The 72,089-nt window shown below is 38.6% G+C and overlaps 2 pseudogenes; both read right to left on the bottom strand.

The window, feature by feature from the left end:
- Positions 1-14,089: 14,089 nt before the first annotated feature.
- Positions 14,090-17,793, bottom strand: LOC114210130 (large ribosomal subunit protein uL29 pseudogene; annotated as a pseudogene).
- A 25,632-nt stretch (positions 17,794-43,425) lies between these two features.
- LOC114210079 (6-pyruvoyl tetrahydrobiopterin synthase pseudogene) lies at positions 43,426-43,867 on the bottom strand (annotated as a pseudogene).
- Between the last annotated feature and the right edge of the window lie 28,222 nt (positions 43,868-72,089).

Below are 72,089 nucleotides of genomic sequence, written 5' to 3'. Positions count from 1 at the left end.
TCGAGCCCCGCATTGGGCTCCCTGCTCAGCAGGAAGCCTGCTTCTCCCTCTCCCACTCCCCCTGCTTGTGTTCCCTCTCTCACTATGTCTCTCTGTCAAATAAATAAATAAAATCTTAAAAAAAAAGAGCGTTGTATCAATTGTGAGAATGCTCTTGCTCATAACTCATAGGATCACTTCTGGATAGAGAGCAGTGACTTCACTGCGCTTATAGTGAAAGCTGTAGGTTTGCTTTTGTGACTGGGAGCTCATGAATGCTTGTACCACTCATTAGCAGGGTGACTTTGAGCAAATTGCCCAAACTTTCTGACTCTATTTCTTTACCCAAAGAAACCGTAACAGTTTCCATCTCAAGGCTTTTGATGAAGACTAAATAAGATGATGTGTATAAGGTTTTTAGTTTGAGTAGATGCTCAATAAGGTTTCCCATCCTTCTCTCTGTTAGAGTTTTGTGCAGAAATTCCAAAGAAAGCCAAAGGCTAGGATGCACTTTTATCAGTTCTTTCAGATATCAGTCCTATTTAGCTTTCTTCTCATGTATCCTGACCATGTCATGGCATTAAGGAGCAGCGAAATTACATCTCATGTGACGATTATATTCTAATATTCGAACATAAAGGAAAAATAACATATGGTCAAAATAATCTTAAAAACCTATTAATTCACAAATAAAGGGCAATATGCTTCATGCTTTTATAGGATAAAGCTGTACCATGAAATGGATCTAGAAATGTAAAAAGCATAATATGATATATAACATACATTTCCATAAAATTCCAAATCCATATGTATGATATATGGCATACAATTCTATAAAAGTTTCTAAGTATGATGGAATCTGAGTATGATTTTATGACTCAAAAATTCAGTCAAGAGTTTTACTTTGTGTAGTTTCTAACTTGTTTCTCTTCATTGCCTATGATTGTATTACTTCCCATAGTTTTGTATTAATTCCTCGTCTCTTCCTTGAAAGAAATCACACCTACTTACTCACCCAAAACTTGAACGAGGTCCTCCACTTCTTTGTCAGTGGTCAGAAAACTCCTAAAATCATTCATACATTCTTTCTGCCATTTTCTGGAAATGTAGTTACTGTTTCAGGCTTGATGGCATCACATACTCATAGAAACTAGTTTATTTTGTGGAATAGCAGGCAGAATTACCAGGCTACTTGAGGTGTTCTCTCTGATTTCTTCTGCTCCATGTGCATAATTGAATTTGCTTAGATTAAAAGTACAGGAACTCCATCGCTTATGAAAGTATGTTGAAAGTTACCATGTCCTGTATGCAGGTGAGTACTGTTATTGCTGATGCTATTATTAAAAGTCTTACTCTGGACAAAGAAAAGGAGTATAAAGACCCCAAAGAGGCATCTTTGGGGCCCAGATTTCTAGGATGAGAAAATGCTCCTAGTTGATGAATAGCTGAAGTGTACACAGAAAATACTTTAGCAGGGTTGCTATTCCCTATCCTGGACCAATAAGCAGGAGCCCCTGCCCAGAAAGAGGCAGTCACTTGGGCCACCGGCTAGAGGAGACAAAGGAAAGTAGGTGGGTATGTCAGGTGGGTTTCTGGAAAGAAGGTATTGAGATGCAGCCAACCAAGGCCAAACAATGACCAAGGAGCTATCACCAATACCTGAGCGTTTTGTGGGGCTACTGGGCATGGCTTCTGCTCGGCATGAGTCTCTTCTCATGAACAGTCTTTGCTCCAAAGTTCCCTGATGAATTACCTGGACTTCCTCAGATCCACACTTCAGTCTGAGGCTCTAAAGCTGGGGGTGAATCCAGCAGGGAATACAGCAGAAGACTGTTGGATGACACTGTGCACTTTGCAGGTGAGCAGGGAGGTAAGACCAGATTCCAGTTATTTCCACAGCATTGTATTTTCCTTCAATATGTGCCATGAGGCTCATTTGGGAGGCACCCAACTGAAGAACAAACACACACTACCTTTTTTGGAAGAAGATGATATAGAGCACTTACTCCCTTTAAAATTACAGTTTTCAAGTTAAGTCTTGTTCACTGAGTGACTTTCCTGTTACTGCTTTTTGCCCCTGACAGTGCACTTGAGCACCTGCCCCATGTTCCTGTGGCCCCCAGCATGGTAAATACATATGAAGGTGCTTCAAGGGCTTTTGATAGCAGATTTTAAAAATTGTATCTTAGGTTGAGTTTTGAAATGATGGGAAAAAATATTGTGAGACTGAAAACAATAAATTTATTTTTTTATTTTACTTTTTTTAAGATTTTATTTATTTATTTGACAGAGAGATAGAGAGCACAAATAGGCAGAGAGGCAGGGAGAGGGAGAAGCAGACTCTCTGCTGAGCAGGGAGCCCGATGTGGGGCTCGATCCCAGGACCCTGGGATCATGACCTGAGCCGAAGGCAGCCACTTAACTGACTGAGCCACCCAGGCTCCCCAACAATAAATTATTTTTAGAGTTGAAAAAACATGGAGGAAATTTTTAAAACATTTATTCCGGTATCTACTACTTGATAAATATTATTTTAAAGAGGTTTGTCTAAAAACAGGAAAATTCACCCACTATAATTTCTAAATTATAACTAATCTTAAAAGCCAGTGGCTTTTCAACATCCACTTTCTCTTATTTTTCAATATTCTTTAAAAAGAGGGCCCCATTAGCCCTGTGGCCATACTGCCTGCCAGAGGACATAGTTCTTAATGGCATGGGAACAAAGCACTTCACCATCATGGAACAAAGGATGTAAACCAGAGTTGGTTCAAGATACTTCTTCAGTGTTCCAGTTTTGCTCCAAACTCAGGGTGGGACATCACAGTCTGTGAACTGAGGTTGGTGGAGGACACATTTTCCCCATGGACCAAATATTTGATTTCTTGCTTAGGAAAGGTAACAGACACACAAGGAAAGATGGAGAGTTTTGTTGTAAAATGGCTTACATTTTCTTTCGTTTGGGTAATTCCTTTTTTACTTGTCTCTTCTTAGTAAATGGCTTTCAGAATTCATTGATTTAGCATTGTACAAACAATGTGTTTTCTCTGTTTCTGTTTTTATTTTTACGGAATTTCAAATATCTTCTTTTCTGTCAATTATTAGGTTGTCACATTTCTGTCAATTCTCATAGATCTATTTTTTAAAAATCATCCACAGAGTGTAGTGGGCAGTGCTCAGGTCCCCTTTCCAGGAAAGGGGGTACCCTGAGTGAGGGCCAGCCTGTTCACTCTGGCTGGCTGGCCTTCTGTCTGGGATCTTGTCTGATGGATTACTTCTGGTTATTTAATATTTGTAATATTTTCCCTTCCCTGAATCAACCCTCAACCTGTCTCATCCCTGAGACAGATTGATCCTTGTTGTGGAGATGATGCATCCATTTCTCACAGACAGATGTGCTTAAACAGTTATTAACGATATACTTTACCTTTCCAAGTCTATTACCTTCCTTCATTTGGTTCTGACAAGTAAGCCTGCATTTCTCTCCGGAGGACTGTCAGAGTTGACAGTGGGAAACGATATCATGTTCTTAGCTTAGGTGTTAAAAGTTGCAGCCTAGGTATAGGACAAATATATTTGGGAAAAATATTTACTGACTGAACACGATCCTCCCTCCAGCCAAGACTAAAAGAAACCAAGACTTTTCTCTAATGGGGGAGGGAGAACTGGAGGGAACATGAATCAGGGGCAGTAACTCTCTTGGTTAATTCTAGGAAATCCAGGAGTAAAATAATTTGAGCTCTACTTTCTGCGTGGGGATCTGAGAAATGGTCAGCTCCACCCAGAGTTTCTGTGCTACTAGGACTCTGGAGAGCCAGTAGAGACGGCCATATGGAGAACCTAGAGTAAGGGGTAGGCTGGGATGTCCCCAGAGAGAAACCTGACCACACAACAAGTGCCTTCCTGCATGACCGCGCAGGGTCCACAGGCCTGCAAAGGTAAGGATAGTGTGAGTTTCTGACGAGACCAGCAGGCCTAAGAGGGGCCTTACTGTGTGGGAGAGAGGGTTGAATTCTTCCAGGGATTTCCAGTTCAGAACAAGGAAGACACAAGGGATCTGTGACAGAAACCCATGGAGACATCAGCAGCCCAGAATGTCCTAAGGAAGAGAGGTGACACTTACACAGGGACTGAATGAGACCATGTCTCTCAGCGAAGTCAGGTACTATGCATTTGCGCAGGGGTTGAGTCACCCTGTGTAATGGAGGACAAAGAAGACACTGAATTTCTTAAGAGCGGCAATTCAAAGCAACTTAGTTACTTTAGGACTCCATGCTGGGAAAAATGGAGTACCAAATAGAAGTACCTTGAGTGATAGGAAAGCAGAGTTATGTTTTTGCACATCATGTTTGTGACATAAGCAAACTGTACCTTTATTAGCCATTGGATTATAATTTGATTTCTGGTGCTATTTCCCTAAATGTGCCCTTCTTGGCAGTCAGATTGCTTAGTCTGGCTAAATCCATGGCTGTTTTAGCTTATCTGTTGGACTTTTAATGAGCTTGATTTGTGTAAGTGCAAGCTGGAGAGATGGCTCTGCTACTGACAACATGAAGGACTGCAGAGAGCTGGGGACAAAACGTGGCCTCAGAGGACATCACTCAAGCAGTGCAGCCAAATGAGGCCCTTCTGGAGTCACATTAGGGTGAGCCCTCCTATGGATTCCCCATGAAACTGAGAGCTCCTTGAAGACAGGGACTAAATCTTCCCTACTTTTTCATCCCGTGTCTAGACGAGTTCATGCCAAATATGTTTTCAATAGATGTTGAATACATTAGCCTAACTAAATACCTATTCTCCTCGTTTTGATTCCTGGTGTCTTTCTAAGTCCTCCTGACTTAACCCTTTTCCCCCAGATAGCACTTTCCTTTCTGGAGATGATGGTGTGCCACAGGAGCCCCCTTTTTCATGCTACCATTTTGAGAAGCACAGGGCTAGGCGCTCAAGTTCTCACATCCGCTCCCGCTGGGAAGGAGCCCTGAAGACAACGAGGGGAGGGGGAGATGACATGGAACCCAATAGCCAAACTGTGGAACAAATAATTAGGGAAGGGCTTATTTTAAATCTCATGCCTCAGTGACTCTCTATGGAGGGAACGAATTCACCCATCTTGAACACAGTTCTCTGGAAAGAGGAGTCTGGGTTTTGGTTGCGGATAATCTCAAACCCATCTAGAGGACCTAAAGCACGATAGGCTACCTCAGTGGTTCTTAACCACGGGCAACTTTGCCCCCAGAGATAATGTCTGGAGGTATTTTGGTTGTCACAACTGTGAGGGCAAGTGCTACTGGCATCTCGTGGGTAGAGACCAAAGATTCTGCTAAACATCCTACAGTGTACAGGAGAGCCCCTGGCCACAAAGAAGTATTGGTCCAAACTGTCAACAATGCTGCTGTTAAGAAACCCTGGGTTAAGAGTTTAATTTAAACTGTTTTAAAAATACAAATATTATAAAAATAATTTAGTAGTATCTCTTAGTTATGTCTTGGGTACAACAACTGTAGCAAGATTACCACACTGAAAGGACAATATTTCTAACATCACTTGGATGAGTAGTTAAAAAAAATATTAACCCTTACATTTGTCAGAAGTTTGGAGAAGTGGTAAAAGAGAGGAAAAGCAATAATCTTGGCACTCACTAAGTGTAAACACCCCGCATATCACAGCTGGCTGTTTTGTGGGGAGCCATGGAGGTGACGCAGGCAATTTCTATTGCACCCACGGCAGATGCTATGGTACGCAGCCCACGTCTCTCGCCTTGGGGACCAAAATACTCTGAGAGGCTGTTGGCTGGATGCTCTCAACTGAGCTCCTCTCCAAAAATTGCCCTTGGATGAGGAGAACAACCCAGTACAAAGTCACCACCCCCCAGGCACTTCCCCAGTAAACCTGAGTCTGATGACTTGTCTGAGGGAAAATATAAGGGCTTGACTCCTCACCTCATTCTGAGGCTACCCTGAAGGGCCATCAGAGCCTCAGAGTTCCCAGTGGGATCATCTGAGGACTTTGTCAGAATTCATGGCAGTCCACTACTCCTTCCTGTCCTGATGTCCTGACTCCTTCATCCTCCACAGTGGTTGATCCCAAGGGCCCTTTCTGATAAACTTGATCAGAGTGTGTTTCCCAGAGGGAACCCACACTACAATATGCACACAGTAGGATAATTTGGGACAATGTAACAGGGCCTTGTAAAGATCTTTGTTTCAGAACTGCACAAAAAAAATTAATTGATAATTCATAGAAGGACATTTTGTGCCCTTGTATTACAAGGGGGTTGGAGGGAAAGCAAAGGAAAGTCATTTGGTGGATATAAATATACTTTTTGAAATGATGCACAATGATCTACTGGAAGTAGAATGTGAGTAAATCATGTGATCTGACTGGACCAGGCCCTTTTGTATTTAAAAGTCTCTATTTCTGTATTTTGTTCCTACATATATCCAACTGCCATTTATTGGAACTGACAGGTGGACCATGACATGGGAAGGACGCTATGGTAGAGACTGGTCACTCACCTTATCATTATGTGTTGCAACGAGCCCATCACTTCCTGTTCCAATGAGAAGGAAAATATTTGATTTATCATCTTTAGTATCAACATGCACTTAAATCATAAAGAAAGAGGGAAAAACACAGAACATTTTTTCTATTTCAATTTATGTTTCTAATGGGGGAAAAGCAATTTAGCAAAGGCCTTTCAGCTCTTTCCACAAATATAAATCTCCATTTTACGTAAATTATATGTATATACTGGGATTTGTTCTCCAAATTCTTGCAGGGGCTGTACTTGGATGTCTTATTTGCAGACAGCACAGAAAATATAAAAGGAAAATACTGCTATATGCAAGTTAAGGGCACTGTTTTTTTCCCCCCTGTTGCTGGTTGTAAAAATAATGTAGATGCATATCAATACCATATGCAAAGCAGACAGTAAGTATGCAGTTTAATGGAGAAGTGGAAGTAAATGTGGGGATTGAATTATATCCTAGTAAAGCTGCTTATCCTTGTAGTATTTATTCTTTAAACATCCTAAGCCCCCAGAGATTCATTCCATGTTGGCATTCAGTTAGGAAGCATTGCATTGCACTCCTGTCTCTAAGTCTTCTTGATGATTCTATCATTCCTGAAGAGTGCCCACATTGTTACAATGTATGAAGTGAAGTGTATATTAGAATAACACAGGACTAAATTTTTTTGCAACCAGTAATCACACTCCTATACGTATGCCACACTCCTTTGTCCTTTGGTAAGGCAATGTGTTTTCATAAATATCTCCTTTCTCATACATTTCCTGAGGAACAGATTGGGCAGGTTTAAGCTTTTTTTTTTCACTATGGATTAGTAAGTGGGGGACACAGTGAGTTGCCATCATGCAAAAGCTAAAAGCTTATCTTTGTGAAGGTCAGAATGTACAGCAGAACCCCACGAAAGCCAATTATATTTAATCTTACTTCTGGGGAACTTGTTCAATTTGCCCAAGAAGAAACGTTCTAAATGAGTCTGGATAATTACAAATGAATCTGATCTGTTGGTTAAAAGAGGCCCAGAACAAACGCTGCCTGAAACTAGAATGTGGGCAGTGAGGCCCTGTAGCTGGAGGTTTCAAGTCCGTTATGAACAGGGCTTTTGTTATTTTAATACAAAACATGATTTTAGCTACAGTTAAATAAAACAAAAGCCAGAACTTCTTCTGGGGTCTATGACTATTTTTAGCTCCAGTTTCCTTTTCCTCATCTAACTGGGAGGGAAAGAGAAGGTGTCCAGGGTAGGAAAGAAGTTCTGGAAAAATATCAAGAGTTCTCTGGGACCTGAAAAGACAGTTGTAGGAATAAGAACTGCAGATTTGAATTCTAAATGAAGGCTTCATTACTACTAATCACATGCAGCAGGAAATAAATAAGGCGACTCCCTCATCTTTGCAGTGACTCACCAGCTCTTCAGGATCTTTAGTCTCTGGAATTCATTAAGTGTTCTTTTATGCTTTCAACCAGCAGCTAGCTCAGTAAGTTAAACAAGCAGGGCCATCTTAAAGCAAACTGCTTTACTCTGTAGTCTCTCCTCCATTTCCTTTCTCCCTCCCTCCTCTTTTCTTTCTTTCTTTTTCTTTCTTTCTTTCTTTTCTTTCTTTCTTTCTTTCTTTCTTTCTTTCTTTCTTTCTTTCTTTCTTTCTTTCTTTCTTTCTTTCTTTCTTTCTTTCTTTCTTTCTTTCTTCCTTCCTTCCTTCCTTCCTTCCTTCCTTCCTTTCTTCTTTTTTTCCTTTCTTTTCTTCTTTTTTCTTTCTTTCTCTCTCTTTCTTCTTTCTTTCTTTCTTTCTTTCTTTCTTTCTTTCTTTCTTTCTTTCTTTCTTTCTTTCTTTCTTTCTTTCTTTTCTTTCTTCCTGTCTTTCTTTCTTCTTTCTTCCTTCCTTCCTTTCTTCTTTTTTTCCTTTTCTTTCTTTTCTTTTTTCTTTCTTTCTTCTTTCTTTCTTTTTCTTTCTTTCTTCTTTTCTTTCTTTCTTTCTTTCTTTCTTTCTTTCTTTCTTTCTTTCTTTCTTTCTCTCTCTTTCTTTCTTCTTCCTTCCTTCCTTCCTACCTTCCTTCCTTTCTTCTTTCTTTCTTTCTTCCTTTCTTTCCTTTTCTTTCTTTCTTTCTTTCTTCCTTTTGTGTTTCACACAAATTGTTCTTTCTCTTTCTCTGTGATTGGGACAGCTTTGGCTACTGACATCCTGTGTCAGAGGCACAGGGTGGCTTTTGGCAGAAGAAGACGTCTCCATCACTCACATGCTAGGATTCAAAGCGTGTGAATCTTCAGTTTGTAGAAGTAGAGCATGGCTATCTCAGCAAGTGCTCTTGTAATTGCAATTAGTATTACAATGACACACTTTAATTTCTTCCACTTTAATCATATTGAATGCACACTGACTAACAGTCCTAGGAAATTTTCTTATAACTTTGTTCTCTGTTGCAAGTAATAAATATTGAAAGTCATCAACAAGGCATGTCTAGTTATAATTAGCATTTGTGATGCTTATGTGAAGAGGGAATTCAAGATTTGAGTCTGGGCTTGGAAAGAAGGAGGCTCCCCAAGTCCATAACCTAGGCAAACAAACAAACAAAAAAATCCCTGTGGTCCAGCCAAATATCTTAGATTTCTATAGTGGAATTCGAGTCCAAAGCTTCAATTAAATAATGAAGTATTTTATTTTCTTCCTTTGCCTTCTTTATATGGAAGTAGAGCTTTCTCAGGGACAAGGTGAGGGTGGGCCAGGCGGAGAGAATCTGACAGCTCTGTCCTGCCACTACAGTAAATGATCCATGCACGCTGGGTCATGGTTTCCCAGTCTGTAAACTAGCTGCAAGACAGTGTTGTTGTGAGGGTTTATTGGGATCGGAATTGTGTCTACTACAGTGCCAGACACAGAACATGCACTAAACCAATGTAGTTTAGGAAACAAAGAAGGAAATGAGAATACTCTAGGCTACAATTGGATTTATTATATAGAGGTGTGCTTCCTGCATATTTGTAGGTGTCTAGCATCCCACTGACAAAGCCCAGGGGAGAGTACTCCCCAGGGTTGTAGGAGCCCGGTGGGACAAGAAGAAAAGCAGAGTTGGAAGATCATTGGGCTGTGAAGTTGTCTTAAGGCAGAAGCAGGCAACTATAGCTGGTTTGGATGAGCACGGCTGCTTTTAGAGTCACTGAGGCTGAAGTGAGGAGATGGGGCTATATGATAAGTCCAAATGGTGAGACAAAGTGGAAATCAGAGCACAAACAGCTTATGGGGGAGTTATCATTTTATGTCAGGGGTGCCACCTGCTGGGGGAGATGTAGACCACTCTTACTCTTACCTTTCTTGACTTTTTAAGACCTGCTGGAAAGTAGAAATCTCTCTGGTAGGCAGTCCCCAGAGAATTTAATGTTGGGCTGCTGGCTCCTCAGATGAAGACTCTCTCTTGCAGTGGACATTGTGGGGGGTCTCCTCAACATCCTTTCATACCCCTCCCCCGATGGCTAATACTCATGTGATTTGGATGGGATTGACCCCGTCTCCAGCCTAGCTAGATATAAACCAAGCAGGGTAATCCCATTCTCCTTCTCACAGTTCTGGTAATTTACGACTACGTCAGTCAGTATATGGCATGCCCCTAGCCACAGGGGTTAATTTAGGGTGGTCCAGTCACTGAAAATCTGAGGAATTTTGTTCGATGGTCAAAGAAATCAAGTTCTGTCTCATACTGATGAAGTGAGGAGAGGTCAGTAGCTTTCCTACAGCTACCTCGAAACAACTTCAGGATGGAGCTGGCTGTGAGAGGCACTCTATCCTTATGATATCACTGCATAAACCAGCTCTCAAGCTCACATGGCCTCTAGACCTTCCAATAACAAGGCTAATAAATTCTTTGTTGTTGAATGTAGCTTGACATTTATTCTTAATTGCCACTGTGAACACCTTAATGGATATGATAATGGCTATGTGTCTCTACCAGATGTCAGGAACTTTTATTTATACATAAGAGTGCTAGTTGGGACTCATGTATCATTGCTGAGGCTGCAAGAAAGAGAAAGAAGGATGCATAGAAATTTGTGCTCCATATGATTGAAGAGGCTATAGGGAAACAAAACTTCACTCTTGCAAAGATGGTGGACAGTTCAAAGGCTTAGAAAGGCACTTGCTTTCGGTAGTACACTAACACAGAAGAGCAACTGAATTACAACTATTTGGGGGAAAAAAGAATTGTTTTAGGATCTGGCTTTGCAGTTTTAAGTTGGAAACCTTCTTGTCTCACCAATGCTTTCAGTACACCGCTTTAAACACAAAAGCTTTGTGCGAGTGGATTTTTGGTGGTAAAAAACAGGGAACAGTTCTGAACTTTACTTCTGGCTTGACATGTTGCAGAGTAAGATCAAATGATCCATAAGCTAAAATAGGAGCTCAGAGTCAGAGGTTAATTTGAATTCATAAGATTCCATCCCCCTAAATACTTGGAGGAATGATGAGCTAACTCCCCTCAAGGGATATGATTCAAGTGGATTTATTTGGCTGGCCAAAGATAGGATTTTTTTTGGGGGGGGGAGTAGGGGGGTAAAAATATTTGAGTTCCATACAGAAGGGAAAAGTTACAGTATACATACTTTTGAATTTCTATGATGCCAAACAAAAGTAATGTAAATATAGCCTGAGGGAGATTAAGGGTAGTGCTATTTCCAATTCCAAGTTAGAGTTGCCAAGAAATAAATTATTATAATTAAAATTAACAATTTTGATCTTAAATGTTTTCATCAGTCATGCTGTTCAAAGCCATTTCACTTGTCACTTTAGGCAAGAACGCCATCAATTGCCTGGTTCAAATTATAGAGGATACATGTTTGTCTATGTTTTCATATTGACCATAAGCCCATTCCCTGTGTTTCACATTTAAGAAAGCAGGCATTCCTGCTTGAGTTTGGGTTAGCTCTGTACCAGCGCTAACTGAATTTGTTCTATAAGTATAAAAAATCTAGGTCTTAGTTAGAACAAAAATTCAGGAAGTGAAAATGTCAGAGTCACCAAGGGTAGCTTTTCAAATTTATTTTCAGATTTGATACAAGAAATAGAAGGCAACTATATTTTTTTCTGCATTCGTGCCATCATAAAATTTATTTTCATAGTAAAATACAAATTTAAATCAAAATGGAAATTGAAATGAGAGATATTTATTAACCAAATTTAAATTTCAATCTTGTAGCAGGAGGTAGGGGAAAAACAAATCTTTCACCATACTTAGCCAGGGTTGAAATGGCCAAAGGTCAGATCTCTTTGGCCATTCAAGCTTGTGCTGAAGACACTACAGGGGTGGCATGAGTCCTGACACTAGAGGGGTTCCCATCTTGTCACCAAAGCCACTCCCAGCACCTCCTGTCCTCTCCTCCTTGGTTCACGAGCTCCTGCACTAATCGAGGAAAAGGGAGGTGGGTTGGTGAGAGAGTGAGAACCTAACAGGGATTGAATAAACCCAGGATGACCCATCCATACAATGGATTCCAGTGAATCACTAAAAATCATGCTGTTGAAGGCTGTAGAGGAAAAGCACAATAAATGAAATAGGCTGCGGGTAATTATAATATTATACTATGTTTGTGTCTATAGCACATATATTAACTCATTAAAAAAAGTGTGGGAAGAAAATTGACTAAAAGATTTTCTGTGATTGTCTTTGAAGTGTTGGGATTATGAGTGATTTTTAAAATAAAGTATCTTCATTTTGGTTTTATATTTTGAAAGACTGATTCATTGAAATGGGTATTGGTTGTGTATTTAGAAAAATATTGTGTGTGCCCTTTGGCTAGTATAAAGAATACCGGAGATAACTATACACTATCCGAAAGGACAAAGGGTGCTAGGCTCATTTAGGTCAGAAGAAGGAAGTAAATTTTAAAAATGGTGGGGCATAAGGTAGATATGCAAGATGTGGACTTCAGAGGCCTTAGACTAACACCAGCGTGGGGGGACAGAGGCCTCAGAGCCACAGGCCTTTGATAGACTCAAGACAGCTCAGATGTAGCCCATTTCCTGTCACCCACCCTCCAGGGAAACCCAAACTTGGGATCCCAGTTGACTATATGGCAGCATAGGGATAAGACAAAATATGGCTTAATGTTGTGATACTTTTGATTAAAGTTGTTCCAGCAGGTCAAAGTTCAGTTGGATCCCCAAAACTTTGGGCACAATCTTGGGTCTTTCTTACTCCCGTTCAGGCTGGCATTGATTTATATGGTGACTTAGGAGCAAAGCTGGATGGGGCTGGGTACCCTGGGATGTGTGGTTAGCTTACTGATTGAGGGTCATAGCTTTCTCTGTCAAATATCTGGAATGCTGCAACCACTATGTTTTAAACCAATGGATTGTAGCCACAACGTCATTATTGCCATGTGCATTTTGTGAATATTTTTATCTTAACATTCTGGCATTTAATAAGGCAAATATGAGGTTATGTGTTTGGATTTCTTTTCCATAAATCCAGTCATAATCATGTATTATTGTTTTTTAGTAAGCTCTGAAAATGCACTAGAGAAAAAAGGTTTAATCAGGAATGAGCGACAGACTGTGCTAAGCATTGCCCTTACAGCAGAGCTGAATTTCTGAAGACTGTCTCATCATTATTCACCACATAATGACAATGCCTACTTATTTTCAGGAGCATTAACAGGAACTATGAGAATCCATGGATAACCTACTTGGTTGATGTGGCAATGGATTATTGTTCTGGGAATAGTAATTTAACCAGTTAACTATTTAACTTCCCATTTATTGCTTGCCTACTGTGTGAAGCAGAAGAAGATAACCTAAGGAAGAGATAGGGAACCCTGCCTGAAAGACATGTTTCATACATATTCCTGAATACACTTACACCTAATTGAAAACAGTAGGTACATATTTTTCTTGGTTTATTTTATTTTATTTGTGCATGGGGTTCAGTAGTTATTTTAACCAACTGAGCCACCCAGGCACCCAGTAGTTATTTTAAAAACAGGGCTTTGCCTTGGTGCCTGGGGTGCCTCGCCCACCACCAGCCGGTAGCTCCCACTCCAAGAGCCGACAGCTCTCAGCAGCGTCCTTCCCCAGACAGCTCCCCTCCACCAAGTGGGAGTCATGTCCTTTGGGTGGTTACGCCCCTAGATTTTCACCGTCCTGTAGACTGCAAACCCTGCACCACGCGGGTGCGAATTAGCCCCCTTGCGTTAGGGAGTAATCATCCCTGTGGTCTGCAGTAGAGATTTACCCTCTTGCCTAAGCCTGCCTCCCTCACTTCCTGACAGGCTCATCCTGAGAGCACTCCCTTAATAAATCTCTTTCCCCCAAATCCCCCATCCCATTTTCTAACCAGGCACTGTAGTATGTACAAATCATATATTGAAGAAATAAAAAGAACACACGAATACAGTATGTATTCCCGAGTAGATTTTTGTATGTCTATTTCAGCGCTATAAAGACGGCTTGCTATTTGGTTACTTTTGCTTTTGTCTAAGCTGAAGGGTGTTTACAGCTGAGAGTATTACTTGTGCTGAAAGGGTACCCAACTTTTCAATCGCGGTTTATCGGCTGTGATTCTATTCCCCCCCCCCCACCCCAGTTTGTTTGGGACGATGGCTGTATTCAAGCCTTGACCGCCGACCTCGGCAGCGGGTAGAGCGGCTCCTTCTGCTGCAGTTTCTCGGTCTTGAGGTTTTTCCTTGTGCTAGTTCAGCCGGTGGTGGTGCCTGGCACGTGTTTAGTGGGCCCTAGATCCCGGGCTTGTGCTTCTTAACAACTGTAGAATTTCCCGAAGTTCTCTGAGTCTGGTTGATGACAGTGAGAACACGGGCGATGGATTTGCGCACGACTTAGAGAGCTTGGAAGCCATGCCTCCTGTCACTTTGGCGACACGCAGCTGGGACAGCTCCACCTTCAGGTTTTTCAGCTCTTGAAGCAATTCCTCTTTCTTTTTGCTGCGAAGGTCTGGAAGGTCTCAGGAGTTAATCTTGACCATGTCTGCCCAAACCGCTGCTGCCGCCCAGGTAAAGAGGCAGAGGGAAAGAGTGTGGGTCTAAATATCTTAATCTATGGCACGCAGGTAGATTTCAATTAGATTGGAGAATTATTGAGAGACTTAAAAAATAACTTAAAAAATATTATTATGGAAAGGACTTATTTTGGCATTGCTGGCTAGAGGTTTCAATCTTTTCCTAGCTAATGGATATATATCTCTAACCTACTTGAATAGTTCCCTTATTGTTTTACCTTTCAAGCATCCTCCAGCTAGGGATCTAGGAGACTGATGAAGTAGCTTCCACCTAAAACAATATGTATCCACATCTTGAAGCCATAATCTTCTATCTGCCCCTGTGGATTTTTAGGGTTACATTTTGCTGATGTTCTCAATTGTCCCATATGCTTAAAACATTCCTCTCTTCATTATAGATATTTTCCTTCCTTCCCTCCTTCCCTTCCATCCATCCTTCCTTCCTTCCTTCCTTCCTTCCTTCCTTCCTTCCTTCCTTCCTTCCTTCCTTCCTTCCTTCCTTCCTTTTTCCATGTGTAAATTTATTAAGAATGCCAGCTCTGGGGTCTGACCGTTTGGGTTGAATGCTGCTCCCAACACTAGGAGCTCTGGGCTTTAGAGCAAGTCATTGAATTGCTCTATGCTTTGGTTTCCTTATCTGTAAAAGCATTTGCTTCATAATGCCATTGTGAGGATTCAATGAGTTAATACAGCTAGAATACATTTAGAATGAGCATGTGGTACTCCTATGTGGAATTTAAGAAACAAAACAGGTGAACATAAGGGAAGGGAAGGAAAAATAAAATAAGACAAAAACAGAGAGGGAGGCAAATCATAAGAGACTCTTAACCATAGGAAACAAAATGAGGGTTGCTGGAGGGGAGGTGGGTGGGGGGATGGGGTAACTGAGTGATGGGCATGAAGGAGGGCATTTGATGTAATGAGCACTGGGTGTTGTATGCAACTGATGATCACTAAAGTCTACCTCTGAAACTAATAAAAAAAGAATAGTATGTGGCACATTATAATTGCTCATAACTGTTAGTCAATGTTTGCTAATAAGTAGTAGTTTGACACTACCCATGGCATTCTGAGGGCCATAGAGATCTCCATCCTTCTTCTTTGCCCCCGTGTCTCATGCTGCCATATCCCCATCTTTGTCAGGGTCAGAGTCCTGGAAAGCTCATTGCATTGACTTCAAGGTTCAGGACCTGCCCGGGACTCTCAGTTGTCCTTGCTGATTGCCACGTTTATGAGGTGTGTTCTTGACACTCCAGCCAAGCCCTTGACCCTTTGGCTCGCCCTATATGGATGCAGAGACCCCCTTTACTCTGGACAAATCCTGTTTCCTTGAGAAGGCTGACTAAGTCAAAGAACGTTTATCCTGACGAGGCTGTTTACAACTCTTAAAGTATCTAATTATTTTCAGGTTAGACATGTCCTTCCAGCCTTCATTTCAGTTTAAGTTTAAGCATGATTTGCCTCAACTTTTCTTAAAACCAGGGAAATCGTTTTAAGAAATAAGAAATATCAACAGAATGGAAGAGAACCAGAACACTTATGCAGATAGCATTTCAAATAACATATTCTATAGCTGATACACAAGACAGGTTATAGGTTATTTTCCCCTTCTTTATAAACAAACTCATTTCTTTTTCTGACAATAGAAACTATGCATGGACATTGAAGGTAATTTAGAACAGAGGAATAAAAAAATAAGAATTAATTACAATCCCACCATACTTAGTGAGACACTCTAATATTTCGGTAACCTTCTGGACTTTTTTTTTTCAGAATAAAAGGCTTGAATTTTTAAAAAATGCTATTACTACATTTCTCTTTTGAACATGTGTTGTGTATACTTTAATTCTCATTATTTTTATCGCTATAAAATACATTTCTCCCACTTAACTCCTAAGTGTGCAAGAAACTTAAGACTTAAATCTTTTGCATAGGTGGGGGTTTGAATACAAACCGAGATGTTTTTAAGGATTTTTAAAATCACTGTTCTGGAAGGAATGAAAAAAAGAAGAGACCAAGGGCAATATCTCTTGAAACTTTCAGGTCAAAAGTAGAAACACAGTAGTTTGGAGTGGAAAGAGACTCACTCCCATCTTATTTTAACAAGGAAACAGAGGCCCAGGGAGTTTATGTGACTTGTGCAAGGTCACACCCCCGCTTGAATCTCTATTTTGCTGAATCTCCTTGTCAGTGGCCCCATATTAGCTCCTGCATTTTTCTGGGTAAGGTACACAGGTTTTGATCTTTCTGACGGTGCATGTGAGTAGAAGGTTTTCCTGGAAATGTGACGTGAGTCTTTGTCTGTCTTTGTAATACGTAGATTTTTAGATGAACTCTGTCAATATCCATTCTATCTTGATGATTTTGTTTTCTGTGAATTTGGCATTGTCTAGTATGATCCAAAGATGATAGGTGCATTTAGAACCATGATTTTTAGAGTTCTCATCTGGACATTTATAGTCAAGCAGTTTCCTTTGTGAAATGTTTTTCTGGCATTGCTGGCCCCTAGGCAGGCAGGATCAGAGGGCTTACCATGCATCCGAACTTTAAAAACTCCTAATTGAAAGCCAGCATTTAATTGAATTAACAAAGAAGTATAGATCAATGAGAAATATATTGGTTGCTCCACAAATGTCAGCGTAAACTCTGAACAGAATTCAGGGAAACCAAAATACTATAAATTTCCAAAGTCATTCAGAGAAAGCCCCATAGTTTAGGGTTGAGCACTATACTGCAAAACCCAAACATCATCATCGTTATTTTTATTATTATTATTTTTAAAGATTTTACTTATTTACTTGACACACACACACACACACACACAGAGAGAGCACAAGTAGGGGGAGAAGCAGGCAGAGGGAGAAATAGACCCCCAGCCAAGCGGGGAGCCCGACATGGCGACATGGGACTCGATCCCAGGAACCTGGGATCATGACCTGAGCCAAAAGCAGACGCTTGACTGAACCACCCAGGCACCTGAGGATTTCTATTTCTTTCAGTTTCAATAGCTTTAAGCTCCTTGGGAAAAAGGGTTATTGTTTAATTAGTATTAGTAAAGGATTGGTGTTGGCAGCACTGTGCTATGTTGCAAGAGCATTTTTATTACTATAATGGATATGGTTGAATAGGAGAGTCCGGGGGGGCGGTGGTGGTGTTTCTATAGCTCACGTGGTTTTGGTGTGGGTGTTGACTGCTCCCAAGTACTGTCCCCCATAGTCTGGCCAAGGCATGGTGACTCATCAAAGTCATATCTTCCATCATCCTCACCAGTGGTTCTCGCTCCCATCTCTGTGTGCATGATCCTGTCAAAGTGGTAAAACTCTTCCAGGGAAACCTGCTGAGGCTGCTCTCTGGCATAATCTCCATACTTTTCTCTCTAAAGATGGTGGGAACTTTTCTGGCTTCCCTTTGTGCCCCTCTCCCCCAGGCTGAAAGATATCCACATATTCTCTGTATACAATATGCCATATCATAATCCTTAAATTTCCACAGCTCTAGATACTTACGGGAATCACAAATTGTTTAGTACCTCATGGGAGAAGAAGGACATCCCCATAGTTGAAAGAACTGACTTAAAATAATTTACTCATATACCATGATTAGGTTCTTCATAATATGTAACATAGTTGCCAAATACATTTAAAGTGGTGAGGGTTGGCTACAATTTCTCTACTATATTATAATGAAAGAAAGTTTATGTTCACATACAGAGGTGAATTAAACTAAAGTTTGTTAGAATACAGTATCTTTAATATGTCCTACAACTTACTTGAGAGGCTCAATGAAGTCCCAACTCTCCTTTCTGCTTGGGTACTCCGACCATACCTTGCATTAAAGGTGCACTTGAAGCAGATACAGCAGCATTCCAGAAGGAAGATTCTTCTATTCTTGTAGTTGTAATCAGACATTCATAAATCTTTCTGTATCCATGACTAGACAAAGGACAGATTAGGAATTTGAGCCTCAGATTCTACTCTAATGGAGAAAGGTGGAGGTTTTGCTAGATTCTTAAACCTTCTTCATCAAAGACTGATGAGCATATCTCAAATATTTTACTCAACCCACATGTCATGAATACGTTTGATTGTTTCATCAGTTAAGAGACAATTTCTGAAATTTAAATGCTAGTCACCGGGGCATACTTTTTGGTTATAGAGACCCATGTCTGATACTAAGTATGATAATTACCAAAGTGTCAATAGTTGATTGACAGAGGGTAAAAGAAGTACTTATAATTGCAACTTCTAGAGTACAGATCTTTTTGATATAATGTTAGTTGACCATCTTGATCTGTGCATTCTTGATTAGGACACCTGCCTCTGGAGTTTAAACTTCAAGCCTTAATTAACTGCTGCATATATATTATCACAAAGCACATGCTGAAGTATTTAAAATTCTATTATATTTAAAAGTCCATTACAATCACTGTTAACAACTTCAAAACTTCTAAGTGATCCTCTCAGGGACTACTGAGTGAGGTTGAGGGTGTAGTTCAAGGTGGTCTTCTGTCTTTTCCCCATCAATGGAAGAGAAAGGAACCAACTCCAGTTTCTAAACTCTAGAGACTCTGTGCTCACCCAGAAGACTGCATGCAGCATTCTCCCATTTAACCATTTTTTTTTCCTGAGAATTATTGCCATGAACCTTTTGGTGGGATATCATCCCTTTGAAAATCAGAGCAGGGAGTTGAATCCCACTGGGCAAGTGGGGCTTTTGTAGCCAAGCAAGCAGCTCTTTTCCTGTTCCAGCCATCCTTCCCTGGGGCAACTTCGATCAGAAAGTTGGGATTGTTGGCAAGGAGGAACAGAATTTAATGTTATGTCTCAGGTAATTGCAAGATGTTAATACTTCATATTTATTCCGTAACACTATTTTTGGAAAAAAAATCGGTGACCATTCTTTTGCTAAACCATATGCATAATGTACAAATAAAAGTCAGACATAAGCAATAAAATATTGTTAATAAATACAGGTCAATATTAAGAGTGTGGATGTGCTCTGGATGTATAAGATGCTTCTTCATATCCTTGTCTTTGTATATCTCATAGTGAGAATTCTAACTACTCAGTGAACAGTGAAAAATAAGGTGGAAAAACATTTCTTTTCATTCGATGCTTTTCCCAGTCTTCTTTCCCCTTTCCCATAAGCCACGAGGACCTTAGCATCTTAAATTTATTTTTATTTTGAAATTTATTTTTAAAATGTATGCATGCATTAAAAGTCACTTTTTAGTGCATAGTTCTATGAGTTTTGACAAATCAAAAAATTGTGTAAACATCACCTAGATACAGGTGCCAAAAAAACCCCTCCTGCTGTCCCTTTGTAGTCAAATCCTCCCCTACTCCTAATCCCTGGCAGCTGCTCATCTGTTCTCCATCCTTACAGTTTTGTCTTTTCCAAGTGGAAAAATTTGGGTGGAATCAAATTTTGTCTAGTTTTTGAGTCTAGCATCCCTGACTCACATAAAGCATTTGAGATTCAAATATGTTGATGCTTGTATCAACACACCCTCCTTTTGGTGGCTGAGTAATAATATTCCACTGAACAAATGTACTGCAGTTTGCATCTACTCACCTGTTGAAGGACATTTGGATTGTTCCCAGCTTTCAGCAATTTTGACTAATGCTGTTATAAGCATTCATATACAGGATTTTGTGTGAACAGAGGTCCGTATTTCTCTTAGGTATATACTGGGGAATGGGATTGCTGGGTCATATGGTAAGTGTATGCTTCACTTTAGAAGAAACACCAAATTGTTTTCCCAAGTGGCTGTGCGATTTTGCACTCTAACCCACAGTATATGAGAATTCTAGTTGTTTTGCATCCTGTCTAGGATTTGTCTCCCCCACACTCCTCCACACCCATTGTAGTAGATAAGTAGTGATATCTCATTGTGGTTTTAATTTGCATTTTACTGATGAATCATGATGGTGAGTATATTTTAGTATGCTTATTTTCCATCTGTTTATCTCCTTTTGTGCAATGTCTGCTCAAATCTTTTGCCCATTTTTTAATCGGATTTTTTGTTTTCATACTGTTGAGTTTTTAGAATTTTAAAAATATATTTTATATATGAGTTTTAATCAGATTTGTGATATGAAAATATTTTTTCTCAATCTGTGCCTTACCTTTTCATTCTATTAGTAGTCTTTATTCAGAGAGCAAAACTTTAAAAAATAAGTCTAATTTATTATTTTATTTTATGGATTTTTTTTTTTACCTATTGCACCTAAGAACTCTTTGCCTATCCCAAGGTCAAAAGGATTTTCTACAATGTTTTCTTCTTGAAGTTTATAGATTTATTTTTTATATTTAGCTCTATGATCCATTTTGAGCTAATTTTTGTAGGTGTGAGTGGTAAGTCAGGGATCTATCCTTTGCGTACAGATATCCAAGTGTTCCATCACAACTTGTAAATAGAAAGGATTATTTCTTCTCCATCGCACTCTCTCTGTACTTTTGTCAAAAATCAACTGTAGGTTTACTTTGGAACTAGCTCTTCTGTTCTATTGATTTTTGTGTCTTTCACTAATGCCACACTATCTTCATTATTATAGGTTTATAGTAAGTCTTGAAATCAGAGAGTCTGAGTAATCTTTTTTTTTTCAGAATTGGTTTAGCTCTTCCAGTTCCTTTATTTTTTTCATATAAATTTTAGAATCAGCTTGTTCATATCTATAAAAAGTTTCACTGGATTTTGATTGAAATCGTGTTGAATTTATAGATCATTTTGGGGAGAAATGACGTCTTAATAGCATTGAGCCTTTCAATTCATGAACATGGCATATTTCTCCAATTGTTTAGGTCTTCTTTAACTTTTTCTTTCTTTTTCTTTTTTTTTAAAGGTTTTATTTATTTATTTGAAAGAGAGAGAGAGAGAGCACAAGCAGGGGGAGCGGCAAGTAGAGGGAGAAGCAGGCTCCCCGCTGAGCAGGGAGCCCAATGCAGGACTGATCAGGACCTGAGCCGAAGGCAGATGCTTAACCGACTGAGCCACCCAGGTGCCCTACTTTAACTTCTTTCAATGTTTTGTAGTTTTTAGCATACAAATCCTGAAGATATTTTGTTAGATTTATACCTATGTATTTCACTTCAATTTTTTGTTGCTATTTTAAATAGTACCGTTTTCTCTTAATTTTGGTTTTTAACTTTAAATGCTGGTATATAAATATAAATAATAATTGATTTTTGTATGTTATCCTCGTATCCAGTGAACTTGCTAACCTCACTATTTGTTTCAAAAACTTTTTTTGTAGATATCTTGGCATTTATTATGATGTTAATAATATTATCTACAAATATAGACAGTCTTCTTTATTTCTATTCTGAATGCTTTGATTTCTTTCTCTTATCTTGTAGAATTGACTAGTATGTACAATACAAGGTCAAAAGGAATGGTGAAAGCAGATATCATTACCTTGTTCTTGATCTTAGGAGGAAGGTATGCAATCTTTCACTGATAATTTTGATGTTGGTTGTAGGTTTTTTTCTTATAGATGCCTTTTATCACGATAAGGATGCTTTCCTTTTTTCCTAGTTTGCTGAGAAATTTTTAAAAATTATGAATAGACGTTAAAATCTTATCACATCCTTTTTTCTATCTGTTGAGATAATCATACAGTAATTTTTCTTTAGTCTGTTAATACGGTCAATTACACTGATTGATTTTCAAATGTTGAACAAGCTTTGCCTTCCTGGTATCAGCCCCAGTTTGGTTGAGATGTATTATCCCTCTTCATATTGCTGGATTCAATTTGCTAATATTTCGTTGGGAATTTTTTTTATCTATGTTAATAACAGACATTGGTCTATAGTTTTATTTTCTTGAACCATCTTTGACTTACTTTGGTACCAGAGTGATGCTGGCCTCCTCAAATAAATTGAGAAATGTTCTCTTCTCTTTTCTGGAAGAGATGGCATAGACTTCCCAAAGTTTTTGCTGTGCTTTTTGGGGTCTCTTCTGTGTGTGTATAGCTAGAAGATTAGCTTGGGATTTGTGTTGGTTAATATACAGATTTGGAAATCCCTTTTCCATTCCTCTCCTCTCTGGGATGCCTCCCATGCTCCGTGGTTCCCAGGGAGCCCTAGCTCCTATTTAATAGCTCAGAGTCTGGGTGTACTCTCACAGTTTTGGCTCCATGTGAAATTGCAGAGTTTGAGCAGTGGTGGCTGCCCTCAGAATAAAGTAATGACAGAAAATAGAAGAAAAAACAAAGAATTTCCCCCCTACATTGTGGGACACACAAGAGCTCCATTTCCCATTTTTGTCAGAGGGAAGGGTTTTCCCTTAAGACTTTAGGTGCCCACCACCTCGCTTCCAGTACTGCAGCTGCCACAGCAGTGCCATTCTGAGACTGGGACTGGCCTCAGGGAAGAGCAGAAGAGAAAAGGAAAACAGGGAGAAAGAAGGAGGAATCTCTGTAGACTCTCCTGAATGCAAAGGTCCTCTTTTCTGGCTTTCTGGTTAGAGAGAGGGCAGGGTTTTGCTTTTTGTTTTTTGTTTTTGTTTGTTTGTTTTTTCGTGGAGTTTTCACTGTCCATGCCTGTCGCACAGTTTTGGGATTTGGCCCATTTTTGGGTGAAAGCTTAGACATAAATGAGGGGAAAAAACCCCCAGTAAACTCACTACTACTTGTTATTTTCTAAGTTTTGACTTTCCTTCCTCATTCTGTCCTTCTGTTGTTTAGTTTTCAGAGTTTTCTGTTAGTTGTTTTTCAAAATTCTCCAGAGTTTATGGTTGTGATCAGTAGGAGAGATAGTCTGACAGGATTTCCTCCATCTTGGTTGGTACTCAAAATCTGCAATTTCTTTTAAAAAGTTAATTGTTACAATAAAACCATTCTATCTGTGTCATTGCACTTCTTAGTAGTTATTCCTATGTCAGTAAACATGAATCATGATTACATCTTAATCCAGAAACTTTGATGTTGCAATTCGTATATAACCAGTTACTAAATCCTGCTGATTTCTACAGAGAGTCAGGAGGGGGGTGGTTAAGAATATTGTTTATTATCACCCTAAACTGTCTTGTTTTGAGTCCTGGTCCTCCCACTCACTAGTTCTCATGCTGAGAAGTTTATTTAACCCTTTGGTTAACCCTACAAAGTGGGGGTAATATTACCAGTGATAATAAATCTTAAAGCATTTGTTTTAGGGATTGGGTTAATACATATAAAGCAGTTAGAATAACACCTGGTATGTTAGAAGTTTTAGTTATTACTCCCCTCATCTTTGATATCTCTTGAATGTATTTATTTTCCACTATTATCATCCCAGTTCAACTAGAAATTTGAAATACTTAAGACAATATCATCCTAGGCTCTGAGAACTAGAAATCAAGATTTAAAAACTGTTCAGTAGGAAACATAGGAGGATTTAAGTGATTTTTGAAGCATTTCTTTTTTTTTTTAAAGATTTTTTATTTATTTATTGAGAGAGAGAGAGAGAATGGTAGAGAGAGAGCATGAGATGGGGGAGGTTCAGAGGGAGAAGCAGACTCCCTGATGAGTAGGGAGCCCGATGTGGGACTCGATTCTGGGACTCCAGGATCATGACCTGAGCCGAAGGCCGTCACTTAACCAACTGAGCCACCCAGGCACCCGATTTTTGAAGCATTCCAAACTTTTGTTTATGGAGTCAAGAAAAAAAAATCACGACAATTAAGGCATAATTTAAAGGTAGACAGGAGGTGAGAGTTTCCTTTACTGGTTCTCGAACTTCGTAATGCTGCACAGAACCAGCCGATTGAGAGATTCTGACTCAGTAAGCTCAGGAATCTATAGTATTAACAAACATGTCCTCATCATTCTGATACAAATCATTCTAGAAGCAAACCCTGAAATCAATACTGTTTCTTTGACAGAGTGATAAAAGTTTACAATGTGCTAAATTCTGTTTGAAAGTTGAATCATTTTGTTGTTTTGTAAAAGATGGCCTGTTGCAACATCACGTCACATCTAAGGGCACAAGAAATGTCCCAAATGGCCTGTGCATTAGTGTCAGCCTTTCCCATTAACTCTGTGTTTTGTTTAGTGGTAAATAATTTCTCCATAAGCAATGATCACCTTTTAGCACTCACTCTCTTTGATTTGGGGGCAACGTACCTTTTACCCCTGATTGCACATCTACTGCTGTTATTAGCAGTCTCTCAGCCAGTGTTGCTCACCACTAGCACCAGCTACACTCTGGTGTTGCCAGAGGTGTTTCAGATTCTGATGTGACTTATCATTTCCTCCTCCAAATTCACGGTTCAGATTTTGTTCTGGTTTAAAAGACAGAGTAGACCAGGAATCAGGAGGCTTGCTTGGCTTTTCAGTCCCTGACAGGGTAACTTTTGTTCATCCAGTCAACAATATGGACTGTTGTTCAACAAAATGATGTTATTGATGATATCTAAAATTTTATTCTGTTTTCTTTTTTTTTTTTTGTATTCTCTTTTAGTCTAGTGTGCTCTACTTTCTCTTCTTTTTTATCTCTAGCACTGAAGTGGAACTAAAAAATCATAATTATGATCATAAAGAGAAAAATGTTTCCAGGATGTCACCGTTTTGAGTGCATTTGCCATTGGACATTAAATGTAGCTTGATTTCTAGATTTAGGAATTTGTCATTAGGTTAGGATTCTTTTTAGGTCCATTATCCAGATGGCAGGATTGTTAGGAATTTTGCCAAGTAAAATATTGTTCAAAGGCTATTATATTTAGTTTTTATGTTTAAGATTTGTTAACCCCCTCTGAGGCTCTTTGCCAAAACCTCAAAGTCCTCTGGTACCATAAATAAGATAGACCACCCGAGCATAGCATATTATGAACACCTTGGATGTAGAAACTGTCCCTATATTTTGTAAACCTTAGTAAACAGTGTGTTCTCTACGGTATTCATGAAGCACTTATAGGAAAGTTGAATCAATAAGCAGAATTCTTACACTCTATAAAACCAAGCAAACAGTATGTCTCTTATGGTACTCAGCAAGCACTTGGAAGATGGAGTCATTTCTTTTTTTTGAAGATTTTATGTATTTATTTGACAGAGAGAGATTGAGAGAGCGCACAAGCAGGGGGAGCGGCAGGTAGAGGGAGAAGCAGGCTCCCTGTTGAGTAAGGAGCCTGATGTGGGACTCCATCCCAGGACCCTCGGATCATGACCTGAGCCGAAGGCAGATGCTTAACCAACTGAGCTACCCAAGCATCCCGAGTCATTTCTTTTTTTTTAAATTTTATTTTATTATGTTATGTTAATCACCATACATTACATTATTAGTTTTTGATGTAGAGTTCCATGGTTCATTGTTTGCCTATGACACGCAGTGCTCCATTCAATACATGCCCTCTTTAATACCCATCACCAGGCTAACCCGTCCCCCCAACCCCCCTCCCCTCTAGAACCCTTAGTTTGTTTCTAAGAGTCCATAGTCTCTCATGGTTCGTCTCCCCCTCCGATTCCCCGCCCTTCATTTTCCCCCCTGAGTCTTTCTTTTTTGTTGAAGGAACTCATTTTGAGAGCAAAGAATATAAGTCCTTATCTTACAAAGCAAAGATTCAAAATAGGGGAATGGAAACTTCAATGTTTGGATAAAGCAGACAAAAAACAAGTTAACTACCTTTATCCCTCCTTTCTTAAATGGTGCATGTAAGTTTGAAGTAGCTAACATCACAAAAGCAGTTAAGAAAATAGCTTGCAGGAAATCAGGGGAATTGTAATAATCTGGGGGGAACATCTGTTTTAGTTCACAAGTCTCACAAAACATTGTTTATGAGATTTGTTTTCCATTTCACTTACTGGATTTTTTAATATCAAGTGTTTTTCTTTCAAAAAATCATTATATTGAGGTTGCTATCAGGATGCAGCTAGGAATTCATTGGTACTATGTTTAAGGAGTCTATCTTTGGGTTATTAAATTTAAGTTTATAACACTGAATTTCAATTTTCTTTTGTGGGTGGTGATTCTCTGGTTTTGGGTGGTCATTTTTGAACTGCACCAGAAGATGGAAGTTCTGAATTTAAGGAAGCTTCAATGCATTTTAAGATAAATGGATGATTCATTGATCCCCGAAATACCTGATATGTTGAAATACTCAGGGAGCATTGTTTTACTGGTCAATTAAACTGGATGTAGTTAATTTGTTTTGCAAAATGAAGGAAAATCTGACAAATTAGGCATGAACTAATATTTTAATGAAACTATGTTGCCCAAGGTTTCTTCATATACAATGTATTGAAATCATGATAGCTCCATTTGCCATTACTTTAAGCAATAAATACCATATATTCACATGTCACTTGATACCTTTCAAAGCTATTTCATAATGTCATATGTCAAATGTCATAATCACATTTACAAGTGAAGAGCAACTTTTATGTTTTAAAAGGTAGCCCAGGACTCTTGGTTTTGAGTCCAATATATGAGGAGTTTAGAAATCCCTCCTCTGTCCTAACTGTTCAGTTGGTCCTCAACTGAACAAACTGAAAAATTAATAATCCTTCTTAGATCCATAAAATTAGCGTGGTCCTGGTGCCTCTAAACTGCCCCTGAAACTGGAGAGACAGACAGAAAATCACGTTATTAGAGCAGAAAGCCAGAAGCAGAAATCTCTACAGAAATAGTGCTGGGGAGGAAAACTTGAACTATAACTGATGAATTTCTGCAGGCTCAGTGTGGACAAGTATAAGAGTGAAAACCTCCTAGGGGACCCAGTCATCAGGTTTCCACACTTTTGTGATTTTTACCACCAAGAGCCCAACCTGATTCTCATAGTGAATATTGGGAAAAAAATCTCCTGGGGCTTCTGGAAGGAAGAGCGGAAAAGGAACAATTTCAAAAAATACCAAAGCATTCTGTTTTCTTAACAAGGTTCACCTTCAGGTGAAACTACTTTACGGAACCTAACCTGCTGGGATTTTAGCAGAGACTAACATCCCTGGAGGAAGAAAAATGCCTAATTCCAGCTCCCTCTAACTATCTAATCCCATCTAAGGTGTGAAAAAACTGTACAGTTCAGGGACACATACTCACCAAAAGACTGAGACATAATCATAGGACTATAGGGTAATTCCCTTTTCACCATACCTTACTACTATATTACCAAAGGCCTATTTTCAGCATTTCCTTTTACTCACTACGTTATGTACACATTTTAACAGAAAATTACAAGGCATACTAAAAGGCAAGAAACAGTTTGGAGAGGCTGAATAAGCATCAGAACCAGAGTTTGATTCAGCAAGAATGTTGGATCAATAATCAGATCAGGAATTTAAAAAAAAAAAAAAACGATTAACATGCTAGGGACTTTAATGGAGGAAGTAGACAACATGCAAGACTAGATGGATAATGTAAGAAGAGAGATGGGAATTCTAAGTAAAAATCAAAAAGAAATGCTAGAGATAAAAGCACTGTAACAGAAACGAAGAATGACTTTGATGACACCATTGATAGACCTGCCCCAAATTCATGCCAGACTGAAAACCACAGGTCCAGGAGCCTTGTAGAACATCAGGTAGGATAAATGCAAAACATAGATTAAAAAAAAACAGATAAAAAAGATAACTGGGCATATCATATTCAAACTTTAGAACCCCAAAATTAAAAAAACTTGAAAGAAGCCAGAGGAAAACACATTTTACCTATAGAGGAACAAAGATAAGAACTACATTTGACTTCTCAGAAACCATGCAAGAAGAGAATGGAGTGAAATAAAGTGTTAAGAGAAAAAGAAATCCACCAACCTAGATTTCTGTATTCTGTGAAATTATCCTTTAAAGGTGAAGGAGAAATAAAGACTTTCTCAAACAAAAACTGAGGGAATTTGTTGCCAGTAGACCTGTCTTGCAGGAAACGTTAAAAGAAATTCTTCAGAGACATAGAAAGTGATCTGTCAGATATCTGGATATACATGAAGAAAAGAAGATTACTGGCTAAGAAATAAAGTAAAAAAAAGGTTCATTTTTCTTATCCCTAATTTATCTAACAGGTAACAGTTTGTTTAAAGTAATAATGTCAGGGCATCTGTGTGGCTTAGTTGGTTAAGTGTCTGCCTTCAGCTCAGGTCATGATCCCGGGGTCCTGGGATCGAACCCCGCATCGGGCTCCCTGCTCGGCAGGAAGCCTGCTTCTCCCTCTCCCACTCCCCCTGCTTGTGTTCCCTCTCTTGCTGTGTCTCTCTCTGTCAAATAAATAAATAAAATCTTAAAAAAAATAATGTCAACAGTGTATTTGATTGTGTATGATTATGTATTATTATGTGTATATTTAATTATGTCTGCTATATATTGTCTATTTTATTTATTTATTTTATTTATGCCTCACACACATATGTATACTTATGTATAAGTGAAATGATTGACAACAATGGTAAAAGGGATGGGAGGGAGGAATTGGCAATATTTTGTTCTTATATGGTGCTTGCAGTATTTGTGAAGTGGTAAAGTGTTATTCGAAGTAGGATTTGGATTAGTTATTTTGTATATTGAAAAATCTGGGGTAACCATTTAAAAAAGTTTAAGAAGAAGCATAATTTGTATGCTGAAAAGGAGAGAAATGGATCATATGAAATGCTCGGTTAAAACCACAAAAGTCAGGGCACTTCCGTGGCTCAGTGGGTTAACCCTCTGCCTTGGGCTCAGGTCATGATCTTAGGGTCCTGGGATTGAGTCCCATGTCAGGTTCCCTGCTCAGCAGAAAGCCTGCTTCTCTCGCTCCCCATGTTTGTGCTCTCTCTCTTTCTCTGTGTCGAATATATAAATAAAATATTTAAAAAATGAAAAATAAAACCACAAAAGGCAGAAAAAATATTTCTAAATGCTTAGTGTCTTACTTGGGTTCAGACGGGTCTGAATTAATGGATTTTCCAATACCAGAAGTGAAACTCTGACCCTTTAAAAATGATAAAAGAATGGAATCCATAAAAAATATTAGACTATACAGAGGTATATATGGAAAAATATAGTTACCCTCTCATACTCTTCTTACCCAGTTCTGTCTCTGTATTGAATCACACTGTATAGGCCTTCTATAGCTTGATTTCTTAAAAATTGAACATATTCTTGTATATCAATGCATGAAAATCTGCTCCATCTTTCTAATGGTCACCTGGCCTTTCATAATATGCAGACTCTGTCATTTGTTTAATCACCCCCAATTAATGAGTTTTTAGATTCATAAAGAACATTTTATTTGACAGTGGAAGTGGGGAAAAAGATGGAGAGAGCAGGCTTGGCAGGAATCATGTACATGAATCAAGTAATTAGAGAGGGTAGGATTAAATAGCTCTGAAAACAAGACTGATGGTAAGGTGGGAAGAGTTGTGGAGACTACCATGTGGGAGTGAATTTGTTTGGCCAAGATATTCGGGACAAGACTATTGCATTTTAAAACAATACCACCTACCAGTTTATGATGATGTTGTGATAAAATCAGGTACTATATGTTCAAATACTTTACACCCTACAAAATGTGCTATACAAACCATCAGCTACTCTTATTACCTTGCGGCTCTGGAGGAAGAACTGGAGGTATTACAGTTAGCAGTACTTCTAGGAAATAAAAAACAGCAATTAGTCATTCTATCATTTCCATTAATTTTGTAAAAGCTATGTTTACTGTATATGTGTATATATATATATATATATGTATCTACTTATGGTAAAAACTCTCAACAAAGTAGGTATAAAGTAAACAAAACTCAACACAGGAAAGGCCATATATGATAAGCCCAAAGCTAACATAATATTGAACTTAGAATACTGAATTTAAAGCTTTTTCTGAATTTAAAGATCAGGAACAAGACAAGGATTCCCTCTCTTGCCACTTTTATTCAAAGTAGTAGTGGAAGTCGTAGCCACAGCAAGTTAAAGAAAAAATAGTAATAAAATGAAAGGCCACCAAATTAGAAAGGAAGACGTAAAATTGTCTTTATTTGTAGATGACATGATACAATATATAGAAAACCCTGAAGACTCCGCCCCCAAACTGTTAGAACTAATAAATGAATTCATCAAAGCTGCAGGATACAAAATCAATGTATGAAAATAGTTGCGTTTCTATACACTAATAATAAGCTATCAGAAAGAGTAAGAACAATCCCATTTACAACTTCATCAAAAAGAATAAAATACCTAGGAATAAATTTAACCCAAAAAGGTGAAAGAGCTACACATTGAAAACTGTAAGACATTGATGAAAGAGATTAAGGAAGACACAAATAAATGGAAAGATATTCTGTCATGAATTAGAAGAATTAATATTGTTAAAATGTCCATACTCCACAAAGCAATATACAAATTCAATGCAATCTTTATCAAAATTCCAATGGCATATTTTACAGAAATAAGAAAAAAATTCTAAAATTTTTATGGAACCACAAAAATCCTGGGTAGCCAGAGCAATCTTGAGGAAAAAGAAGGAAACTAGAGACACCATACTTCCTGATTTCAAACTATATTATAAAATTATATTAATCAAAGCAGTATGGTTTGGGCATAAAAACAGACACATAGATCAATGGAACAGAATAGAGAGCCCAGAAATAAACCCATGATTATATTATATGGTCCATTAATGTACAACAAAGGGTCCAAGGATATACAGTGGGGAAAGGATAGTGTCTTCAATAGATGGGTTGGGAAAAATGGACAGCGGCATGCATAAGAATGAAACTGGACCACCATCTTACATGATACACAAAAATCAACTCAAAATGACATGAATGTGAGATCTGAAACTTTAAAACTCTGAGAAGAAAACAGAGGGTAAACTCCTGGACTTTGGTCTTGACAATGATTTTTTGAATATGACACCAAAAGTACAGACAAAAAAACACAAGTAAACAAGTGGGGCTACAGCAAACTAAAAAGCTTCTGTACAGAAGGAAACCATCAACAAAATGAAAAGGCAACTTATGGAAGGGGAAAAAATATTTGCAAGTCATGTATCTGATAAAGGATTAATATTCAAAAATTTTAAGAACTCATACAACTCAATAGAAAAAAACCTAAAAATGCTGATTAAAAAATGGGCAGAGGATCTGAATAGACATTTTTCCAAAGAAGACATCCAAATGGCCTACAGGTACATGAAAAGTGCTTAACATCAGTAAAGATTAGGGAAAGGCAAACTAAAACCATAATAAGATATCACCTCCTATCTGTTAGAATGGTTATCATGAAAAAGCATAAGGTAACAAGTGTTAGGATGTGGATAAAAGGGAACTCTTTTCTACGGGTGGGAATGGAAATTGGGACAGCCACTGTGGAAAAGAGTATGAAAGGTCCTCAAAAAATTAAAGATAGTACTACTATATGATCTAGCAATTCCACTTCTAGATATTTATTCCCGAATGAAATCTATCTCAAGGAAATATATGTATCCCCCATGTTCATTGTAACATTATTAAAAAAAAAAAACCAAGACATGGAAACAACCGAAGTGTCCATTTATAAATGAATGGATGAAAAATAATATATTATGTATATATTACATATATGTATACACGCATGTACAACACAATGCAATATTATGCAGCCTTAAATAAGGAGAAAATCCTGCCATCTGTGATAAGATGGATGGAGCTTGAAGGCATTATGCTAAGTGAAATAAGTCAGAGAAGGTTAAATACTGTATGATTTTACTTCTGTAAAATCTAAAAGCAATACAAACCTAAACTCATAGAAACAGAGAACAGATTGGTGGTTGCCAGAGCGGGGGTTAGAGGAATGGGTAAAAATGGGTGAAAGTCATCAAAAGGTACAAACTTCCAGTTATAAGATAAATAAATCCTGGGGCTGGAATGTACAAGATGGTGACTATAGTTAATAATACTATATTGTATATTTGAAAGTTGCTCAGAGAGTAGATCTTAAAAGTTCTTATCACAAGGAAAAAAATTTGTAACTATGTGTGGTGATGGACTTAACTAAACTTATTGTGGCAATCATTTCACAATGTACACATAAATCACTTTTTTGTACACCTAAAGCCAACACAGTGCTATATGTCAATTATATCTCAATTAAAAAAATAAAGCTGTGTCAGTGTGGCTGCACAGATATAACTTTCGTGATTTAAAAAAAAAAAATGTCTGAAAAACCAAAGCCATATGTATTAGGAGATATCAACAAAAATGATTTGCATTTCCCTGATGACTTATGATGTGGAGCATATTTTCATATGCTTATTTTCTATCTGTACATTTTCTTTGGGGAAGTGTATGCTAAGGTCTTTGGCCTATTTTTTTAAGATTATTCATTTATTTGAGAGAGAGAGAGAGAGAGAGAGGGCATGCATACATGCTTGCGGGTGGGGGGAGGGGCAGAAGGAGAGGGAGAAGGAGACCATCTCAAGTAGACTCCCACTGAGCATAGAGCCCCATGCGGGGCATGATCCCATGACCCTGAGACTATGACCCTGAGACCATGACCAGAGCAGAGATCAAGACTCCAACACTCAACTGACTGAACCATCCAGGTACCCAGTCTCTGGCCTATTTTTAATTGAGTTGTTTGTTTTCTTATTTCTGAGTCTTCAGAGTTTTTTGTATATTTTGGATAATAGTCCTTTTCCAGATGTGTCTTTTTGCAAATATTTTTTCTTAGCCTGAGGCTTGTCTTCTAATTTTCTTGATATTTTCTCTTGCAGAACAAAAGTTTTTAATTTTAATGAAGTTCAAATTATTAACTTTTAATTATTTCTTTCATGGATTATGCCTTTGATATTCATTATTGCACTTTAAATGACAGATTATATATTGGTACCATGCTTTATTATGCTTTTTTTTGCATATTTTCAACTATGAATTAAAAAACAAAAAATAAAGATTTTCTATTAATATCTTATTTATCCTTAAGGAAAAGGTTATTGCCTTTGACTATTTTGCCTTAAAGAAAGTATTCCTGTAACTACTGACAGCATGAACATTTTATTTCATACATCATTCTAATAAAAACAAAAATTCTGAGGGGGTGCTAAGGTTGTTATGCATTATTCTAGACTATCATATAAATTAATGGCATAGAACTTAATTATGTTTAAAAGCATAAAAATAGCTCCTGTAATAGTCTAGCTTTGTGATAATCACAGAGAGCATCCTTATAAAATACAAGTAATCATAAAGGGAAGTTATTTGTCATATGTTCACTTATATAACTTGTTTTCTGATGTGTTTTCTTGAAATAAGTAAAAAATCTTAACTGAATTGCTTCACATACTTTGAAAATTTGTCATTCTGACAGGTCTTCTGAAAAAAATATCCTGTAGTTTAAGTATTGCTTTCTCTTCTTCTTATGGTTGAAATAATGCTTTTTGGAAATAAATTAGGACTCAATAGGAAAATTAAGTTTGGCTGTGCTTTCTAAATCTTTAGCATCAAGAGAAGAATTACTACAGAACTCTGACATTTTGAAACTGGTTACTGCCTGTGATCAAAGTTTGTCTTGTAGATTTTAAATTTTGTTTGCAGGCTTTGTCTCCCAAATAAACATTAAAATATGTAGTTTAGTATATATCACACTAAATGTTACAATTCTCTATAGAGTTTGGAACTGCAACCAAAGCAAAGGTGAAGGTAATACCTGGAAGAAAATATATTTTCCTCCTCACCCCAGTGAAACTGCTCTTGTTAAGATAAATGATCTTCACATTGGGAGACCCAGTGGTTAATCTATAGTCTTCATCTCCCTTGAGCTCTTTATAGTGTTTATATCCTTCATTCTGGAAACTTTCTTCATGTGGAGTATACTAGTCTTCTGGTTTTTCTCCTGCCATACTCTCCAGATCTTTTCAGTATTTTCATTTTTTTTTAACTTGTACTCTACATGTCCCTATCTATCTATATCTATCTATCATCTATCTACCTATCTATCTATCTATCATCTATCATCTATCTATCTATCCATCTATCATCTATCATCTTAATTATCTGCTTTATTCAAAGTCTGCTGATTTAAATGTCAACTTCATCTAAAAAACACCTTCACTGTGACATACAGACTAGTGTTTTATCAAGTGTCTGGGTACCATGGTCTAGCCAAATTGACACACAAAATTAACCATCCAATACATCTATCTACCTGTACCTACCCCCGAATTCCCATCCCTGACCATGATAAGACTTCCATTCCATAAACATTGGAGTTATTCTTGGACCCCCCTATTTCTGTCACACTCAACATCCAGACAAAACTTTGGCTTTACTTCCACAATATGTCCTGCATGAAGTGATGCATACCTTGCCACGAGAAGAGTCTGTACTATCATTATCTCTTGCCTGGAGATTATAATAACCCTTACTGGTCTCCTTGTTTCCCCTCTTGTTTCTCTCTAAAAGCTATTTTGCAAAGAGCAGCCGTTGTGATTCTAAAGACAATGAAATGCTGACTCTGTTCATCTTCTTTTCAATCTTCTGAAGTAAAATGAGATTTTTTTGCTCTGGGCATATCTTTACATAGCCTGATCCCTGCTGGCTACTTGGATCTCTTGCATTCTCCACCCCTGTGGGGCTCCTTGCTATTTCTTAAAAGTGTAAATATTTATTCTGAGGTACTTTATGGTTTTTGGTGCTATTGTAAATGGAATCGTTTCTCTCATTTCTCTTTCTACAGTCACATTGTTAGTGTATAAGAAAGCAACTGATTTCTCACAGATCTGTACCTCTGAAACAAATAATACATTATATGTTAAAGAAGAAGAAGAAGAAGAAGAAGAAGAAGAAGAAGAAGAAGAAGAAGAAGAAGAAGAAGAAGAAGAAGAAGAAGAAGAAGAAGGGGAAGGGGAAGGGGAAGGGGAAGGGGAAGGGGAAGGGGAAGGGGAAGGGGAAGGAGAAGGAGAAGGAGAAGGAGAAGGAGAAGGAGAAGGAGAAGGAGAAGGAGAAGGAGAAGGAGAAGGAGAAGGAGAAGGAGAAGGAGAAGGAGAAGGAGAAGAAGAAAGCAGGAGGAGAAGAATGAAGTGGAGAAATCGGAGGGGGGATGAACCATGAGAGATGATGGACTCTGAAAAACAAACTGAGGGTTCTAGAGGGGAGGGGGGTGGGGGGATGGGTTAGTCTGGTGATGGGTATTAAAGAGGGCACGTTCTGCATGGAGCACTGGGTGTTATATGCAAATAATGAATCATGGAACATCAAAAACTAATGATGTAATGTATGGTTATTAACATAACATGATAAAAAATGTTTCTAAAAAAAAAAGAAAACAACTGATTTCTGTGCATTGATTTTGTATTGCTGTATGAGTTCTAGGAATTTGGGGGTGGAGTCTTTTGGATTTTCCACATAAAGTATCATGTCATCTGCGAAGAGAGAGAGTTTGACTTCTTCTTTGCCAATTTGAATACTCTTTATTTCTTTTTGTTCTCTGATTGCTGTTGCTAGGACTTCTCGTACCATGTTGAACAACAGTGGCAAGAGTGGGCATCCTTGTCTGTTCCTGATCTTAAGGGAAAGGCTCTCAGCTTCACTGTGGGTTTTTCATAGATGGATTTTATGAACTTGAGGAATGTTCCCTCTATCCTTACACTTTGAAGAATTTTAATCAGGAAGGGATGTTGTATTTTGTCAAATGCTTTTTCTGCATCAATTGAGAGGACCATATGGTTCTTCCCTCTCCTCTTATTAATGTGTTCTATTACACCAATTGATTTGCGAATGTTGAACCACCCTTGCGTCCCGGGGATAAATCCCACTTGGTCGTGGTGGATGATCCTTTTAATGTATTGTTGGATCCTATTAGCTAAGACTTTGTTGAGAATTTTGGAATCCATATTCATCAAGGATATTGGTCTGAAGTTCTCCTTTTTGATGGGGTCTTTGCCCGGTTTGGGGATTAAGGTAATACAGGCCTCATAGAAAGAGTCTGGAAGCTTTCCTTCTGTTTCTATTTTTTGCAACAGCTTCAGGAGAATGGGTATTATTTCTTCTTTGAATGTTTGGTAGAATTCCCCAGGGAATCCATCAGGCCCTTAACTCTTGTTTTGGGGAGGTTTTTGATCACTGCTTCAATCTCGTTACTGGTTATTGGCCTATTCAGGTTGTCAGTTTCTTCCTGTTTCAGTCTTGGGAGTTTATAGGTTTCCAGGAAGGCATCCATTTCTTCCAGGTTGCTCAATTTTTTGGCATATAGTAGTTGATAATAATTTCTAATAATTGTTTCTATTTCCTTGGTGTTAGTTGTGATCTCTCCCCTTTCATTCATAATTTTATTAATTTGGGTCCTTTCTCTTTTCTTTTGGATAAGAAAGAGGATGTTTATCAATCCTCTGGTTTATCAGTCTTATTAATTCTTTCAAAGAACCAGCTTCTAGTTTCATTGATCTGATCTACTGTATTTCTGGTACGGATCTCTGCTTTAGTCTTAATTATTTCTCTTCTAATGCGTGGCTTAGGCATGGTTTGTGGCTTTTTCCCTCGTTCTTTAAGGTGTAAAGTTAATTGGTGAATTTGGGATTTTTCTAATTTTTTGAGTGAGACTTGGATGGCTATATATTTCCCCCTTAAGACCTCCTATACTCTAGGAACTACAGAACACTCATGAAAGAAATTTAAGAAGACACAAAAAGATGGAAAAACATTCCATGCTCATGATTGGAAGAATAAACGTTGTTAAAATGTCTATGCTACCCAGAACAATCTATACCTTCTATGCCATCCCAATCAAAATTCCAATGACATTTTTCAAAATGCTGGAACAAACAATCCTAAAATTTGAATGGAATCAGAAAAGACCCCAAATCGCCAAGGAAATGTTGGGGAAAAAAAAAAAAAACCAACAACAACAAAGCTGGCGGCATCACATTGCCTGATTTCAAGCTATAGTACAAAGCTGTGATCACCAAGACAGCATGGTACTGGCACAAAAACAGACATATAGACCAATGGAACAGAATAGAGAGCCAAGACATGGACCTTCAACTCTATGGTCAAATAATCTTTGACAAAGCAGGAAAAAATATGCAATGGAAAAAAGACAGTCTTTTCAATAAATGGTGCTGGGAAAATTGGACAGCTATACACAGAAGAATGAAATTCGACCATTATCTAACACCATACACAAAGATAAACTCAAAATGGATGAAAGACCTCAATGTGAGACAGGAATCCATCAAAATCCTAGAGGAGAACATAGGCAGTAACCTCTTCGACATTGGCCACAGGAAGTTCTTTCAGGATACATCTCCAAAGGCTAGTGAAACAAAAGCAAAAATGAACTTTTGGGACTTCATCAAGATAAAAAGCTTCTGCACAGCAAAGGAAACAGTCAACAAAACAAAGAGGCAACCCACAGAATGGGAGAAGATATTTGCAAATGACACTACAGATAAAGGGCTGGTATCTAAGATCTATAAAGAACTTCTCAAATCAACACCCAAAAAGCAAATAATCAAGTCACAAAATGGGCAGAAGACATGAACAGACACTTCTCCAGAGAAGACATACAAATGCCTAACAGACACATGAAAAAATGTTCATCATCATTAGCCATCAGGGAAATTCTAATCAAAACCACATTGAGATACCACCTTACACCAGTTAGAATGGCAAAAATTGATGAGACAAGAAACAACAAATGTTGAAGAGGTTGTGGAGGAAGGGGAACCCTCTTACACTGTTGGTGGGAATGCAAGTTGGCACAGCCACTTTGGAAAACAGAGAGGAGGTGCCTCAAAATGTAAAAATAGAGCTACCCTATGACCCAGCAATTGCACTCCTGGGTATTTACCCCAAAGACACAGATGTAGTGAAAAGAAGGGCCACATGCACCTCAATGTTCATAGCAGTGTTGTCCACCATAGCCAAACTGGGGAAAGAGCCGTGATTCCCCCCAACAGATGAATGGATAAAGAAGATGTGGTCCATATATACAATGGAATATTACTCAGCCATCAGAAAGGATGAATACCCAACTTTTATGTCAACATGGATGGGACTGGAGGAGATTATGCTAAGTGAAATAAGTCAAGCAGAGAAAGTCAATTATCATAGGGTTTCATTTATTTGTGGAACATAAGGGATAGCGTGGAGGACATTAGGAGAAGGAAGGGACAAATGAAAGGGGGGAAATCGGAGGGGGAGACGAACCGTGAGAGACGATGGACTCTGAGAAACAAACTGAGGGTTCTAGAGGGGAGGAGGGTGGGGGGATGGGTTAGCCTGGTGATGGGCATTAAGGAGGGCACGTTCTGCATGGAGCACTGGGTGTTATGTGAAAACAATGAATTGTGGATCACTACATCAAAAACTAATGATGTATTGTATGGTGACCATCATAACATAATAAAATAAAATTAAAAAAAAAAGAAAGTGCAAATGTGTACTTATCTCAAAACCCTTGTATCTGCTATTGTTGGTGCCTTGAATTCTCTTCCCAGGTACTCACATGGCTTGTCCTCTCACCCCATCCAAAGTAGTATTCCATGATGATTGCTCTTTATCTTCCTCATCTTCTTGATTCCCTCCTTCCCATCCTTCTATGCCTTTTCCTTAGGGGAATTCCCTGGCTGTCATGGAACTGACAGAGCTCTCCAGCCCCTGAAATGCCTTTTAAAATGAATGTTATACAGAAGGGAGTAGGGTTAACCCCCAAACCACCTAGGGTTTTACTTTTTTTTCCAGAGCTCTTATTTCTACTTGACATTATTGAATATAATTCTGTGTTTATTTATTTTTGTCTGTCTGCCTCACTAGGATGGAAGCTCCATGAAGTCGGACTTAATCTGTCTTCATTTCTTTGTCCTCAGAGCCGAGGATAGTGCCTGCACAATAGTTGCTAAAACTGAATGGATATTAGAGCTATGTCCTGAACCATCCCTTGTGGCAGTAATTATACATTCATCAGTTGCTGATCAGGCCATGGAGTAATAAAATCCTTAAAAAAAATCAAAGCTATAATGATATACTATATGTTGGCTAATTCAATTTAAATTAAAAAAATAAAAAGATCAAAGCTAAATTTTCATCAGGAAGAGACACTCCAAGAGAAAAAGTCTGCAAATAATTCTCTGTTCATTCATTTATGCAACCTATCTCTTTTGTCCACTTATTATCTGAAAAATCCTGTTAGGGATATTGCATAAAGAAGGAAGAAGGAAGATAAATAAGGAATCTATTGTGAGTAAAAAGGTGTATGTGTATAATTTTGGATAGCAGAAAAGGTCTAGAATCCCAAATAGTCTTAAAACTTCCATTTTACCTTTGCAAAATCTTTAAACTAGAAAAATATAAAAGCATTTTCTTTTCTAGCCAAGCATAATTATTTTCACAAACTCCTGAGTTCATATGGTCCTGTCAGCCTGTAATTCTGGTAAAGGTTCTATGGCAAACAGTTTTGCTATAATGGGGAGCAGAGGAAAAGTGTCAGTAGCTAGAGGAAGATATAGGGTCAAGGCATTTAAAACATGGGTTAACTGTGGTAGCATGTTTGACACTGGTGGGAATAGTAAGAAATCTACCTTTGAAGCACTGTAAGCTTTCATCTCACTGTTTTGGGGATATACACTGGACTGTAATGCATCTTTCTCCAACCAAAATGTCTCCTTTTGTATCTGATGGTGTTAAGCTGAAAGGGGTTATCCAGTCCAGCCCCCTGTGTTTTACAGATAAGAAAGCCAAGGTCAAAAAAGGATATACAATCTTCTCCTTCTTGGATTACTCTTGTCAATTCCTAACCAGGTTTCCACCCCCTCTGTGCTTCCAAGTCATTCCCCACACTGAAGCCAGTGATTTTTTACAAAATACAGATCTGAGATCGGTCTGCTCCTACCACCAATTCCTTCGCGCCTGGGGGCCCAGGCTTTAGATTTCAAGTTCCAGTGAGCAATTATTCCATTAAATTTAATTGATATGTGATTTGTGTTTTGTTATTTATAAAAATAAAGTTATAGGCTAAGTTGGTAAATGCAAACTTGTTGAAAAGAAAAAAATTGTGTTGCTTCTTATTGGTTCTAGAAACTTGCTGTACTTTAGAATCACCCAGAAACTTTTAAAAGTCTCAGTGCTTGATCCCAAAGTCCCCATCTGATCTGGCTCCTGCTTATCTTTTTAAATCTCCTCTTCTACCCTCACCCTAGCTCCCTGTACTTAGTTACTGGGACCTCTTTCTGTTCCCAGAACATACCATGCTCCCTTCTGCCTCAGGGCCTTTGCATTTGCTGGTTACCTCTGTCAGGAATTTTCTTCCCTCCTGATTGTATAGGTAAACCTAATTTTCTCTTCAAAGATATCTCTTATTATTTCTTTAGTTAGCTTTTCTTGACCCAAGCAATTATATGAGGACCCTTTGTTACATGCATTCCAGGACTGTTTGCTGTCTTTCAATGCAACCCAGTGCATAATTAATTATGTGCTCACCTGCCAGGTGATTAATGTTCTTTCCCACCACACTGAGAGCTGCATGAGCATAGGGTCAGACACTGGTGGAGTTTTTTGTACTTAAACAGTGCTTAGAAGAATTGCTTTTTAAACACTCCATAAATTTTTGTCAGGTGAATGAATGGATAATGAATTGCCATGGTTTGAGTAGTTTCTGAGAGACAGATTAGACATAAAAGAAATCATGCATTTACATGACAATTATTTCCCTATGCACCTTTATTTTTCTCTTTTCTCTTCAAGTTTCATACTTTTCCTAGAATATTTGCAAGGGTATTGACTATTTATTATTAGGCACAAATAGCCAATGATGAGAGATACTTAAAATGAGCTTCAACATTAAAAAAAATCCAATTTTTACTTTGCTTTGTTAAAAATCACTTGTGCTCTGGACTTAGATCAAATATTTCAGTTTGTATTTCCTTTGAGAGCAGTGATCTATCCAATATGTCTAAGGGCAATATTACAACTGTTTATTATATTGTGCAAATAATTCCCACGGTCTCCTATTTTCTACTCATTCTTCTAATATAATGGGTTTCTCTCTTATATTAACTGATGTTGTGTCAATATTTCAGAAAATAATTATAAAATTCTCATGGCAGATACATGCTGCATATTAGTGGATATCACTAGATGTTTATCTTGAGCATCTTCCCAAGGTTTCTACCTCTAATTCCCTTCTCTGTGGGTTTTGTTATTTGTTTGGTGGCTTTTCTTGCTTAAGTCACATTCTGTAGTTGGGTCTCATGCATTTGTTAAGCCCCTGGGTATAAAGAGTTGTTAAATTTCATTAAGTGGAAGGATTATTGTTATTATTTTTTAAGATTTTATTTATTTATTTATTTGAGGGAGGGAGAGAGAGAGAGAGAGGGAAACAGCATGAGAGGGGATAGGGTCAGAGGGAGAAGCAGGCTCCCCGCTGAGCTGGGAGCCCGATGTGGGGCTCGATCCCAGAACCCCGGGATCATGACCTGAGCCGAAGGCAGTCGCTTAACCAACTGAGCCACCCAGGTGCCCTATTATTATTATTTTTGATAGTGTCTATCACTTGACCTCTTTTTTTTTTTTTTAAGATTTTCTTTATTTATTCATGAGAGACAGAGGGAGAGAGAGAGAGAGAAGCAGGCTCCCAAGGAGCAGGAAGCCCGATGCGGGACTCGATCCCAGGACCCCGGGATCATGACCTGAGCCGAAGGCAGATGCTTAACCATCTGAGCCACCCAGGCGCCCCACTTGACCTCTTTTTGAAAAAGAATAAAATGTGCCAACTGATTTCGATCCCTTACTCCAGTATAAAACACTCCTTGAGCAAATGGTAGTTTTGATCCCATTTGTAGCTGGTATTCCTGGAGAATTTTAAGACTCTCAGGGACTCTAGAAAGCATTCATGTGTTAGTGGAATAAGCCTAGCTGTTCAAACCCTCATTTTCATACTTAGTAGGTAAGTGGCCTTAGACAGTTTCAATATTCTGAGTTCCAGTCTTCTCATATATATCAACGGGGTAAATAGTCACAATAGTGGGGATGGATGAAATGAGACAATAGTCCACAGTGTAGGGAGAATGTACTTGTCGGTCAGTAAATTTGATCTTTTTCTTTTCTTACTACACCTGATGAAGCCCAGGCTCAGAAAAGCCTATATAAATACCCCGTCAGAGCTGAGGCCCCACGTCTTTGACCCCTACCTTCCTACTCCACTATATTTCATTCAGTAATTTAAAATTTTTGCTTTAAAGGAAATTAAATTATAGAATAGGTTGATAAGTGCTATATTGGTTGAATAGAAGGAAAAAAAAAAAAAACCCTGAATGATATAGTGATTTTCAGTGATGCTGAAACCTTGTTGCACATTAGAATTGTCAGCTTTTAAACAATCTTAATGCGCAGGCTGTATTCCATTCCAATTAAATCACAATATCTGAAGCATGAATATTTTTTATAACTTCGTATGTGGTTTCACACACAGAATTTGCTGAAATTCTACTGAGATTCTCCAGACCGCCTCTAGGATAGTTTTTAAAGGTCTGTTCTTTTGTTAATAGATCAAGTATCTTGGGGAATGCATTTTTTAAGTGCCTCTTTTGGGTTTATTTTCTGATATATTTTCCCTTCCTTTTATGTAGAAATACAAGCTAGCTCTCACATTAGCGACCTCATCATGATCACTAACCTCAATGCTGCTGTATACCAGAGGTCAATGACTTGCTTCTTAGTGTGCATCTCTACATGCTTTGTTCTTTCTTTTTTTTAAAGACTTTTTTTGAGATAACGGAAAAACAAAAATTGATTTATTTTACTTTTAAATTCCACACCACAACATTTTACTGAAAATGAAGTGATTTTTAATCTAGAAATAAAAGACTCTCTAAATGATGCTCGGGATGTTTTACAAGTTTGGTTTTAAGATAGATTTCAATTCACAACAGGTCTTACACACAACAATTTCAATCAATTGGACACTCTGGAACACAATGTGGAGGCATAACAAGTATGTGATGACTTCTTAATAGTCCCAGGGGATAAAGACCTTTTTCAAATATGGAAAGAAATTAGTCTTTCTACAGTATTAACCCCTGAAAGCTATTCTCCTTTATAGGCAATGATATTATTGTCAGTTTCACACACTATTACTTTATAAAGAACTCCCAGAGGAAGAAATTTCTGGAGGTTTTCCCAGATATATACAGCTACATTTTCTGTCGTGCTTACAACATCTGCAAAGTACGGCACATCCAGATCCAAATTCTTATGATCAAGGGGCTTCATAATTGCCTCCTCCATATACTCTGAGGTCGGTCAAATTCATAACCATTCCTGTAACAGGATCAATCTCTCCATGCACCCTCACCACAACTTTATAATTGTGCCCATGGCCATTTACATTGTTGCATTTCCCAAACAGTTTCAAGTTTTCTTCATTACTCAGAGATTTGCTGTGGAGTCGGTGGGTCGTGCTGAAGGAGATGAGGCGGGACACCCGCGCCTGGCTGCGACAGCGCTCGCCAGCGCCCCCCAGGCTCATCGCCTCGCCTCCTCACTTGGCTGGTGGTGGGGTTTTTAAGTTTTTTTTTTTTTTTTTGTCAGAGAGGAGAGAGAGAGAGAGAGACCGAGTGCACACAAGCAGGGGGAGCGGCAGGCAGAGGGAGAAGCAGGCTCCTGGCTGAGCTAGAAGCCTGATGTGGGACTCGATCTCAGGATCCTGGGATCATGACCTGAGCCGAAGGCAAACACTTAGCGGACTGAGCCACCCAAGGCACCCCTCTACATGCTTTTTTCAAATAAATCCTGCAAAGACATCAGAGAAGGACTCTTCTTTTAATAAGGACATGTTATCCACATTTAATTCAACAGGCTTTAATGACCTTTGGTTTAATCCCTCAATTGAATTTGTCCCTCTGGTATAAATCCAGGCTTTCTGGACTAGGAGTGACAGTCTTCCCAGGAGATGGCATTGCCCTTTGCAGATTTAGCTAGACATTTATGTGGTAATATGCCCCGATATTTTAGGAACACTAGGGTAATGATCAGGAGGAGTCCACTTTGGACTTCTTCGTTATCTAACATAGCAACAGGCCCTTTGATTTTGCAGGTATTTTCTTTCCACACTTCAAGATCTCCTGTAAGTGACCGGGAGGTGTCAGTGTTGTCAATGCATCACTGTTTTATCTCTGCCATTTTCTATATCTGCACATAGGATCAGAGCAGAGTCTGGAAGTAATTAGCTTCATTTTTATCATATTTTATTATATTTTTAAATTACATCATATTATCATATATTATTTTATTATTTACTAGTTGAGGTCCCAAGAGAATGATTCACATATTTTTTTTTCCATAGCAGAAGAATGTCGTGGGTTTACTCTTCAAGTATTTATTACCCAGAGTCAGTATCTAGATTGTAGTGGATAGTTGTTAATCCTTCTACTCCTCCAAGGGTTCTTAGTTTAGCCTTTAATTTCTTTTTTAAAAAAATATTTTATTTACTTATTTGACAGAGAGAGAAAGAGCAAGAGAGGGGACACAAGCAGGGAGAGTGGGAGAGGGAGAAGCAGGCTTCCCGCGGAGCAGGAGACCAGCTTGGGGCTCGATCCCAGGAGCCTGGGATCAGGACCTGAGCCGAAGGCAGACGCCTAATGACTGAGCCACCCAGGCGCCCCTGGCCTTTAATTTCTTTGATAGATGTCCTCAATCTGACTTAGTAACTATCATAATAGAAATGAATGCAATATATTCTCTGTAAACAAAAAATCCCTTTGATAACCTGTTATTTAAAATATCTTAAAATAGTTTATTATTCATTACTTCTACATCGTTTAAATTAATATATATTTATAATATAATCCTGGTTATTAAAGAGAGCTTGTAAAACAGATAAGCTTAAAGGAAAAATCAAATCCTACTGGGCAAATGTAAGCTAGTTGAGATTAACTATATATATTTTTTACTGTATATACACATACCTATATCTACAAAAATAATTTTCTGCATACTGTTTTATAGGCTGTCTTATTCATATTTAACATGTCTTGTATTATGAACATTTTAAAAGATTTTATTTATTTATTTGAGAGAGAGAGAGAGAGATAGAGAGAAAACATGAGAGGAAAGAGGGTCAGAGGGAGAAGCAGTTTCCCCGCTGAGCCGGGAGCCCGATGTGGGCCTCGATCCTGGGACTCCAGGATCATGACCTGAGCCAAAGGCAGTCACCCAACCAACTGAGCCACCTAGGAACCCTGTGAACATTTTTTATCTACTTTTATAACACCATTTTTAGTGACTGTATGATATTCCACGGTGTGGGTATACTATTATTTATTTAAGTAATATTCTTACTAGATATTTAGTTGGCTCCTGATATTTTTGGTATTATCAGTAATCCTCTGATAAATATCCTTCTTGATAACTTTTTTTAAAGAGATTTATTTATTTGAGAGAGGGAGAGAGAGCGAACAGGGGAGGGGCAGAAGGAGAGGGAGAGAGAGAATCCTCAATCAGGCTCCCTGCCGAGGGCTGAGCCTGATTAGGGCTTTGAGCCTAGGTCCCTGAGATCATGACCTGAGCTGAAATCAAGAGGTAGCCACTTAACCAACTGAGCCACCCAGGTGCCCCTTGAATTCTCCCATTTTTAGTGAGCTCTCTTGACCCTCTCTCTACCTACCTACCGCTTGGTCTCTTTTCTTTCTGTTTCACAGTTCTTAAAAGTTTATTCTATACTTTCGAAATTTTCATTTACTTTTCAACTCATAATTCCCTGACAACCACTCCCTCCTCTCAGCTGAAACTGTATGCTACCTATGCATTTAGGTCCACTTATCCTTAGCTACCTAGGAAAAGGCGGCAGATAGCATAAAGATAAGACGTCCCAGGGGTATACAGCTGCAGTGAGAAGTGGGCTGTGTTAGTCAGCTCTGACTGCCATAATAAAATACCATAAACTGGATGGCTTAACAAACAGAAATTTATTTTCTCACAGTTCTGGAGGCTGGGAAGTCCAAGATCAAAGTGCTGGCCAATTCAGCTCCTGGTGAAAGCTCTCTCCCTGGCTAGCAGATGGCCAACTTCTTGGTGTCCTTGCATTGGAAAGAGAGAGCAAACATTCTGGTATCTCTTCTTATAAGGATACTAATCCAGTTGTATCAGGGACCTACCCTTATGACCTCATATAACCTTAATTAATTCCCTATAGGTCCTATCTCCGAATACAGTCACATTGGGGGTTAGGGCTTCGACATATGAATTTTGGGGGGACACAATTAAGTCCATATCACGGGCTAATGACCCAATTCTGGAAGACACCTGGGTCTTCATGATGCTCCAGTTTGAAACCCAACTACCTGCTGGTCACCTACACCTGGAAATCCCATAGGCGTCTCATAGTCAATATATCTTAAACTGAAAACAGGTATCATCATTCTTTCAAGATAAATCCTGGCAGAATCTCTGACCCATATTTCTCCCTCAACTTTATATCAAGCCGAGCTGATTTTACCACCCTCATTATTTCAAATATGTCTTCTTTGTATATGTCTTTGTTGGTGTCCTCATCATTTTTTCCCTGGCCCAGTGTGAAAATTACTTTACTGGTTTTGCTGTTCCCATCTCACCCTTGCCAGACTGATACATAAAATGGTGATTTTTCCATCACCCATATTATAAAGCTCAAACTCCATCATGTTGCATAAAAGGCTTACATTATCTTGTACCTCCATCCTATCTAGTCTAATGGTTCTCAAGCTTTTATGGGCATAATAAACACTTCTTGGAGCTTGCTAAAATACAGACGTTCGTTACCAGTCCCCCAGATCCTGATGTGATAGAGCTAGATTAAGACCTAAGAGTCTGTCATTCTATCAGGATTCTCAGGTGATTCTGAAACATGTGGCTCCTCCACATTCAGCCTCATAAAGCACCTCTTTGTTTTTTCACATTTTTGGCTCTAGAAACACACTCATAATTACATTTGCCACATTGTAATTATCTTTTATATGTCAATCTCCCTATACTGGGCCATGATGAGATTTGATGTGGGCCCAAAGACAAAATGAGAAATGACATGCAGAGATCTCTGACTGGCATGGCAAGAGTGGTCTCCCATGAGAGTAGGTACACCCTTGAATGATGACTGGTTCCCCCTTCAGTCTGGTGGCATAAAGGCCACTGTGCTTCTCAGAGTCCAGTCAGAAAACATAAAACATCTTAGGTATTCCAAAGGCAGGGGATACCAGACAGAGAATGGATCACATAGATGTTGAAAGGCTGAAAGAGGAAAAAAACAACAACAACAACAAAACACTAGGAAGAAGCCACCACTCCTAGGATTGAGCCACCCTAGGAATTACAATGACAAAAAAGCGGTTACAACCCCTGTACCTGGGCAAACACAAGAGTTAACAGAAACTAGAAGATTGGACAGCACTGCACAGAAGGTACTCGGACTTCCAAGGAGGGCCCTCGGATGCCGGTTGCTGAAGATGTGAAAAGAAGCTAGGGTCTGGCTTTTGTTGCTGAAGTGAAGCTAACAGGAACTGGAACACAGGAAGTGAGTTTCTTCTTCCCAATCTTGCCCTCCAATAAAACCACCTGTCAGGGGAGTCTGAGAGTTGTAGCTGGCAAACTCAAGCCCTACATCACAGAGCAGGATCTAAAAGGGGAGGGGGCTGGGGCTGAGGACCAAACACAGACAAAAACCAGTGCGGTCAGCTAGCCGGTGAGTGCTTCGCCCCTGGCCTGGAGGTTTCTCTTTGACAACCGAATGTCAGGAGCATCTCCCTGAGAAACATGGGAGGCTTTGGGGAGCCACAGCCTCTCACATGTGTCCTTGATAGCATGTGGCTTTTGCACTGCATGTTTACTGATCAAGTGGTTTCAAGGTAAAAACTACCTTAAACCTCATCCTTGTGACAGTTTTGCCAATTTTTGCATCTGAGTCACCTTTGTGGTCTGACTAGCTCATTCTGTCACTAAACTCTGAGGGCTTTAAGAGCAGCCCCCTAGTCCTTATGGTCTTTGTAGTCGCAGAACCTAGTACAGTGCCTGATGCATAGCAGCCCCTTAATACACCTTTTTTAAGTATGAGAAAGCTTATCATGTAAAAAAACAAAGTAGATGTATATGATTTTGTGTAATAGCTTTGTATTCTATGACTCTGGGTAAGTCATTTGCCTGCCCAAAATATTGGTTGCTCCATGTAGTACTGGGTGCTGCTACTTATATTCCTCCCCCAGACAAAATTCAGCAACAAGGAGAAAGGAGGTCAAGGAACGGGGAGAGGAAGCACTGAGAGGCAGACACCATGTCAGTGAGAGACATGAGGACTGCCCCCCTGACACTGAAATAGAATGTTTAGCAAGAGGGACAGAATTCTCTAACTGTAACGAAATTTTCTACTCTTTTACTACTCTGCAAATGTCATGCTCAGTAACGTTTCTCTATTCTATTGCTTCCCTTCCTTGAAATGTCCTTCATGGGAATGCCTCGTTGCATTCTCAAATGGAGAGTTGTGGATGGTGGATGGAGTGGATGATGGAAAGGAAGTACATAAAAGAAATGCCACCTTTGTCTATCGACTTTACTAGTTTGCTGGTTTCCATACGGCTTCCTGTGGTTTAAAATACACACACGCGCACACACACACACACACACACACACTTACATGCCTTCCAAAAAAAGTATAATCAGTGGGCCCAGCTCAATACCTGTTTTGTGAGAGTTTGTATGGAAGTTCTACAAGTGTCACAGTTACTTGTCTACCCTTGATCAAAGAAAATCCTCCTTTATCGGGATGGCTGTCTTCTTCCCCCAAGCATGTACCTTCAGTAGCATCACATAGAGAAATGAGGATGGGGACACCAGCCGAGCCACCTAGATGAGCCAAACCTACCCCAGCAATCAATGGGGTGACAGACGTTGCAGCTAGATAGTCTTTATATCTTCAATGCCTATTTTCTATATGAACCTTCCATGACTTCTCTGCCCTTGATTTATGACCATGTTTTCCAAATGTATAATGTCTATGGAAGGGTTGAGAAGTTTAAGACTCATGATAACAATATCCAGTATTTACTGAGCAGTTTAATCAACATGAGTTCTGGCAGGAAACAGCACATTCTCCTAGGATTTTTGAGGCTTTTTTTTTTTTTTTTAATCCTGCAGTGTGGGCAGGATTAAGGGAGCCAACAAGAAATAAATGCTGGAGGATCCGAGCACTAGCACCACAGAAAGTTATTATCAGCCCTCTGATAATGGCTGATTCCTGGACAATTCAGAGCTGGAGACATTATGAGAGGCTGTTGAAACTGAGCTGTAGTCAGAGAAGGTCCCTATTAAGACCTTCTCTGGTCTGAAGAAATAACTTCCCCAAACTTTCACTTCTTTTTTCCAGTCTCCTGACTGACTCCCATTGGCTGGGACCAGAAAGAACATAGGCAGAGAAGCCTGGGTGATACCGTTTGTAGAGGTCAGCAGAAAATAATGCGGAAGTACAGAAAATGAACTGGGGCAAAAGGAGAAGATGTCAGACACTGTGTGAAGTGGGTATTATTGCCAATTTACAGATGAGGAAACTGAGGCACAGAGAAGTGAAGATCACGCAGTAGGTCCCTGAGCTGGGACTCACACCTGGATCTCTAGGCCCCTGGACACCAAGCATTCCATCTCAGTCAGCTGCTTCGACTACACAAGGTCCCCTCCTCCGAATCAGACTGCTTTCTTGCTGGGTAATATTCAGTGAAACTCATGGCAGGTTCTCAACACAGTATAGATTTGAAAAGTCATGAGTTTTATATCATAATTCTAAACAAGAGTCTTTTTTTAGGGCCGCCTGGGTGGCTCAGTCCTTTAAGCATCTGACTCTTGATTTCAGCTCAGGACATGAGCTCAGGGTCATGAGATGGAGCCCTGCATTGTGTTCTGCCCTCAAATGCGGAGACCGAGATTCTTTCCTTCTCCCTCTGCCCCTCCCCTCACTTGCACTCCTGTGTGCGCTCTCTCTCTCTCTCTCTTTCTCAAATAAATAAATAAATAAAATCTTAAAAAAGTATTTTTAAGACTTAAGTTATTATTTTTAAAATTTTTATTGAGGTATAATTGACATGCAACATTATACTAGTTTCAGGTATATGATGTAATCATTCACTATCTCTGTGTATTGAAAAATGCTCACCACAGTAAGTCTAGTCAACATGTGTCACCATACATAGTTACACATTTTTTTTTTTCTTGTGATGAGGACTTTTAAAATGTACTCCCTTAGCAACGTTCATTATGTGGTACAGTATCATTAACTATAGTCAGCATGTTGTATATTACATCCCTGTGACATTTACTTTATAACTGGGAATATGTAGCTTTTGACTGCCTTTGCCTTTAATCTAAATGTGTTTAACACTAAAAAATTTTAGTTCTCAGTCTCCACATTTTTCATCACACTTCCTTGTCATATAATCATTTGCTATTATAGAATAAGGCCTTTCTTTGAAGGAGAACACAAACTTATTTTCTGTGGGGATTTATTTATTTTCTTTTCCTTTCTTTAAATTTTATTTTATTACGTTATGTTAGTCACCACACAATACATCACCAGTTTTTGATGCAGTGTTCCATGATTCACTGGAGCACTGGGGGTTATACAAAAACAGTGACTTCTTTGGGGATTTAAAAGTGTAATGTTTTAAGAAAGAATAATATTCACCCTGGTGACCACTTAGACGGATAAAGTTTTCTAGAAAATTCAGGGCTTTTTTTTAGAAAATCCTGAGGTAAATAACAACGTTTTTAGCTGGCACTAATTATCGGAATGACAGCATGGTATTTTAGAAGAAGCACCGGACTGGGATTCTGAAGCCTGGTTTTAGTTCTAATTCTCCCACTTTGCAGCTCTGTTTACAAAGTGTGTGAACATACCCATGTTCTCATTCTTAACTATAACATGGAAAACATACTTATATAAAAAGTATATAGGATTGTTGTTAGAATCAAAGGAGATTATGAGGTTGATTTAAATAATTTTGAAGATGCTCTTCCAGCTCTCAGAGTCTATAAGGTATATCTAAAAGTACTTTATATTATAATCTGTAAAGAACTATTCAAATGGAAAGGCTTATAGGATAAAATGAAACATTGCAGTATTTAAATCATTGCAGTGTTCTGTCTGGGACTTTTTTTTATATTGACATAACTATATTAATTTTGAGGTGTATGAGGTAATGATTTGATATGTGAATATATGGAAAAAGTTCTGTCCAGGACTTTATATGAACACAAAAAAACTTTATTTTAATTTTAAGACAGAATTAGAAGGATGAAATGTACCAGACCAAGACAATAACAATTATTTAAGAGGAAGTTATAATTTATTTGAAAAGGATTTTTGTTCATTGCATGTTCCCCAGCCCCCCTTATATTAGCTTCATTTGAAATTACTCCTTGGATTTAATACACTTGACACATTGAATAAAGATGAGAAAGGCAGAAAGAATGCCTTGTCCCCATCGTGCTAATGTGCTTTCAAGCAGGTAATGATTAACTGGTACACGGCGTCCTGCGGAAACCACGCATGGTACTTGTAGCCATATTCCCAAATTCCACTCAGGAAATGGGGAAGTGGTTCTTCAGTTGCCAGAGGAAGCACAAAAGATGCCACTCCTGTGGCATTAGGTAGTAAAATAAAGGAAGAAAAGGGATTTCAAAGGCTAAATTCTAATGTTATTTTTGCATTTATATACACACACACTCATTTATATATATATATATATATATATAAATTTCCATAGGTTTACCTAGAATCTGAGGCACTGATGAGTTTGAGTGGTGCTGGCAGATGTATGGGAGATGATCCGGGCTGTTGCTCGGCTTTTTCGGATGATTCTGTCATCAAGGAGAAAGCTGGAGATGAAAAGCAGACAGTGGAGGTGGGAACCTTCCAGAAAACTTTTATGTCACTAACCAGTATGAAGAATTCTGAAACTAAACACTTGCAGATTGGAGGCCTAACTCATAAATATGTTCACTCCTTGACTTTATTTTCGATACGTTCAGTGTACATAATCCACAATCCCTGACAGTGGGCATTGGAGTCAACAGACATGGACAGAGTGTCAGGTATTGAGGAGAAAACGACCACAGTGGTGAAAGATTAAGGAAACAAAGTGTGTGAGAAATGGAGGGTGGAGGAGCTATGAAGGGAAGAGATTAGAGAACCATGGGGCCAGGAGGGTCACAGTTTGAACTGTTGGTTGGGTTTAACCAGCAAGAGCAGGCCCACCTTAGAGTGAGGAGCACAGGCACCAGTGTTTGCCTCTGACGTACTGGAGTTTTCAGATCCTGGCAAAATTACTTCCTTTTCAATGCTCGACTTGCCCGTTTGTAAATGGGAATCATTATGAGATGTGGGGTTGAAATGACATAACATAGGTAAAACCTTTTAGAACACAGACAACTGTTAATAGAAGATAAAATAGTTGCATTGATTGCTTTTATTCACAATAAAAGGCAGAATTAGGTCAACAGATCAAATTTACAGGGCGATTTCCATTCAATATAGAGACTATGGCAATGCTGAAATTTATCTAAATCTACCTGACTGCATCTACAACTTCCTAAATGAAACAAGAAGGCAAACAACACGTGCACGTTTGCTTCTCCCTGTATTTGTAAATAGCCATCAACACATATTTTTTGAAGCCCCATTATGTCAAAGAACTATAGAGCATATAATATCAAGCATTAAAAGTTATGGTTCATGCTCTCAAAAATTTACTAATCCCAGGACATCCTGAAAATTTAGTAAAACCACATTTCAACAAGAACATAGCAGCATCTATACAAAGACTCAAGAAGTTAAAATGTTTGTATAAACAACGTATCTTCTAGGACACTGGGGCTTGGGTTGAGCCATCAGGATCAATAACATTTTCATTTATATAAGAAAAAACAGAAAAGTTCAGATTTCAGCCACACAACCGTAAAAACCTCTTTCTATATTTTGTGTATTCCAGGGGTCTCACTTGTCTGAGACTCTGAAAATTGATCCTTATCCATCTGCTCAAACATTTAAAGATAAAAAGAAATCCATAGAGATTTTTTTTCAATCAAAATTATCTTGAGTAATCAGTATCAGTGTTATATTTATTTTCTCTTTTCTTAACATAGGGTGGAATAAAATGTCAATGAACCCTCAAAAGGGAAATTTATACTTTCCCTAAATTATTTATCTTATACCATCTTTTCTCTTTTTTGAGATAATTGCATTTTTTGGAAAATGAAAAAATTCTCTCACCTTTTTTAAGTCTTTTCTCAAATGTCTCTATCTCAATGAGGATTACTTTGGCCATGCTGTTTAAAGTTACACATGCTCTGCTCCCTGCCTTCCTGGTCACTCTTACTTAGCTTTTCCTTTTCACTGTTATCTTTGATGTGTGGTATAATTTCCTTGTTTATTATATTTATCATTTCTTGTTTATCTCGCCCTGGAGAAAATCAGCTTCTTGGCTTTGGTCTGGGCAATGATCTTTTGAATATGACAACAAATACACAGGAAATAAATTATAAATAAACAAATGAGGGGTGCCTGGGTGGTTCAGTCGGTTAAGTGTCTGCCTTCAGCTCTGGTCATGATCCCAGGTTCCTGAGATCAAGCCCTGCATTGGGCTCCCTGCTCAGAGGGGAGTCTGCTTCTCCCACTCCCTCTGTTTCCTGTACCCCCACCCCCGCTCATGCTTTGTCTCTCTCAAAAAAAATTAAAAATAAAAAAAATAAATAAATGGGGCTCCAGGGAAAGATGGCAGAGGAGTAGGGGACTCTATTCCAACTGGTCCCCGGAATTGAGATGGATATCGACCAGACCACTCTGAACACCCTGAAGTCAGCCTGAGATGTAAGAAGATAGATCTGGAACTCAATCACAAGAAAAAATTTGGAAGAAATTCAAACACTTGGAAGCTAAAGACCACTATGCTCAAGAATGTTTGGGTCAACCAGGAACTCAAAGGAGAACTTAACCAATTCATGGAAACCAATAAGAACGAAAACACATCCATCCAAAACATATGGGATCCTGCAAAGGCGGTTCTAAGGGGGAAATACATAACCAACCAAGACTCCCTCAAAAAAATAGAAAAATCCCGAATTCACCAACTAACTCTACACCTTAAAGAACTAGAGAAAAAGCCACAAATGATGCCTAAGCCATGCATTAGAAGAGAAAAAATTAAGAGTAGAGCAGAGATCAATGAATTAGAAACCAGACACAGTAGATCAGATCAACAAAGCTAGAAGCTGGTTCTCTGAAAGAATTAATAAGATCGATAAACCACTGGGCAGACTCATCCAGAAGAAAAGAGAAAGGACCCAAATTAATAAAATTATGAACGAAAGGGGAGAGATCACAACTAACACCAAGGAAATAGAAACAATTATTAGAAATTATTATCAACAACTATATGCCAATACATTGAGCAACCCGGAAGAAATGGATGCCTTCCTGGAAACCTATAAACTCCCAAGACTGAAACAGGAAGAAACTGACAACCTGAATAGGCCAATAATAACCAGTAACGAGATTGAAGCAGTGATCAAAAACCTCCCAAAAAACAAGAGTCCAGGACCTGATGGATTCCCTGGGGAATTCTACCAAACATTCAAAGAAGAAATAATACCCATTCTCCTGAAGCTGTTTCAAAAAATAGAAACAGAAGGAAAGCTTCCAGACTCATTCTATGAGGCTTGCATTACCTTAATCCCCAAACCAAAGACCCCATCAAAAAGGAGTACTTCAGACCAATATCCTTGATGAATATGGATTCCAAAATTCTCAACAAAATCCTAGCTAATAGGATCCAACAATACATTAAAAGGATCATCCACCACGACCAAGTGGGATTTATCCCCGGGATGCAAGGGTGGTTCAACATTCGCAACTCAATTGGTGTAATAGAACACATCAATAAGAGGAGAGAGAAGAACCATATGGTCTTCTCAATTGATGCAGAAAAAAGCATTTGACAAAATACAACATCCTTTCCTGATTAAAACTCTTCAGAGTATAGGGATAGAGGGAACATTCCTCAAGTTCATAAAATCATCTATGAAAAACCCACAGTGAATATCATCCTCAACGGGGAAAAGCCGAGAGCCTTTCCCTTAAGATCAGGAACACGACAAGGATGCCCACTCTTGCCACTATTGTTCAACATGGTACTAGAAGTCCTAGCAACAGCAATCAGACAAAAAAAAAGAAATAAAAAGTATTCAAATTGGCAAAGAAGAAGTCAAACTCTCTCTCTTCGCAGATGACATGATACTTTATGTGGAAAATCCAAAAGACTCCACCCCAAAATTCCTAGAACTCATACAGCAATTCAGTAATGTGGCAGGATACAAAATCAACGCACAGAAATCAGTTGGTTTCTTATACACTAACAACGCAGCTGTATAAAGAGAAATTAGAGAAACGATTCCATTTACAATAGCACCAAAAAACCGTAAGATACCTTGGAATAAACCTATCCAAAGAGGTAAAGGATCTATACTCTAGGAACTACAGAACACTCATGAAAGAAATTGAAGAAGACACAAAAAGATGGAAAAACATTCCATGCTCATGGACTGGAAGAATAAACATTGTTAAAATGTCTATGCTGCCCAGAGCAATCTATACCTTCAACACCATCCCGATCAAAATTCCAATGAGACTTTTCAAAGTGCTGGAACAAACAATCCTAAAATTTGTATGGAATCAGAAAAGACCCTGAATTGCCAACAAAATCTTGAAAAAGAAAAACAAGGCTGCGGGCATCACATTGCCCGATTTCAAGCTATAGTACAAAGCAGTGATCACCAAGACAGCATGGTACTGGCACAAAAACAGACATATAGACCAATGGAACAGAATAGAGAGCCAAGACATGGACCCTCAACTCTATGGTCAAATAATCTTTGACAAAGCAGGAAAAAATATGCAATGGAAAAAAGACAGTCTCTTCAATAAATGGTGCTGGGAAAATTGGACAGCTATACACAGAAGAATGAAGCTCGACGATTATCTAACACCATACACAAAGATAAACTCAAAATGGATGAAAAACCTCAATGTGAGACAGGAATCCATCAAAATCCTAGAGGAGAATATAGGCAGTATCCTCTTCGACATTGGCCACAGGAACTTCTTTCAGGATACATCTCCAAAGGCTAGTGAAACAAAAGCAAAAATGAACTTTTGGGACTTCAACAAGATAAAAAGCTTCTGCACAGCAAAGGAAACAGTCAACAAAACAAAGAGGTAACCCACAGAATGAGAGAAGATATTTACAAATGACACTACAGATAAAGGGCTGGTATCCAAGATCTATAAAGAACTTCTCAAACTCAACACCCAAAAAACAAATAATCAAGTAAAAAATGGCCAGAAGACATGAACACTTCTCCAAAGAAGACATGTGAGTGGCTAACAAACACATGAAAAAATGTTCATCATCATTAGCCATCAGGGAAATTCTAATCAAAACCACATTGAGATACCACCTTACACCAGTTAGAATGGCAAAAATTGATGAGACAAGAAACAACAAATGTTGGAGGGGTTGTGGAGGAAGGCGAACCCTCTTACGCTGTTGGTGGGAATGCAAGTTGGCACAGCCACTTTGGAAAACAGAGAGGAGGTGCCTCAAAATGTAAAAATAGAGCTACCCTATGACTCAGCAATTGCACTCCTGGGTATTTACCCCAAAGACACAGATGTAGTGAAAAGAAGGGCCACATACCCCTCAATGTTCATAGCAGTAATGTCCGCAATAGCCAAACTAGGGAAAGAGCCGTGATTCCCCCCAACAGATGAATGGATAAAGAAGATGTGGTCCATATATACAATGGAATATTATTCAGTCATCAGAAAAGATGAATTCCTAACTTTTACATCAACATGGATGGGACTGGAGGAGATTATGCTAAGTGAAATAAGTCAAGCGAGAAAGTCAATTATCATAGGGTTTCACTTATTTGTGGAACATAAGGAATAGCGTGGAGGACATTAGGAGAAGGAAGGGAAAAATGGAGGGAATATCAGAGGGGGAGATGAACCATGAGAGACTGTGGACTCCGGGAAACAAATTGAGGGTTTTAGAGGGGGTGAATGGGTTAGACCAGTGATGGATATTAAAGAGGGCACGTACTGCATGGAACACTGGATGTTATACACAAACAATGAATCGTGGATCACTACATCAAAAACTAATGATGTATTGTATGGTGACTAACATAACATAATAAAATTAAAAAAATAAAAAAATGGGATTGCATCAAACTAATAAGCTTCTGCACAGCAAAGAAAACAACCAACATCAACAGAGTGAAAAGGCGACCTATGGAATGAGAGAAAATATTTGCCAACCATATATCTGATAAGAGGTTATTATACAAATTAAATAAGGAACTCTCAAAGTTCAGTAGCAAAACAAAAACACAACACAAAACAAAACAAATAAACTGATTGAAAAATGTGCAAAGGACCTGAACAGACATTTTCCAAAGAATACATACAAATGACCAACAAGTACAAGAAAAAGTGCTCAACATCACTTATCATCACGGAAATGTAACACCACAATGAGATATCACTTCATACTGTTAGAATGGCTTTTATCCAAAAACCAAGAAATTACAAGTATTGGCAAGACTGTGGCAGAAAAGGACAATGGTACATCATTGGTAGGAATGTAAATTTGTTCACCTGTTATGGAAAAAACGTTTTTCAAAAAATTGAAAATAGACCTACCATATGATCCAGCAATACCACTTCTGAGTATACACCCAAGGAAATGAAATAGGACCTTGAAGAGATATCTGTACTCCCATGTTCATTGCAGCATTATTCACGGTAGCCAAGACATGGAAACAGCCTGTCTGTCAATGGTTGAGTGGATAAAGGATATATAATAAAATATTATTCAGCCTTAAAAACAATGAAATCCTGCCACTTGTGACAACTTGGATGAACCTGGAGGACATTATGCTGAGTAAAATAAACCAGATAAATACTGCGTGATCTTACTTAAATGTGGCATCTAAAATCGTCAAACTCATAGAAGCTGAGAGTAGAATGGAAGTTTTCAGGACTGGAGGGAGGGAAAAATGGGGAGAAGTTGATCAAAGGGTACAAAGTTTCAGTTATGTAAGATGAGAAAGTTCTGAGACTTAATATATAGCAATATGACTATGGTTAACAATACCATATTGTATATTTGAAATTTGCTAAGAGGGTAGATGTTATGTGTTCTTACCACACACAAAAAAGGAAGAAAGAAAATGGTAACTATGTGAGGTGACAGATATGTTAATTAGTTTAATTGTGATAATTATTTTACAATGTATAAATATATGAAAACATGAAGTTTACACTTTAAATACAATTTTTTGGCAAAAGAAAAAAAATAGAATTAGAGGATTTATTGGAAGTCTAATTAGTCCAAATGAGTTTCCATTGTGTAGCCTGACATGATGTTAATCACATAGAATGTTGGTTTAATAGCTCTGGAGGTTCTTGGATAAACATTTGACTCTTTTACAGATCAGGTTTTTCTAAAGATTTAGGGCAGTTAAAAACCAGTTCCTGGAAGACAGGAACACTTTCTTTGTGCTCTCATGATTTCTGATTTTATGTCCTATTATATTGAACTAAAATTTCTGCTTTACCTGTTTTCTCCACTACTCTGTAAACTCCTCTAAGAAAGGAACTATTTTTCTCTGTTGTATCCACAGTGGCTAGCACAAATAAGTACTGATAAATATTTTTGGGTATATTAATATTTTATAGACAGTGCTGATGAAGGGATTAAATTTTTATATAGAGCAATGATTTTTCTTTAAGGCTACCAACAGGCATTTCCTGGCTAATAACTATTGGAGCATCACTGGCTTACATCAATGGCTTTTAAACTTTTCTAGCTGTAATTTGCAGGAAGAAATTACTTTGAATGTTGTGATCAAGTTCACACAATCATACATACACATATGAAAGTTTTGAAAGTTCTATAAAGGCTGTAGTTAATAATACTGCATTGTATATTTAAAAGTTTCTAAGAGAATAGATCTTAAAAATTCTCATTACAAGAAACAAAACTATGTGTGGTAATGGATATTAACTGAACTCACTGTAGTGATAACTTTGCAGTATATACAGACATTGGATCATTATGTTATACGCTTGAAACAATACAATATTCTATGTCAGTTATATCTCAATACAAAAAATAAAAAAATAAAAATTTCCATGAAATAACTCATATACTTACTACCAGTTTTGCACTCTGACATTTCCTATTTTATTTAATGTCATTAAAAACATTTTGGTTGGCTCCATGAAATCGATATCATCCCTCACAATGGGCATCATGACCAGCAGCTTGAAGAATGCTGCTCTGGTGGTTTATGTCCCTCGCTATCCTGCAAAACCTGATGTCTACAAAACAAAACACACGTATCAAGTAAGAGCATTAAAAAAGCAACATGGTGGTGAAATTCAGAGCAAAAGGGAGCAAGGAGGAAATGGTAAGGGACAGATCTACGGAAACACTTGAGGAAGTGAGTTTTAAACTGGATTTGGAGAAAGTAGGTGGTATTGAACTGGCAGAAATAAAAAAGAAGAGGGCCTAGGCAAAATTTTAGGATTTTGATGTTTCCTGGTCCTCAACTGCTGTCAAAAAGGTATCTGAGTGAGCTGCAACAGATTTGGGAGCAAAATAGTAATAAAAAGAGATTTGCAGATTGCTTCACCTCCATCTTTTAAGTTGTCACTACTATTTTAAGAAAATGAAGCTTGACATGGTAGACTAGGTGTTATTGGTGTGAAAACAAGAAGAAACTTGGCCTAATTTCAACAGATTGGTGAGCGAATGTACTTCTCTGTCTTTAAAGTTTGTATGTATAGTGATGTTTAAAAATGATATTCTGCTCTAACAGACTTCTGTTTTAAATAAAAGACTATCTCCATAATGGTTAAGGGTCCAAGACAGATGAAATAGAAAGTGGTTTCAAATACGAACTTTAATCAAAAAAAAAAAACTCTCAAGGACAGATTTCTGAGTTGTGGACATGTCTTTGCAACTGAGTTCCTTTCACGTGGGCAACTCTGTGTCATAGGATTCTACTTGGGAAGGCTCTTGACTTGGGTTTTATAAAGAAAACCCAAAGATTAACTGGAAAATATGAACCTACATGTTGGAATCAGAATTTTGAACAGTTAATGAAACTGCTAAGTGGATTATGATGATTGCATCAATCTTCTATGGCTCTGACATTCATTAATAATTTCATTTTACAAGGGAATTGTTGAGCTTTTTCCAGGTGAAATTGATGGAAATCTCTCCTGGTCTGCTCTCTGTTCTATTCTGCTTTTGTTATTCTGTTTTTCTCATTATTTTCTTCTTTGCCCTGTGCTGTTCTGGTTCCATGTCTGTTTGCACTGAGAGTGCTTTCTGCCTGGTGTTAGGTAGAGTTTGTAATATCAATTTCAGAGAATTTCAATTCTCAGTACCTATCTGCAATTATTTAAGGGGTAGGATGTGGAGTCTTTGTAGCTTTTTGTTTCTACTGAACAGTTTTTGAGGGGGTGTGAGGGCTGTTTTATCCATTTGGCTAAAATGTTTAAAATCCTCAAAAATATTTAAGACTCAAAAAGACAAAATCTCTTTAAAAATAAATGGCAATGTCAAAATTGATAGGAATTTCAAAAGCAAAATTACAAAAATCTTTTCACATTTTAAGGCACACAGTTACATTTCGTGCAGGATATGGGTATATTTTAACATGCTTGATATTATAACAAGTTAGACAGGATGCCCTGTTTCTCTGCCTCAGAGCTTTCTCCAAGCTAAGAGAAATGGATCAGTTCTTGCAGGCAAGCAGGGCAGGGAGTTCAGAGGAGTTGATGTCCTCAGGGCAACCCTTGGCCAATGGGGAGTGGGAGCCAACAGATATATGCCCAGACATATGGATAATGCTGGAAGTATTCCATATGTTTCTCTGAGGACTTATGGAAACAACCCTGCTGCCCACAGCAGCACCTTGTTAACACACCCTTGTCCTGGCTCTTCCTCCTTTCCTGTGTCGCTCTCCCCACCTCTCCCCTCAGCCCTACTTCCTCAGACTCCTCAGGTAAATACCGGCAGCCAAGTCCTTGTCTCAGGTTTTGCTCCAGAGGAGTCCAAATCGAGACACCCAGGAATCCATCTTTCTACTTATAAAAATTGCTGTAGCCCTTTTCTTTTTCTTCTCTTGAAGTCTCAAATATCTGTGCAGGGAAAAGTTTAGAACCTGTTTTGACCCCCTCCATTCTGTAAAAAGAGAGCAGTTTTCATGTTGATATCCAGATGGAGGCCTAAATGTCCATGTGGGCAGAGGTCCTTGAATTCTAAGGTCTTTCCTGGGTGTCCTTGTGCTATGTGCCCTTGCTGGCTGCATCTTTCTGAGATTTTATTGAACGACCAATGGCCCCCACTGTAGTAGAATTTCAAATAACTTGGGAATATAAGACATGAAAAGATACTAGAGTGGTAATACTTAACACTTACTAATAGAGTTTGATGATACACGAAGTTAGGTACTATATATTCTTCAGGCACAATTAAATAACAGAGCCATGTGAAGCAAGGTTTGCTGCATAAAGATTGGAGGTAAGAAGAGTTGTTAAGGGATTGCTTTCAGAATATGTTATAAATGAGGAAACCTTGTACCAGGGTGATGATGGCTGGGGAACACCAAATCTGGGGGGTGTTGCAGATCAAAATTCTTCGGTACTTAATATATAATGCAATCTGTAATGTAAGTCACAGAGAAAGAAGGCAAAGCAACTAAAGGAAAATGGCAGTGGAGAAGTTGGTGGTAGAAGTGGCACGGACTACCTATGGAAGCTCCAGATAATGAGTCAACGTTTGCTCTGTGAACTGGTTTTTGCCAGGGTGCAATGTGCAAAAGGTTTTTGAAACTTTTATTGTAGTTTCTCTAAAAGACAGAATACTGGATTGGCAGAAGTGTAAATCATCACTGTGTCAGACAAGGCTGTTCTAAGTCAATTAGGAAAACACACTTCTCTTTTTTCACATTATGGATTATTTACTGTGCATTCATTGGCTATGTTCAGTAGGTAAAGTTATTGGGTGGTAAGTGTCACTATTTAACACTGATGGATAATGTGGTTTTAGGGAAAAGCAACGATAAACAGAAGAACATACATTTTTTTCATCAACCTACATTCTGATCTGGGGAAGTATTAGTATTAATGTGGAACTCATTTTGGGAAGTTTTGCCATCAGGTGCTATTAGGTGCCAAAAATATCTGATTTTTGTTTATGAGGCAGATTTATATGAAGAGATGTTTGTAAAAATCGAGATGTAAATTACACTTTATATGGAAGCAGACAGAATTTATTGAAGTAGACAAAGTCAGGATTATACTGACTGTGATAGCAGAATTGGAAAGAAATGAGCTCTTTTTTTTTTAAAGAAATGAGCTCTTAAAAGAACTAGTACAAAATTATTTTTTAAATAAGTTAGAGGAATATAGGATTTATCATCTAAGCAAGACTCTTTAGGAAATAATTTTCTTGAGTTCAGTTTAACGTTTTATTCTTAGGCTATTAAAATTTCAGCTTGATCTTTTGAAAGTAGGGAACTTATTTTTTTCCTTTTTATATATTTAGTATCTGATTTGACTAAAGAATTTTCAGATGTTACTCTATGTCAGATATTGTGAGGGTACAGATATGTACATGATGTAAAAGCATATGGAACATTACTGTGACAAGCGTGTGTATATATGGCAAAATCTAAACATCAAGGGAAGCAGACACTGACGTTAGACCAGTGCTTATTCTGGAAGGAGGATGGAAATAAGGTGCAGAGATTGAATTAAATACAACCACATTTGTGATATCTTAAGTATTTTCGAAGGACCTAGAATAAAGATTGAAGTTATATATCTTTAAATGTTAATATGATTAACGTAATATTTTAAGAGTATGCAGTGTGAGTGCACAGGTGCATACTATTTTCTGCAAGTTTGGAATATTTCGTAATGAAAGAAAAATGATCTCTACTTTTCAAGAAATTTCCTATTATGGAATAATAATTCACAAAAATTGACTACAATCAGGTAGCTGTTGGCATTCTGACGTAGAAGCAAATCCATAGTTAAGATCTCTGTGTTCTAGCTTTTGGGTTTCACTTTTTGAGCAGGTATAGTACTTTTGAGCAGGCCTGTTTAATATTTTTTATGTAAGACAACTTAGAGTTCGTATTGGGGGTAAAGCATATGTAGATAATTGATTATGGATTTTAGGTTATTCCATGCTCATGACCAAGTCATGGATCTAAGAAAATACAGTTAAATGGATGTTCTCTCGTGTCTTATTGTTATCAAGGTTATAACATTGATTCTTTTGTGTTGCGAAAGGACTGAAGGATTAAACTGGTAAGACTGGCCATTTTACTATTAGGTGCCATTTTGGAACGATGAGAGGAAACCTGGCATTTTGCTTTTGAGAACTGTTTATTGATGTTAATTAAGTCCATTTGTGCCTCCCAGGCTTGGACAGGTGTAATTTGTCCAGTTTTGCAAATACATAGGGGAAAAAAACATGGGTGAGAAAATGGAGTGTCACAATTCATTCAGAAAATCAGAAAACCCTCAAAGATGAATCAGATTTTGGAAAATGTCTACATAGCATGCCAGTAGACAAGGTCCAGTGAGTTGGTTGGTCCTCATCAGTAAAGTTTTTGTAACTGACACTTGGTGCAACTTCTACGAACAGGTTCTTGGTAGAACCAACAAAGTAATAGCCTGAAAACAGCAGAAAAAAACGATGAGAAAATGGAATTGAAAAGTGTTTTTGTTAAGAGATATACTCAAGAGCACTGAAGTAAGAAATAAAGGATGGTGTAAGACTGAAAAAGAGATATATTTTGTCTTTACAAGCTAATAAAAGTCAAACAATTTAATTAGACTACTTTGAACTTACACTCATGAGTATTTTGCCAGGGTGAGAAGATGCTGGGGAAGAGGCTTCATGATACAAATTTTGCTAAGGTAGAGTTCAAGCTTAATTTGCTTTGTTTTATCAGCTTGCAAAATTAAAAAAAAAATGTAATGACCAAATCTCAAATTTTATGTTTTAATTTATTAGAATAGTGTGGAGGTGGCCAAAACACAACCAACTTTTGATATATACATTCAAAATCTTATCGGAGTTTTCCAGGACAGAGATTTTGGTAAGGCAGGTGTTAAGGCAGGATTTATAACTAAACTGGAGACCTGCTAAGTTCTTGTGATTAACTGCACTCAAACTTATCTTTCTTCAAGGATACAGAAACAAAGAGAGGAAGTACAATTTAGAGAGAATGACTATTTTCCAGGAAATGATATAGCATAAACATTTGGAAATAGAGCAGTTTGAGGGACTACCCCACATTCTTTTTATTAGTATTTTGTTTTAAGAAATAATTTGATTATTATAGAGAATATTTTTGGTTAAAATTATGAACCATTTTTGGTTAAAATAATGAACCATTGCTCGGGGCCCCTGGGTGGCTTAGTTGGTTAAGCTACTGCCTTCTGCTCAGGTCATGATCCCAGAGTCCTGGGATCGAGCCCCACGTCAGGCTCCCTGCTAAGCTGGGAGCCTGCTTCTTCCTCTCCCTCTGCCACTCCCCCCTGCTTGTGTTCTCCTGCTCTCTCTCTCTCTCTCTCTGTCAAATAAATAAATAAAATAAAATCTTTAAAAAAATAAAATAAAATAATGAACCATTGCTCATTACAAGAAAGAAGTGACAACTAATAAAGAATTAGTTATTAATTTGGCTTTATTCAAGTAAAACAAAGGCTCTAGAGTCTAACTTTTGAAGTTTGAAGACAGCTTCCTCCCTTCAATATAAAGCTCCATCTTAGCAGCCACCCTTCATCTGGATATGGTGTCAGAAAGGCTTAAGCTATTTCGCTATTCCCGTCTTGTAAAGAATTAGTGTAAACTAGAGAATAAGTGGGCTGCTAGCCAACATATGAAGATTAGAGATTTTCTCACTGAGCTGGAATAAAACTTGGGCCATAATTCTACAGCCCATTCTCATTTCCTTGGGGAAAGAAGAGCAATCATAAAGGAGAACTTGAGCAAGGAGTCAAGAAGACCCCATCTTAAGGGAACTGCTCAAGGGCAGCTCAGCCTTAAACAACTAAGTTGTCCTAAAGAGGGTGGCATGTCTGAACATGTTAGAGCTATCCAAAGGGGCAGAGTTTATAACTGAAAGAGCAGAGGGAGGAGAGATTCCTAGTCCTCCCATCATTGAATAATGGCTAGACCCCAACCCAGCCCAGCTGAGTGGTGAGCTGCTCTTCCAGCAGAGGGCAGTGCAGGAAACTTTCTGGTGGAGAGGAACTTGGGTCCCCAGGATAGAGGTCTAAAGAAAATTCCTCTGAGAGACAAACTGAGGGTTTTAGAGGGGAGAGGGGTGGGGGGATGGGTTAACCTGGTGATGGGTATTAAGGAGGGCACGTACTGCATGGAGCACTGGATGTTATACGAAAACAATGAATCGTGGATCACTACATCAAAAACAAAGGATGTATTGTATGGTGACATTACATAATAAAATTAAATTAAAATAAATAAATAAATAAACAAAAATGTGATCGTTGGGGTGCCTGCCTGGCTCAGCAGGTGGAGCATGTGACTCTTGATCTCAAGGTTGTGAGTTCGAGCCCCACATTGGGTATAGGGATTGCTTGAAAATAAAATCTTTAAAAAAAAAAAAAGAAAATTCCTCATCGAAGGAATTTGGTACTACTAATTGAAGGGCACACAGGGGCTGTGGAAAGTGGTGGGACTTGGTGTTGCTTCTGCTTTTCTGGTTGTGTGGAAAGATGAGGTGATTTATCCCTTTTCCCCTTTTTCTGTCTTCTCTTCCTCATAGTTAATAAAAAAGGGAAACTTTTAGTATAATTATGTATTGAAGTGATTATGGAAGACAATGTCAGTAAGAGGAGCTTTTTTTCTTGTTGATTGAGACTTTGGAACGTGGTTCCTTGTGGACCGGAATGTGACCCTAAAAAAACCAGCAAAAATTATTTTGCATCTGTCACGTTCATGATTAGATTGAACATTAAAGGAAATGAGTTGCAGCACATAAAAGGTGTGTACAAATGTAGTTTGGCCCTTGAACAGTGTGGAGGTTGGTGTGCTGACTACTGTGCAGTTGAAAATCCATGTATAATGTTGAGTCCCCCTGGAGCACTTGGGTGGCTCAGTCGGTTGGGTGTCTGCCTTTGGCTCAGGTCATGATCTCAGGATCGTCCAGGGATGGAGTCCAGTGTCGGGCTCCCTGCTCAGCAGGGAACCTGTTCCTCCCTCTCCCTCTGCCCCCCTGCTTGTGTGCTCTCACTCGTTTGCTCTCTCTCTCAAATTAATAAGTAAAATCTTTAACTTTGACTCTCCCAAAACTTAACTACTAATAGCCTACTCTTGATCAGAAGCCTTATTAATAGTGTAAACAGTTGGTTAACATATATTTTGTATGTTATATGTATTATATACTGTAATCTAACAATAAAATAAACTGCACAAAAGAAAATGTTATTAAGAAAATCATCAGAAAGAGAATATATATTTACAGTATTGTACAGTATTTATTTTTAAAAAATTTGCTTATTAGTGGACCCATGTACCTCAAAACCACATTGTTCAAGAGTCAACTGTATAGCACATTTCAATTTAATAACCATCACATTTTCAAAGTCATATTTTAACAAGTCCTTTGGTCAGTTGAAATTTTTACCTACTTGTAAAATTAGGACTGGTCTGACACACATTTTCAAATATCATCCCTTATCCTCCTAGATAAATCCATTCCCTCCTGCTGTGCCTAAGAAGGGTTTTGAGTGGGGCGCCTGGGTGGCTCAGTCGGTTAAGCATCTGCCTTTGGCTCAGGTCATGATCCCAGGGTCCTGGGATCAAGCCCTGCGTCGGGTTCCCTGCTCAGCAGGGAGTCTGTTTCTCCCTCTCCCACTCCTCCTGCTGTGTTCCCTCTCTCATTCTGTCTCTTTCTGTCAAATAAATAAATAAAATCTTTAAAAAAAAAGAATTGTTTTGAGTATCTTCCTCATGTGTCTGCCTTTAATGAATCATTATGTTATTTACTGTCCATTTATCTGTGAGAGGGCTTCTGAGAGAAGAAGCGCTGAGCACTCCACATGGGCACACAGTGTCTGTACAGGGAAGACTCTGAAATACCATGTGTGACTGTTGACTGGTACTCACTGCTCCTCAGCTCTACCCACCTGCAGTGATTCCCTGGAAACAGAGCCTTCTGATGTGTCCTGCTGTACATTAGTTTTAGAAGGGTACCTGCAGTTGTTCCACAATAGTAGCATTTTTTTTTTTTTTAATAAAGGTCTTTTGACTAATGGGAGCAAAGCTGTGCCCTGCTTTCCAGATCTGAGATTTGGAAGAGGGGGCTAAGTAGGGGCCTAATATTCCCTCTCACATGCCCTTTCCATGATTTTCTTTTTAAAGGATTTTATTTATTTATTTGAGAGAGAGAGAGAGAGAGAGAGAGAGAGAGCACGAGTAGGGGGGAGGGGCAGAGGGAGAAGGAGAAGCAGGCTCCCTGCCAAGCAGCGATCCAGTGTGGGGCTGGATCCATCCCAGGACCCTGAGATCATGACCCGAGCCGAAGGCAGATGCTTAACCGACTGAACCACCCAGGTGCCTCCTTCCCATGATTCTTGAAGATGCCCTGACTTTAGTCCTTCTGTCCGCTGGAGTGAGAAAACATTGTGCAGTCTCATTTGTTCCTCTGGATTACATCAAACATTGACGTGGCTTTGTTTGACCACTCTGCCGCAATCCATGGTGCTATAGCTTGGTGGTTAAGCATTCACCAAGTGTTTGCTAAATTCAGACTGCCTGGGTCCCTTCCTTAGTTTTACGACTCAAATAGCTACATCACCCTGCGATGTATTGAGTATTTCTCACCCCAGAACTAAAATTGGGTTGATGATAGTAGACCTCCTTTTTAGTGTTGTGAGGATTAAATAGAATAAATTTGCTAGGTGTCTGATCCACATAATAAAAAAGTTTATATTTTTGTTTTTTTTTTAAGATTTTATTTATTTATTTATTTAAGAGAGAGAGAATGAGAGATAGAGAGCACGAGAGGGAAGAGGGTCAGAGGGAGAAGCAGACTCCCTGCTGAGCAGGGAGCCCGACGTGGGACTCGATCCCGGGACTCCAGGATCATGACCTGAGCCGAAGGCAGTTGCTTAACCAACTGAGCCACCCAGGCGCCCCTGTTTTTTTTTTTTTTTTTTTTGATACTTCTTGTGGTTATATGTTTTTTTTTTCTTCCCTCCTCCTCCTTCCTGCAATCTGTTTAAGGCAGTTGTAAGATTGTTATAATAAAGTGTCAGTCAGCCCTAAACAAAGAAGGTATGGACAGGAGGAAGGAGAATGAAAAAGGGTATATCTGGAGAACTTAAGTTCTAGTTAAGGAAGATCTGAACTTTCTCTACAATCCTCCATTATACTTGAGTTGGCCTTTGGAAAGTGCTCCGGGAGAGAACGTTGCCATGTGAATTCCCAAGGTGCCTGAGTTAACGGGCCACAGCAGTGGTTCTCAAGTCTGTGTAAAGATCAGAATCACCTGGGAAACCTTTAAAAACTATTCCCCAAGATCGGGTTTATTAGATCTGGGGTGAGCATGGAAATCTCTATTTCTAAAATGTTCACTTGATTTTGATGGTAAATCCTATTTAGAAACCCTTGCTTGATGGTATTAACGATAGAATTTGGGAATGGATGTTAGAGTGAGAGTGAGTACTACATGACAATTAAGCACAATAAAGAGGCCAAGTGATGTTTCCTATCACCGTTCTTTGGCAGAGAAAAGTCTGATGGTGGTCTTAATTAAACCTGACTTTTGGCATCAGCCTGTATAGCCATATCTGAGGAAAAGTCCCTTGTACAGGGGACCTAAAGGGGGGAGGTGAGGACAAATATTAGATATATAACATTACCTATTTTATTTCTGCAACTCTGATGTCAAGTTTGCATTCTTTGATTGGCATGCTACACCTTGGGGAGGAGATTACAAATTAGAATGAGCACTTGAGAGGCATGCTTTCTTGGAACACGCTCAATTATAGTTGAGGCCATCCATTATCCACCAGCAATATTTACTGCTCTGAGAATATCGTTTCCACCTGCCTGCCTTCTGGCCAAGGGGGAAAGTAGAGGCTCTGAACAGCCAAGCCGGATTAAATGTGAACAGGCAGCTTTATTTTCTTTATCGTCATTGGACAAGCAAACTGAGCACATTTAAATTTCGGGATTATGAAAATTGAAGAGATTTAGGAGAAATTTACCTTCATCCTCACTTTTACTACATCTTGAAAAAGTGTCTAGACTGAGAAGCTATTTGAGGAATTTACTTAATGGCTCTTTTGTGGAGTGAAAAAGACTAATTAGTTGTTTTCATTGATAAGGTCCCCAGATAATTGTTCAAGTCTTTCTGTCAGCCTGGATAATAATAAAAGGAGTAGTTATGTAACCCAAATAATTCTTGACTATGTTGAAATCTATTTCTGCCTGTTGGCTCATCTCCCAAACATGAGTTTGGTTAGTTTAATGCCGTGGGTACCCCTCCCTGCACCTTCCCTTGTAGATGTGGCTCAGTAAATCGCACAGCTCAGCCTCCACCGGTTCTCTTTACATATTTCCCTCCACAAAGTCCCCCGAGGTAACTGCTAAAATCTCTCTCCTCTTCCTCTCTGGGACCTTGATTGCCACACTGCCCTTTTTCTCACTTCCTTCCAAAATCTGGATCCCCTACACATGGCAATTGCTTTTGCACAGCTCCCTGGTAACTGGTCTTTGTTCTCGACTTTACTGATCCTCTCCATCCCAGCAAATGAATAAAATTAGCTATCCCAACTTTAACACAACTATTACTATTATTACCATTATCCCTATCTTTACTATTACTACTCTTATTATCCTCACCAGCGATGTAGATGATAGTAAAATGATTCCAACTAGCTTCCGTTGACCACTTATACCAAGTGAGAAGTCCTTTGCATGCAGGTGAGAAAATAAACTCAGTGATTTGCTGACAGTCACCAGTTCCTAAATGGAGGCCAAATTTTAGAACATATGAGTTTGTAGCTTGTACTCTTTGTGTTATAATGGCATTTAAGTTCATCAATAGAATACATTAGTATAAATTTATGAAAATACCAACTTTCTTCCTGTTTATTAACTTGAGTGAATTTTTAGTCATTTTCATCGTGTTTTTCTGGGTGACTTCAACGTGAAAGCATGCACCGGATACCTCATTTCATCGTCTCTGGCAGAAAGACACGAAATGAAAGCCAAGTAAGAAATGAGAAGGGGATGGAAAAGATGAACTTTTGTCTAGAGTCAGTGGGGTGCTGGAACTGAGCTTGTGCTAGCTCAAAACTGCCAACTGTGTGCATCTCTCTCCAACTCTGGTCAGGGACTGTAGATCTGTAGCTGAGAATCAGCTATGGTGAGACTATTTACACCACCCACATCACCAAATGCTACTGTGCTTATTTCCTGTGGCTGCTCTGAGAGTATTCTGTAATCAAGGTGTTGGCAGGGTTGCGCTCCCTCTGAAGGCTCTAGGGGAGAATCTGTTTGTTGCTTCCCTCTTCCAGCTTCCGGTGGCTCCAGGTGCTCCCTGACCTAGGGCCATAGCACTCTCGTTTCTGCCTCTGTGGTCACATTACCTTCACGTCTTCTGTCTTAAAACTCTCACTGCCTAAGGATAGGTGGGACGAAATTTAGGGCCCACCCAGTGGATCCAGGATAAGCTCCTCCTCTTAAGATTCTTAATTGCATCATTTGCCATAAATAGTGTCATTCGTTCTTTTGCAACAGAAGGTAATTGTCACAGGTTCTGGGGGTTAGGACATGGATTTTGGGGGGCCACCATTTAGCCCACTACTGGTCCAAAGCAATTTCTCCTCACTTCCTTCCACATCCCAAAATTCATTTAAAAATACAAAAGTAATAAATAAAAACAACTTTAGGTTCCAGACTGGTGGGCAGCCCAAGATCAGCTGTCACAAATCCTTTATCAACTATCATTTTTTTTAAGATTTTATTTATTTGACAGAGAGAGACACAGCGAGAGAGGGAACACAAGCAGGGGGAGTGGGAGAGGGAGAAGCAGGCTTCCCACAGAGCAGGGAACCTGATGATTCGGGGCTCTATCCCAGGACCCTGGGATCATGACCTGAGCCAAAGGCAGACGCTTAACGACTGAGCCACCCAGGCGCCCCAACTATCATTTTTAAATATCTGAGAGATTGGGTGTCATCCCCAGAATTCCATTTTAGTTAAGTACCTACCAAAACTGTCAATAAACATTTCCTGATCCACACTCTATAAAAAGATTTATAAAATGGATGCAATTTTTTTTTGAATAATTGATAGTCTTTCTTACTTGGGGCTAGTACCAGAAATTTTACGATTCTCAAAAGTACCCTGTTCTTCCCCATGTAGGACGAACAAAAAACCTGGTTATTAGTAACAAGTACCAGAAACACCTAATGTCTAATTTTTTTAAAGTATATAATCCCAGTCTTATAGTAATATGATGATACTAGGGACATTTAGGGTCTCTGGTGAAAGACTGTTTCACTTTTCAGTGAAACTGTTCCAGTTTACCTAGGAGTAATCAGTTTA

This window comes from Eumetopias jubatus, unplaced genomic scaffold, assembly GCF_037043125.1.
Source record: "Eumetopias jubatus isolate StellerSeaLion01/CBP00866 unplaced genomic scaffold, mEumJub1_p1.0 scaffold_2, whole genome shotgun sequence".
Lineage (NCBI taxonomy): Eukaryota > Metazoa > Chordata > Mammalia > Carnivora > Otariidae > Eumetopias > Eumetopias jubatus.
Note: the sequence above shows the minus strand (reverse complement) of the source record. Positions and strands in the feature narration are given on the sequence as shown.